The 72,089-nt window shown below is 47.8% G+C and overlaps 1 protein-coding gene across 1 annotated transcript; it reads left to right on the top strand.

Moving 5' to 3' along the window:
- Positions 1–37,654: 37,654 nt before the first annotated feature.
- SLC39A4 (solute carrier family 39 member 4) lies at positions 37,655–64,855 on the top strand (the record flags this gene model as incomplete). Its single annotated transcript, XM_029592313.1, is given in 3 exon segments — positions 37,655–38,112; positions 63,268–63,552; positions 64,651–64,855. Coding segments are annotated over 3 exon segments (703 nt in total), but the record flags the coding sequence as incomplete, so codon positions are not given.
- Between the last annotated feature and the right edge of the window lie 7,234 nt (positions 64,856–72,089).

Here is a 72,089-nt window from a genome sequence, read left to right as displayed (position 1 = left end):
TGTGATAAATGTGCATGGCTTAGTGCATCCAGGGATTAGCCGGTTAGAAGTTATCCAGCTAAGTTACGATGCATATTGAGTGGCACGGCTATGCTCCTGGATATACGCGTAGAATTGAGTGCTTAGCTAGGGTTAAACCTGCTCCTATGGTGCATCTGAAGATTGGGAGTTGGGAGTTAGCACTATAAGTTGTACAGTTAACTTGTTCTGCCCTGATCCGTCCACTGCTCACCTACAACTTATTTGTCTAACTTTTTGCTGAACATAGGCGCAAATTCAATGGCCACTTCTTAGCCACATAAGATCCGCTTACCCCGCTAAATAGCGCTGAACGTGCTTTGAATACCCCATCGAGATAGCTGATTCTGTCACTGCTTCCCCGTGCACACTGAAAATTAGCTGCGTTTGAATAGTGACCTCCCAGCTGATTCTGTCACTGCTTCCTCGTGCACACTGAAAATTAGCTGCGTTTGAATAGTGACCTCCCGGCTGATTCTGTCACTGCTCCCTCGTGCACACTGACAATGAGCTGCGTTTGAATAATGACCTCCCAGCTGATTCTGCACTGCTCCCTCGTGCACACTGAAAATGAGCTGCGTTTGAATAGTGACATCCTTGCTGATTCTGTCACTGCTCCCTCGTGCACACTGAAAATTAGCTGCATTTGAATAGTGACATCCTTGCTGATTCTGTCACTGCTCCCTCGTGCACACTGAAAATTAGCTGTGTTTGAATAATGACCTCCCAGCTGATTCTGTCACTGCTCCCTCGTGCACACTGAAAATGAGCTGCATTTGAATAGTGACCACCCAGCTGATTCTGTCACTGCTTCCCCGTGCACACTGACAATGAGCTGCGTTTGAATAGTGACCTCCCGGCTGATTCTGTCACTGCTCCCTCGTGCACACTGACAATGAGCTGCGTTTGAATAGTGACCTCCCGGCTGATTCTGTCACTGCTTCCTCGTGCACACTGACAATGAGCTGCGTTTGAATAGTGACCTCCCGGCTGATTCTGTCACTGCTCCCTCGTGCACACTGACAATGAGCTGCGTTTGAATAGTGACCTCCCGGCTGATTCTGTCACTGCTCCCTCGTGCACACTGACAATGAGCTGCGTTTGAATAGTGACCTCCCGGCTGATTCTGCACTGCTCCCTCGTGCACACTGACAATGAGCTGCGTTTGAATAGTGACCTCCCGGCTGATTCTGCACTGCTCCCTGGTGCACACTGAAAATGAGCTGCATTTGAATAGTGATCACCCAGCTGATTCTGTCACTGCTCCCTCGTGCACACTGACAATGAGCTGCATCTGAATAGTGACCTCCCGGCTGATTCTGTCACTGCTTCCTCGTGCACACTGACAATGAGCTGCATTTGAATAGTGACCTCCCGGCTGATTCTGTCACTGCTCCCTCATGCACACTGACAATGAGCTGCATTTGAATAGTGACCTCCCGGCTGATTCTGTCACTGCTCCCTCGTGCACACTGACAATGAGCTGCGTTTGAATAGTGACCTCCCGGCTGATTCTGCACTGCTCCCTCGTGCACACTGACAATGAGCTGCGTTTGAATAGTGACCTCCCAGCTGATTCTGCACTGCTCCCTCGTGCACACTGACAATGAGCTGCGTTTGAATAGTGACCTCCCAGCTGATTCTGTCACTGCTACCTCGTGCACACTGACAATGAGCTGCGTTTGAATAGTGACCTCCCGGCTGATTCTGCACTGCTCCCTGGTGCACACTGAAAATGAGCTGCATTTGAATAGTGATCACCCAGCTGATTCTGTCACTGCTCCCTCGTGCACACTGACAATGAGCTGCATTTGAATAGTGACCTCCCGGCTGATTCTGTCACTGCTTCCTCGTGCACACTGACAATGAGCTGCATTTGAATAGTGACCTCCCGGCTGATTCTGTCACTGCTCCCTCGTGCACACTGACAATGAGCTGCATTTGAATAGTGACCTCCCGGCTGATTCTGTCACTGCTCCCTCGTGCACACTGACAATGAGCTGCGTTTGAATAGTGACCTCCCGGCTGATTCTGCACTGCTCCCTCGTGCACACTGACAATGAGCTGCGTTTGAATAGTGACCTCCCGGCTGATTCTGCACTGCTCCCTCGTGCACACTGACAATGAGCTGCGTTTGAATAGTGACCTCCCAGTTGATTCTGCACTGCTCCCTCGTGCACACTGACAATGAGCTGCGTTTGAATAGTGACCTCCCGGCTGATTCTGTCACTGCTTCCTCGTGCACACTGACAATGAGCTGCGTTTGAATAGTGACCTCCCGGCTGATTCTGTCACTGCTCCCTCGTGCACACTGACAATGAGCTGCGTTTTGAATAGTGACCTCCCAGCTGATTCTGTCACTGCTCCCTCGTGCACACTGACAATGAGCTGCGTTTGAATAGTGACCTCCCAGCTGATTCTGCACTGCTCCCTCGTGCACACTGACAATGAGCTGCGTTTGAATAGTGACCTCCCAGCTGATTCTGTCACTGCTCCCTCGTGCACACTGACAATGAGCTGCGTTTGAATAGTGACCTCCCAGCTGATTCTGTCACTGCTCCCTCGTGCACACTGACAATGAGCTGCGTTTGAATAGTGACCTCCCAGCTGATTCTGTCACTGCTCCCTCGTGCACACTGACAATGAGCTGCGTTTGAATAGTGACCTCCCAGCTGATTCTGTCACTGCTCCCTCGTGCACACTGACAATGAGCTGCGTTTGAATAGTGACCTCCCAGCTGATTCTGTCACTGCTTCCTCGTGCACACTGACAATGAGCTGCGTTTGAATAGTGACCTCCCAGCTGATTCTGTCACACTGCTCCCTCGTGCACACTGACAAGGAGCTGCGTTTGCTCAGCCACCATTTTGATTTCCTGCAAGTTGCTTCCGTCCCCTCCAGGCTGCCAGGTTTGAGTGGCAGGGGACGCTGTCACGAGTGATTTACTGCCTCCTCTGGGTGCCTCATGAGTGTTTCCTGTTCTGTTAACACTTGTGTAACTTTTTATAGCGTTGTCTGTGTACAATGCCATAAAAGTGCTAATGGTTGGATAGGTGCCTTGGCTGGTGCTGCTCATTTATTCTCGTTTGCATAACTTAGATAAATAATGCTGAGGAGCAGATATCAGTTGAGTTATCTTTAATTGCATAATCAGGTTTAGCAGTCCGGCTGCTTTTAAGGGAAATGTATGGTGGGTGTGGAGAGGGGGGTATTTTCTCTATACTGGATATTTCCTTACTTGTAGAGTGATGGGCAGGATGTCGGGGATATGAGAAGGGCGGCTGGCTTTCCATCATTAGTGAAAAACATCACAAGAAGTGGTCAGTATGAGGAGTGAGGGGGCAGCCTGGGGTTGCCATTGTGGTTCCTGGGTGCACAGGATGTGATTGGTGCCGAGTAAGCAGCAGGAAGCCGCGTTCACAGGGCTCTGGCAGCCTCTCTGTTTCCCCACCTTTTTGAAGCCCAGGGCACCTATAGCCACAAACATTCGGGCGGATACAGTAAGGAGCGGTAGGAAGAGCTGCGTTAGTGCCGGGCGCACAGTCCTGCTCACCTACGCTCGATACTGTATGGAAATAGCTTGCAAATGCAAGCCGCGTCCATGAAGCGTTAGGCCCGTGCAACCCATTTTACTGTATAGAGCGCTTAATACAGCGCCTGCACAGTATCCTGGGTGCGCTGGTGCCTGTCATTTCAAATGACATCCAGGAAGTGGATCCCAAACTTAACCCAGGAAAACCTAAAATCCCCTCCTCCCGAAGCGGCTTGACGTGTAAAATATGTGAATAAGTGTAACCAACTTACTTTTTGTTGCTTTTTCATCCCTTTCAGCCTTCCCTGCCGTCCTCCAGAGGGGGCAGCCGGCGGCTTCAAGCGGCTTCCAGCGGTCCCCCCCGCGCTCAGGTCCCGGTTCTCCTGGCTCAGCTGCACCTCCAGCTCCTCGATGCGCCGCCGCTGCGTCTCCAATAACGTCTGCTGGCTCTCGATGATGTCGTCCACCTCCAGCAGGTGCTCCGCGGCGCGGTTCGGGCTCTCGGCTCCCATGGCCAGAGCCAGCGAAGCGCATTGCGTCACGGCGCGAGCGAAGCGAAGCGTAATTTCATTGGCTTGAGCACCCAAATTGACGGGCGCTCAAGCCAACGAAAGCACATGGACGGGCGCGCGTGACGTCGCGGCGTACGTCACGCACGCTGCAAGCCGCTTTTGCCGCCGGCTGCCCCCTCCGGAGGACGGCGGAGAAGGCGGAAAGGGCTGAAAAGCAACAAAAGTAAGCTGGTTACATGTCCAGTCGCTTCGGGAGGAGGGGATTTTAGGTTTCCTTTTGGGGGAAAGTTTGCCGCCTACCCCTACCCCTGCCTCTAACGCAGGGGTAGGGGTAGGCGGTAAGTTAGCAGGTTAAACGCGCGGCTAAACTGCAGGTTAAAAAGGCGATAGTCGGGGCGCGGGTTACTGAATGGGGGGGGAATAGCTAATGCGATCGTTTACATCTCATACACATGCCGCGGGCGGAAAGGGGTTACCCGGTGATTTAAAGGGGATAGTGAATCGCGGGTTGGGCTAATACGGCCAAATTGTGAGCGAAAGGCGGGTTAGAAACGGGGTAACCGCGGGCGCGCTTTACTGTATTGACCTGACTGTGAGTGCAGGCATGGAGAGGATTCACGTGCCCAGGAGAAAGGCTACGGAACCACTGAAAGGCCCGCCAGTCTCTCTCTGAAATGTTAAAATAAAGACACAGGTGCTCCCCTCACCGAGGACCACAAATGGAAGAGAAAGACGTGGATGAGGTACCGAGTTATCTCGGCTGCTGCATGTGGCTGCCACAGCTCCTCCAGGGCTCCCAACACTCAGAATGAGTCACATCCAGTGCTCGGTGCATCTTCTCCCTGTCTCACGAAGCCCTGGGACTGGACACAGGCTGGAAAGGTTCATAGGGGGGAAATCAAAAAAGTGAGAGTCAGCTACCCACAGTCTGCATGGTGCTGCTTATTCATGTCCATACTCCAGGGCTTCTGCTGTAGCTGGGAAGGGGAAGCGAAAGTGACCTTACATCCTGCAAGAAAGGAGCTTCTACAAATCTAAGAGCCACTGCTGTGAGGCGATGAGAGCAGAGCCCAGGGGCTGCTCTCGGTCTGAGAATCAGGCAGTGGCAAACATTTCTGTGACACACCTGATCAGGTCTGAAGGCACACAGGCTGGAAAACACTGCTCCAAAAGACATAGAGAGCAGCTGAAACTGAGCAAGCTAAGGCTGGGATCGCATGACTGCAGGAGACCCCTCACTGATGCAGAAAGTCAGGGGGTTATAGGGTCACACAGTAGATAAAGACAGAGAGTGCTGCTGAAACTGAGCAAGCTAAGGCTGGGATTGCATGACTGCAGGAGACCCCTCACTGATGCAGAAAGTCAGGGGGTTATAGGGTCACACAGTAGATAAAGACAGAGAGTGCTGCTGAAACTGAGCAAGCTAAGGCTGGGAGTGCATGACTGCATGAGACCCCTCACTGATGCAGAAAGTCAGGGGTTATAGGGTCACACAGTAGATAAAGACAGAGAGTGCTGCTGAAACTGAGCAAGCTAAGGCTGGGAGTGCAAGACTGCATGAGACCCCTCACTGATGCAGAAAGTCAGGGGTTATAGGGTCACACAGTAGATAAAGACAGAGAGTGCTGCTGAAACTGAGCAAGCTAAGGCTGGGAGTGCATGACTGCATGAGACCCCTCACTGATGCAGAAAGTCAGGGGTTATAGGGTCACACAGTAGATAAAGACAGAGAGTGCTGCTGAAACTGAGCAAGCTAAGGCTGGGAGTGCAAGACTGCATGAGACCCCTCACTGATGCAGAAAGTCAGGGGTTATAGGGTCACACAGTAGATAAAGACAGAGAGTGCTGCTGAAACTGAGCAAGCTGAGGCTGGGAGTGCATGACTGCATGAGACCCCCTCACTGATGCAGAAAGTCAGGGGTTATAGGGTCACACAGTAGATAAAGGGCTTTAAACCTTGGCGCGGCAAGCGCCATTTCCTCTCTCCTCGCCGATCCGGCCGCGACCGTAGACCTGCGCGACCGGCACCGGAGCCCCACCGGGGGAAGGTCAGGTCAGTGCTCGCCCTCCCCACCCGGGGGGCCCCAAAGCCAGCCGCGCGCCGAGGACCGAAACCTGCAAAGGAAAAAACCAAAAACAAAAAAAACTGAAGGGACCCGCGAACAAGCCCGCCCACAGAAAAGCCTGCATCCAATGAGCAACAGCCAGGCTGGGCTTTAAATACCACGCCCTGCAAGGCGTCGCGCGCCGAAGGAGCGCGACAAAGGGGCCTGCCCCTTTGTGAGCCCCTTCGTGCAGCCCGAGTGCAGCCAGAGAGACCTCCCATTCAGAACTTACCCTGTTACAGGTCTACCCTACTACATAACCCCAGCAAATCAGCATACAAAGATGCACAGCCACTCTATCCCCACAATCAAGAGAAAACCCAGAAATAACACTCCACCAGACCCCATTCAGACACCCAGACAACAAAGACTCATCTCCATCATGACATCTCCCGTTACTCAACTTCTCGGCCTATCATTATTCACTTTAACCTTATTCAATGCACAATCACTTTCCAAAAAAATGCACCTACTCAATGATTACCTCATTGACAACAACCCTGACATATGTGCAATAACAGAAACTTGGTTAAAACCCACGGACATAACATTAACAAACCAACTACCTACACAATCCTTCGACCTCTTCTCAATACCTAGACCGCAAAAAAAAGGAGGAGGAATTCTACTTGCTGCAAAAAAAACAACTGGGCATAACCCTACAACAATCATACTCCACCTCAAAACTTGAATGCTCCATATTCAAATCTCAACATCTACAAATATTCCTCATCTACGCCACACCAGGAACTCTAGAGGCTAACCCTTCCCCTTTAATAGAGATGATAGCCAAACACTTCAATTCAGACAAACCGACCATCATACTGGGAGACTTCAACATTCACGTTGACTCCATCCCTCAATCCACTAACTGCGAAACCTTCCTTACCTCCCTCAGTCACCTTGGATTCTCACAAATAATCAGCGGGCCCACACACAAAGCAGGTCATACATTAGACCTCATATTTATCAACGACAGCTTGTCCATCCATACCAATCCCACCTGCACACCAGTCCCCTGGTCAGATCACCAGATCATCGACACAACCCTCAAAATGAAAAATACACTACCTCCAAACATCTCCAAAACCACCATTCATTTCAGGAAACCATGCTCACTTGACTTACTCAACGAACAATGCTCCAAAGATCTCAAACAACTAGACCTCTCAGACGCCAACACAGCCACCACTTCATGGATCAAACTCACGAACAAAATAACGGATCAACTCTGCCCAACCTCCTCAAAAGTAATCCAACCAGCACGAGAAACAGAAAACCGTGGTTCACCCCGGAACTCAAAGCCCTAAAACAAAAACTACGAAACAAAGAACAAAGCTGGAGAAACAACCCTTCACTCACATCTAGACTGGACTACAAAGCCACCCTCAACACCTACAGAAACGCCATACACAAAACAAAAAAGGAGTTCTATGCAAAAAGAATTCATAATTTCATCTTCGACTCTAAAGCTTTATTCTCTTATGTTTCATCTCTCACCAAACCAACGCCCTCATCCATTCCAGACCAACAAGCGCTCAGCAAGACCAACGAATTAGCCACCTACTTTAAGACAAAAATTTCAAACCTTACTCGCCCCTTTACAACCCACCACACTCTTCCAACACCTCCGAGCACATACCAACTCACTCAGAATGCTAGACTAGAGTCATTCGAGCCCACATCCACCATGGAGATTGTAAACTTACTTAAAAAAATTAAACCATCTGCACATCCCTCAGACCCACTTCCTACTAATTTGCTTACCGCCATCCCAAGCACCGTCGCTAAACCCATTGCGGATATCATTAATACCTCCTTAGCCCTAGGCACAGTTCCTAATCAGCTAAAACTAGCAATCCTCAAACCACTACTGAAAAAACCAACTGCTTCACCCACGGACTCAGCCAACTTCAGACCCATTGCAAACCTGCCCCTGATCTCCAAACTGATGGAAAAAGCTGTAAATAAACAACTTTACGAATATCTCGAGGAGCACAACATTCTTTCCCCTGCACAATACGGCTTTCGTAAATCACTAAGCACAGAGTCCCTTTTGCTTTCTCTCATGGATACATTACTTTTGAACCTGGAGAAAAAACAGTCATTCATACTGGTTCTGTTAGATTTATCCTCAGCATTCGACACGGTAAATCACTCACAACTCCTAGACCAACTATCAAACATAGGAATCAAAGGCACAGCTCTCAGTTGGTTCAAGTCGTTCCTATCAAAAAGGTTTTACAAGGTCAGAATTAACAACAAGGAATCTGACCCCATCCTATCAGACCAAGGCGTACCACAAGGTTCATCCCTCTCTCCCACCCTGTTCAACATTTACCTCCTCCCCCTCTGCCATCTGCTATCACAACTCAAGCTTACTCATTACCTCTATGCAGACGACATCCAGATCCTCATCCCCATCACAGAATCAATTCAAAAAACCTTCGCCTTCTGGGAGAATTGTCTTCATCCAATTAAACAACTACTCTCCAGCCTGAACCTGATTCTAAACTCCAGCAAAACAGAGATGCTACTTATTTCACACAACCCAAACACCCACCCACCTAGCCTTGCACAATCCTCATCTTTAAACATGGATCTCTTGGCAGGAATCGAGGAGCATGGCTTGACAACCAACTTAACCTAAAAAAATTCATAAACACAACCACCAAGGACTGCTTCTTTAAACTACAAGTCCTAAAAAAGCTAAAACCACTCCTTCACTTCAATGACTTTCGCCTCGTTCTACAATCCATTATTTTTTCTAAACTCGATTACTGCAACTCAATACTACTTGGCCTCCCCTCCAACAGCATCAAACCTCTACAGATGGTACAAAACGCCGCAGCCAGAATCCTAACTAACACTAATAGAAGAGACCATATCACCCCCATCTTGAGCAACCTCCACTGGCTACCCATCAAACAGAGAATCCTATATAAAACCTTAACCATTATTCATAAAGCAATTCATAACGTCGCACCTATATCACTACAAACTCAACTTCGTCCACACTTATCCTCCAGACCCATCAGAAGCACCTACAAAGGTACATTAGTCGCAGCTCCAGCTAAATCAACACTAAGAAAAAGAGCACTCTCAACTGCGGGACCACACCAATGGAATGCTCTCCCACCAGACCTACGCCTCGAACCCAGTCTACCAGAGTTCAAAAAAAGTTAAAAACCTGGCTCTTCAGGCAAGCTTTCCAATTCCCAGAGTGTAACTAGGCACCTCCTCCTGACTTTCAGATCCAATCAGGGCAGCGTGTCACTAACACCATAGACACTTAATTTATATACTTTCTTATTCGCAATTTGTACTTAACAGTCATTAATCATAGACTATATAACTGTATACTTGTATACTGTATATGCTACTAAAGTTCCTTGTAAAAAGTTGAACACACATACTGTTTCAAAACACGAATAATGTCAAATGTAAATTGTTAAATGTTATGGTTACTTTCAATGTTCCTTGTAATAAGCCCAGGTCGGACCGCCCCAAGCAGGGTAACTTATTGTTTATTGTAAACCAGATTGATTTGTATTGTATACAGGAATTCCGGTATATAAAAATTAAAAATAAATAAATAAAATAAATAAAGACAGAGAGTGCTGCTGAAACTGAGCAAGCTAAGGATGGGAGTGCATGACTGCAGGAGACGTCTCACTGATGCATAAAGTCAGGGGTTATAGGGTCACACAGTAGATAAAGACAGAGAGTGCTGCTGAAACTGAGCAAGCTAAGGCTGGGAGTGCATGACTGCAGGAGACCCCTCACTGATGCAGAAAGTCAGGGGTTATAGGGTCACACAGTAGATAAAGACAGAGAGTGCTGCTGAAACTGAGCAAGCTAAGGCTGGGAGTGCATGACTGCATGAGACCCCTCACTGATGCAGAAAGTCAGGGGTTATAGGGTCACACAGTAGATAAAGACAGAGAGTGCTGCTGACACTGAGCAAGCTAAGGCTGGGAGTGCATGACTGCAGGAGACCCCTCACTGATGCAGAAAGTCAGGGGTTATAGGGTCACACAGAAGATAAAGACAGAGAGTGCTGCTGACACTGAGCAAGCTAAGGCTGGGAGTGCATGACTGCATGAGACCCCTCACTGATGCAGAAAGTCAGGGGTTATAGGGTTACACAGTAGATAAAGACAGAGAGTGCTGCTGAAACTGAGCAAGCTAAGGCTGGGAGTGCATGACTGCATGAGACCCCTCACTGATGCAGAAAGTCAGGGGTTATAGGGTCACACAGTAGATAAAGACAGAGAGTGCTGCTGAAACTGAGCAAGCTAAGGCTGGGAGTGCATGACTGCATGAGACCCCTCACTGATGCAGAAAGTCAGGGGTTATAGGGTCACACAGTAGATAAAGACAGAGAGTGCTGCTGACACTGAGCAAGCTAAGGCTGGGAGTGCATGACTGCATGAGACCCCTCACCAATGCAGAAAGTCAGGGGTTATAGGGTCACACAGTAGATAAAGACAGAGAGTGCTGCTGAAACTGAGCAAGCTAAGGCTGGGAGTGCATGACTGCATGAGACCCCTCACTGATGCAGAAAGTCAGGGGTTATAGGGTCACACACTAGATAAAGACAGAAAGTGCTGCTGAAACTGAGCAAGCTAAGGCTGGGAGTGCATGACTGCATGAGACCCCTCACTGATGCAGAAAGTCAGGGGTTATAGGGTCACACAGTAGATAAAGACAGAGAGTGCTGCTGAAACTGAGCAAGCTAAGGCTGGGAGTGCATGACTGCATGAGACCCCTCACTGATGCAGAAAGTCAGGGGTTATAGGGTCACACAGTAGATAAAGACAGAGAGTGCTGCTGACACTGAGCAAGCTAAGGCTGGGAGTGCATGACTGCATGAGACCCCTCACTGATGCAGAAAGTCAGGGGTTATAGCGTCACACAGTAGATAAAGACAGAGAGTGCTGCTGAAACTGAGCAAGCTAAGGCTGGGAGTGCATGACTGCATGAGACCCCTCACTGATGCAGAAAGTCAGGGGTTATAGGGTCACACAGTAGATAAAGACAGAGAGTGCTGCTGACACTGAGCAAGCTAAGGCTGGGAGTGCATGACTGCAGGAGACCCCTCACTGATGCAGAAAGTCAGGGGTTATAGGGTTACACAGTAGATAAAGACAGAGAGTGCTGCTGAAACTGAGCAAGCTAAGGCTGGGAGTGCATGACTGCATGAGACCCCTCACTGATGCAGAAAGTCAGGGGTTATAGGGTCACACAGTAGATAAAGACAGAAAGTGCTGCTGACACTGAGCAAGCTAAGGCTGGGAGTGCATGACTGCAGGAGACCCCTCACTGATGCAGAAAGTCAGGGGTTATAGGGTCACACAGTAGATAAAGACAGAGAGTGCTGCTGAAACTGAGCAAGCTAAGGCTGGGAGTGCATGACTGCAGGAGACCCCTCACTGATGCAGAAAGTCAGGGGTTATAGGGTCACACACTAGATAAAGACTGAGAGTGCTGCTGAAACTCAGCAGGCTAAGGCTGGGAGTGCATGACTGCAGGAGACCCCTCACCGATGCAGAAAGTCAGGGGTTATAGGGTCACACAGTAGATAAAGACAGAGAGTGCTGCTGAAACTGAGCAAGCTAAGGCTGGGAGTGCATGACTGCATGAGACCCCTCACTGATGCAGAAAGTCAGGGGTTATAGGGTCACACAGTAGATAAAGACAGAGAGTGCTGCTGAAACTGAGCAAGCTAAGGCTGGGAGTGCATGACTGCATGAGACCCCTCACTGATGCAGAAAGTCAGGGGTTATAGGGTCACACAGTAGATAAAGACAGAGAGTGCTGCTGACACTGAGCAAGCTAAGGCTGGGAGTGCATGACTGCAGGAGACCCCTCACTGATGCAGAAAGTCAGGGGTTATAGGGTCACACAGTAGATAAAGACAGAGAGTGCTGCTGAAACTGAGCAAGCTAAGGCTGGGAGTGCATGACTGCAGGAGACCCCTCACTGATGCAGAAAGTCAGGGGTTATAGGGTCACACACTAGATAAAGACAGAGAGTGCTGCTGAAACTCAGCAAGCTAAGGCTGGGAGTGCATGACTGCAGGAGACCCCTCACTGATGCAGAAAGTCAGGGGTTATAGGGTCACACAGTAGATAAAGACAGAGAGTGCTGCTGAAACTGAGCAAGCTAAGGCTGGGAGTGCATGACTGCATGAGACCCCTCACTGATGCAGAAAGTCAGGGGTTATAGGGTCACACAGTAGATAAAGACAGAGAGTGCTGCTGAAACTGAGCAAGCTAAGGCTGGGAGTGCATGACTGCATGAGACCCCTCACTGATGCAGAAAGCCAGGGGTTATAGGGTCACAGCGTAGGTAAATATTATGCGCCACTTTGAATGGAAAGTATTGCTAAAAAGAGAGTTGCCATCTATTTTGCTAAAGATTTAAATATTATTTGAAAGTAGCAACTTTTAGACCCAGAAGGTAGATATATTTTAGTTCAGGGGCTACTTAAGGATCAAGAAATTGTGTTGCTTAATGTATATAATCCCAATAGCCAAGCAAGTCACTTTTTTTTCAAGAAAAGTTTGAATTAGTCAGTTCTTATGGGTAAAGAGCAGTGAAATTATAAGTGAGTAAATTATTACCCAATTACAGTTTTGCCAGATAAGAAAGAGACGAGCTGGGTTTGATCCTAGGTGCATGGTTTAAGTTTATGCAGCTAACACGAATATTTTGCACGAGGCAGATAACGTTTTCCAGGTAACTGATCACAACATTTGCTGTCCTGAACTCAGGTGAAAAACAGAAATACAAGTAGTGAGGCAACAAGGGAACATAACAAATGTCACAACGGGCCGGACTGAAGGTCCATCCAGCCCCACATCCGCTCTCTGGTAGTGGTCAATGCAAGTCACAGGCACCTGGCAGGATCCAGTCCTTCTTGCTCAAAATCAGGGATTAAGCAGAGGCGTTCTCAGATCTACATAGCTAATAACGGTTTATGGACGTTTCCTTCAGGAAAACCCTTTTTAAATGGAACTACATAACAGCTTTCATCACATCCTCTGGCAACAAATTCCACAGCTTGGGGATAACTTTCAAACAATTATGCATGGTGGCATATTTACGAATATATGGCCACAAGTACTTTTACCATAGTATTTTGTAATTCATGCATATTATGAAATAGGCGTATTTTAATCCTACAATATATGTGCATATGTATGGAAATAATGTATGTCAATGACTGAATGTGCATACTTTTCCTACATAGCTTTAAAACGTAAGCACGTATATTTTACATGCATAAGTAAAGTAGGAATCGCTCGCATAAGTCTCAATATCTGCACATAAGTCAGCCAATTTCAAAACATTTGTGTTGCGGGCCCGGTTGCTAGACTCGCGACCGGGCCCTTACCTTCTCCCCACGCCACGGCCCGCAATGGAGTTCGGCATTCTTTGGGCCTACCAGGCCTCTCCATGGCGGCGTCTCCACCAGGGAGACGCCGCCGAGCCCCGATTCCGACTCCGCCCTTCCGAGGGTATGCGCACACACAAGGGAGGTCTTTTTAAAGACCCAGCTGCAGGAAGGTTCGGCCCGCCTCCTTGATGACGTCAGAAGCCAGCAGGGTATTTAAACCCGGCGTCTGGCTAGGGAGGTCGCCTTGCAACGAGGTTCTCTCCTAGTAGTCACTAGTTGTTGCGTTCCTGATCCTGCTGTTCCTGATCCTGCTGATCCAGATTTTGCTGTTCCTGATCCCGTTCCGCTCCCGGATTCTTCTCGGCTTGTCTCCTTGGTTCCTGACCCCAGCTTTGCTTCTGATACTCTGTGTCTGCCGCATGCCTCAACTTCTGGTCTGTCTTCTCTTCAGTTCTCGCTGCTGCCGCCTAAGTCCCAGCGGTCCGGGTTCCCATGGGCTCCTCCCGGGGGGATCTCGGATCTCCAGGGTGAAGATTCCTTCTTCTCTTTCGATCTAACTGCTGTCGCCTAAGTCCCAGCAGTCCGGGTCTTCACGGGCTCCTCCCGGGGGGGGGGGGGATCTCGGATCTCCAGGGTGAAGACTTCTTCTCAGCTTTTGTCTTGGTATCGTCTCCCGGCTTGTTCCATCTCCGCGGAGCTCTCTCTTCCAACCAACACCCTCCGCCAGGCCGGCCCAAGGGTCCACCGTTCAGTCCGCAACAGTTTGCAAGGCCATGGACCCAGCGGATATCTCTGGCCCTCAAGCCATTCCGGGAATGGCCCAACGCTTGCAACAGCAGCAACATTGTCTCGATGTTCTGACCGCCACCGTCGAAAGGCTGGCGAATCGCCTGGATGCCACACCACTAGAACCACTGCCATTACCACCTCTGCCTCCCACTGTGAACATAACTGCTCCCACTCAGTTGCCCGTTCCCTCATGCTACGCAGGAGATGCCAAGGGCTGCCGAGGATTTTTGAACCAGTGCTACATAAGGTTCTCACTACTCCCTGGTCAGTTTCCCTCAAACTCTGTGAAAATAGCCTACATCTTATCGCTTTTAGAAGAGAAGCCGTTGAGCTGGGCCTCACCATTGTGGGAGTGACAGGATCCCCTATTAAATAATCTGCAGCAGTTCGTCCTCAATTTTAAGCAAGCATTCGATGAACCCGCATGCTTGTCCATGGCTACATCAGAGCTATTACAGCTGAGACAGGGAGCGCGCTCCCTGGCAGAGTACGCTATTGAATTTCGCACCCTCGCTATTGAGGTAGGGTGGCGCGAAGACAGCCTTCGGGGAGTTTTTCTGGAGGGTCTGTCACCTCGTATTAAGGATGAGTTGGTGGCCAGGGACATTCTGGACGGTCTCAACGAAGTAATTGATCTAGCTGACCGGATCGACTGCCGACTTCAGCAGAAAGCAAGGGAGGGATGTTCGCCACATCGCCCCATATCCTTGGCACCGGTCTTCGCCAAACCTTTGATGACCTCGTCAAGTTCCGGAGCGACACACTCAGACTCTTCTACGGAGGAACCCATGCAGTTAGGCCGCACTCCTTTAACTGCAGAGGAGAGGCGAAGACGCTGAGCTTTGGGCCTATGTTTAAACTGTGGCAGCAAGGGCCACTTCCTGGCCCAATGCAAAGATCGTCTGGAAAATGCAAAGCCTAGACAAGACAGAGGAGCTACTCCTAGGCTGTGCTAATTCTGCTCCTCAATGTACTGTACCTGTGACACTAGAATACCCTGGAGGGTCTTTCAATACCCTTGCCTTTATCGATTCCGGAGCAGGTGGGAACTTTATTCTTTCCGATTTGGTAGATCAACTTCAATTAACTACTCGTCCTCAGACTCCTCCTCTTAGGATTACTTCCATGCGGAGTACTGTGTTGCCCGGTAGTATTTCTAACTCCACGGCTACGCTTAATCTCCAGACTGGAGCACTGCATTCTGAGGAGATATCCTTTTTGATCCTGGAGAAAGCGGTCCACCTGGTAGTATTAGGGCTACCATGGCTACAACAACATTCACCCATAATCCATTGGGACTCGCTACAAATCGCTCGTTGGAGCCCCTTTTGCTTCTCTAACTGCCTTCAGGTTCCGTGTCCACTGACTGTGCCCATGTTGAATACTTCCGTCATGGTGCCTGCACCTTACGCAGAATTTGCGGAGGTCTTCTCCAAGAGGAAAGCGGAGATTTTGCCTCAGTACCGCCCCTTTGATTGTGCAATAGACCTTTTACCAGGAACCACCCCACCGCGTGGAAGGGTATACCCGCTATTCTTGCCAGAGACACGAGCTATGACCAAGTACACTACTAACACTAAACAACTTCCGCACAGTCCTACAGGCATTGATATTCGCAAGCACTGATTACTGTAACTCCCTACTATTAGGACTACCACAATCCACATTGCGGCCACTGCAAATATTACAAAACTCAGCTGCTAGAATATTAACTGGCAAAAAAAAGAATGAACACATTACAGGAACACTAGCCGAATTACACTGGCTCCCAATTGAACAAAGAATACAATATAAGGCTTTATGTATAATTCATAAACTAATCCACGATGAAAAAGCTGACTGGCTCAACACTGCACTATGAGTACATGTCCCGCAAAGAAACCTGAGATCGGCTAATAAGGCTCTACTAACTGTTCCCTCTGTTAAAACAGCGCGCCTCACGCAAGTAAGGGAAAGAGCACTGTCACTGGCTGGCCCTGTGCTATGGAACACCATGCCACTCGAATTAAGGCTACAGAGAAATTTGAAAATATTCAAAACCAACCTGAAAACCTGGCTATTTAAACAAGCTTTTTATAAAGATAAAGAGAAGGAGAAGAACAGCTGATTGATAAGGACGCAACAAACTTTAAACTGTTAATTGTAACATACAAAAGCATATTAATGTTAATTACAATCCGTGTAATATGTTCCTAATATTCAAGCATAAATTACACACATAGTTATTATATTAAATTGTTACCGTACTGAGATGGCACATGATTTAATTTGTAATCTATACCACTCATTCTTTTTTTATCGTGCCTTACTGTAAACCGTTGTGATGGTTAACTAACTTAAAGACGGTATAGAAGAGTTTTTAGATAAATAAATAAATAAATACATCTCTGAGAATCTCGCTAAAGGTTTTATCAGACCCTCCCGATCTCCAGCTGGGGCAGGGTTTTTCTTCGTGGGAAAGAAAGACAGCTCGCTCAGACCTTGCATTGATTACAGGGGTCTTAACGCCATAACCAAGCGAGATCGGTACCCACTGCCATTAATCCCAGAACTTCTGGACAGATTGCAAGGGGCCAAGATTTTTACCAAACTTGATTTACGAGGGGCCTACAATCTTGTTCGAATCCGCCCCGGCGATGAATGGAAGACTGCCTTCAACACGAGAGATGGGCATTACGAATATTTGGTAATGCCTTTGGCTTATGTAACGTTCCAGCAGTCTTCCAAAATCTCATGAATGAGGTGTAGCGTGAAATGCTACACTCCTACGTAATTGTATATTGGGATGATGTTTTGATTTATTCACAAGACCTGAAGTCCCATCGTCAACACGTTAAACAAGTACTGCAAGTCCGCAAGGACAATCAACTGTATGCGATGCTGGAGAAATGTATGTTTGAACGTGAGTCAGTCCCCTTCCTGGGATATATCGTCTCATCTACCGGGTTTCACATGGACCTGAAAAAGGTGTCCGCCATTAAGAACTGGCCCTGCCCTTGGGGTGAAAGCGTTACAACTTTTCCTAGGATTCGCAAATTTCTACAGACAGTTCATTCCTCATTATTCCCTCAGAGTGGCACATGTTACTGCGCTAACCAAAAAGGGGGCTGGTGCTAAAGTTTGGCCCGAAGATGCTTGTCAAGCTTTTGAGGATCTAAAACAAGCTTTCTTATTGGACACTTGTTTATACCATCCAGATTCACGTCGTCCTTTCATTGTAGAAGTGGACTCCTCCAGCATTGCGGTAGGGGAAATCTTGAGTCAACACTCTTGCACGGGTAATCTGCTTCCATGTTCTTACTTTTCCTAGAAGTTCTCGGCTGTCGAGTGCAACTACAGTGTAGGAGACAAGGAACTTTTGGCAATCAAGTTGGCGTTCAAAGAATGGAGGCAATGGCTGGAGGGGGCAGCGCACCCGATCACGGTATACACCGATCATAAGAATTTAGAATTCTTATGCCTGGCCCAGCGGCTGAACCCTAGACAAGCTCGGTGGTCCCTCTTCTTCAATCGCTTTGACTTTACACTTCGTTATCGTCCAGTGGCCAAGAATACTCGTGCGGATGCTTTGTCACAAACTACAGAGCTAGAGGAGGAGGGGGAGCGCCCTCAATACATCTTGGATCCAGCAAAAATCAACATAGCGGATGTGACGGTGAGTCCACTAGGAAGGACAGTTGTCCCAAAACGTCTCCGAAAGGAGGTATTAAGATCTCCAAGGTGAAGATTCCATCTTCTCTTTCGGTCTAACTGCTGTCGCCTAAATCCCAGCAGTCCGGGTCTTCACGGGCTCCTCCCGGGGGGATCTCGCATCTCCAGGGTGAAGACTTCTCAGCTTTCATCTTGGTATCACCTCCCGGCCTGTTCCATCTCCGCAGAGCTCTCTCTTCCAACCAACACCCTCCGCCAGGCCGGCCCAAGGGTCCACTGTTCAGTGCGCAACACATTTGTGTGTAAATGAAATTAACCGGTTTACCAATTTGTTTACCAGTTCACCAGTCTTTCTCCAGGTCATAGAGAACATCCTGCTTTCAGCCTGAATTCCCCCAGTTCACCCAGACCTCCCTCCCCCATCAGTACTATAAACAGATTTAATAACACTTATGTCAGTTAATTAGCTGGTGTAAAATTAAACAAGTAAGTTGGCATGTAAGTGACTTTTAAAATAGCTCATTATGCACCAACATGCACACCACACCCTGACCTACCCCAACACACCCACTGTTTCCACGTGTACCTTTTCTAGCAAAGGTGCATATATGCGTGTGTGTGACCTGTTTATAAAATACAGAGAGCGCATGGAAGCTTCACATCCACATGTGTATGCATCCTCTCTCATGTGTGACCATTTGAAAATTCACCTCTTTGTGTGCTGTGTGAAAAAATACTTTCTCAGAATTGTTTTAAATGTGCTATCTAGTCTCTCCATAGAGTTTCTCCTAGTCCTAGTATGATTTGAAAGGCTAAATAACTATTCCCTATTAACCCATTCCACCCCACTCGTTATTTTATAGACCTCAGCCGTCTCATCTCCAGGCTGAAGAGCCCTAATCTCTTCAGCCTTTCCTAATAGAGGAATCATTTCATCCCCTTTATCATTTTGGTCGCCCTTCTCTGTACCTTTTGTAGTCACACTGTATGCTTTTTGAGATGGGATGAGCAGAGCTGCACACAATGCTCAAGGTAAATGTGTCCCATGGATCAATGCAGAGGCATTGTGTTATCTTTACTTAGCTCTCTCTTCCTTTCCTAATAACACCTAACATTCTATCTGCTTTTTTGATGGCCACCACACATTGAGCTGAGGATTTCAAAGTATTGCTCTCAGTGATTCCAAGGTCCTTTTCCTGAGTGGTGATACCCCTAATATACAATCCAGTATTATTTTGTACCTTTATTTATTCTTTCCTATATGCATCATCTTGCACTTATCCACATTGAATTTCATCTTCTATTTAGAAGCCTGATCCGCCAATCTTGTTGAGTCCTCTTGCAATTCCTCACAATTGGTTCATGATTTATGTTACGGTCCCGGGCCGTGCCCCGGTCCCTCCACCTACCTCGGGGGCGGCCCGGGCCGTTTCGGGGCATCTTCGGGCCTGCAGGCCCTCCAGCGCACCTCTCCCTCCTCGGGAGAGATGCCGACGGTCCGGCGCGGCTGGCCCCGCCCCCTGACGCGCGCAGGGAGGAGCTCCCCTTAAAGGGGCCAGTGCGGGAAAATCCTCTGCTCTGCTGTAGATGACATCAGACGCCCTCAGGGTATAAGTACCCTGCATCCAGATCACTCCAGTGCCTTGCAACAAGGTTCCTGGTCTTCGGTTGTTGTTGCTGAGTTCCTGGATTGTCTTCTTCCAACCCGGCTTGTCTCCTGACTCCTCTCCGCTTCATCCTTGGTGCTGTTTCTTCGTCCTGCCTCTGCCCTGTCCTCCTTGCTGGATTGACTCTCTGGACACCGACCCCTGGACTGGCTGCAGACCGCTCTCTGGACACCGACCCCTGGACTGGCTGTGGACTGCTCCTTAGACTTCGACTCCTGGACCGGCCTTTGGATTCTCTTCAAGATTACCTATGACCTGCTGGAGGCGCCAGCCATCTGGAACCCATGACCTGCAGGAGGCACCTGCGTCCTGACCATCTCCAACCTTCAGGAGTCGCCTAAGTCCCAGCGGCTGTGTCCCTACGGGCTCCTCCTGGGGGGACTTTGGCTTCCAGGGTGAATCTCCAAAAGTCCCAGCAGCCGGACTCCTAAGGGCTCCTCCCGGGGGAGTGCCAGTCTCCAGGGTGAAGACTCTTCAATCATCCAGGGTCCCACGTCGTCCATCCTCCCACGGGGTACCAAGTCCTTGGTCGCATAGGGTTCCACCATAGTCCAGAGTCTCAGCCTGCTCCAAGTCTTCGAACCGCCTCTTGGTTGGGACAATTGCTGTGGATCTCTACAACACTCCATTCTCTGTCCTAACCAGCCCAAGGGTCCATGAACATAACAATTTAACATCTTTGAATAATGTTGTGTCATCTGCAAATCTGCTCACCTCACTCTTCATGCCTTTTTCCTACACTGATGCCGGAGAGAACGTATCTCACCCTGCATGACGAGTCTTTGACCCTGTGTCTGCTGACTAGTGTGCCATAGCTGCTGTGATTTATCAAGTACCGTGTCTGTTGTTTTACAGGTTGGATTGTGTGCCTCACCCAGTGTCAGTCAAACTTTGTCCCACCCACTGGGGGTTGATCCCTTTAAATCTTCTTCGTGCGCACCTGAACCAGATTGTGTGGGCTAGCGAGAATGTGAGTTTTTTATGCAATGTGTGGCTGCTAAAGGTGTGTTTGTTTCTATTTACCTTTTGCATTGTCTTGATGGCTCAAAGGTATTTAAGTGCTGGTTACCAATGGATGTTAAGAGGAAATCATCAAGGATTTTATTGGGGCCAAGGATATGTAGGGCGAAAGAATTGAGTTACCTGCCAAGAGCTGAGTTAAAAACTGATAATAAGGAGTTGAGGTTGGGTACATTGTTGGCCAATGGACAGGAAAATGTTGCCAGTATTTGTTGATCTGCTAAAGGACGAAGGCCCTGATCTTCTGTGTATGACAGAAACATATAGTTACTAAGCTCAGCTGTGTGTAACTGACTATATGAATTGTAGGGAGCTATCCCATGATTTACCACTGAAAGCACCCAAAATGAATCATAATAGCCAAAGAGGGATGCAGACAAATACTGTTATTCCTTCACGTTACTGCTTCTAATCATTCCCTGTACCAAACAAAAGGAAATGCTTGACTTCCTGCACTGGTAAGTTATATGTAAACCGATGTGATATGTAAATCGAACACAGGTATCTAAAAATGAATAAATAAATAAATGTCTTCCTCTCACTCCTCCCTTGTTAACCTTACACACCATTGTCATCTAGACTTTCTCACGTGGAATGACGGTACATCAAAACCTCAAATAAACAAATAAATACATTGCGATCCCCTTTCTGTAGCAAATCTGACTTTCAAGGGACAGCTGGCTCATCCATTCATGGTCAAGCTCTCCTCAGCTGACTCTGCTCGCCGGTTCTCTCCTGCATCCTACACTGCTGGGAGCCTCTCCATGCTGGGAGCGGAGGCCTCTGCACATTCTGCTTTATTATGCTTTGCTTATATCTGAAGCAGTTAAACTCAGGGGCACCAGCTATCTAACCCCCCCTAAATTCTCCCTCTCCACATCCTGATGCTATGTGACAAAGGGAATAACATTCAGATGTCAGGATTTCCTTTGACCTAACCAGTAACACAAGGAAGGCAACGATGTACAGGAAAAGAAACACAATTTTCAATTTCATTGTAACACAGGTCAGAAGTACAAAACCAATTGCTGAGCAAAATAACATTCAGGTCGATACAGTAACGTGCAGTTAAAGATTTCCCGTCTGTAACGTGCTGGGAGCGCACAATACAGACGAGTAAGGCCATCCAGCCATACAGTCTCCAGTTTCACGCGTCCCTAGCGCTTCCTAAAACAGACGCATAACCCTTTCCGCACCCGGCATGTAAATGAATGAAAAAGCTGTATAATGAAGGAATTAGCTATTCCCCTCCGATACTGTAACGGGCGCTGATATTATCTCCTCTGTTTTGCCGCGGCCTTAACGTGTTAGTTTACCGCCTCCCCCTAGTAGGACTTAGTGTAGTGTAGTGTAGTGTAAAAAACATTGCTTACCCGCCCTGGTCCCGTCCGGTCTCCGGTCCAGCCCGTCCGGTCTCCGGTGTAGCCCCAGTCCGGTCTCCTGCAGCCCGTCCGGTCCCCTCCTCCCGAAGCAAAAAAAAACAAAAAACGAAAAAGTAGCAAGGCTCGGGCCTGCTACGGCAGTCCCTTCTCCCTTCCTCCCGATTTCACACGGGCATCCATCCAGGCAGAGGGAACCGGTGGCAAAAACGGCCCACGGTTCCCTCTGCCTGGATGAATGCACGACCACCCGGCCGGGTCGCACAAGCGCGCATTAATTCACTGCCGGTGGGGGTTGCCGGAGGCCGCTTTCGCCGCCGGCTCCCTCCGCCTGAATTAATGCGCGCCTGTGCGACCCGGCCTCGTTTGAACACGCGCCCACCCGCCCCCCGGATCCCGCTGCCGCGCCCGCCCAATCGAACACGCGCCTACCCGCCCGCGGCCTCGATCAAACACCCGGCTCCCGCCGCCGCCGCCCGCCGGCCGCCTGGACCCACGCCGCTGCCTGGATGACCGCATGAAAGTGACAGGTATTTAAAAATTATTTTTTTTTATAACACTCAGGTTTTTACATATTTTTGGTTTTTTGTTTTTTTTTTACACTTCCTGGTACCTGTCATTTCAAATGTCATTTCAAGTGACATTTGAAATGACAGGTACCAGCGCACCCTGGTTACTGTATAGGCGCTGTATTAAGCGCCTATACAGTAAAATGGGTTACGCGGGCATAACCTTCGCCTAACGCTTCGCAGACGCAGCTTGCATTTGCATGCGATTAGAAGAGAGTATCGAGCGGTAGGTGAAGAGAACTGTGCGTGCGGGGAGGAAGGGTGCGCCTGACACTGCCGCACTGTTTCTACCGCGGCCTTACTGTATCGACCTGATTGTTTCTAAACTGTGAGGTAAGTATATGCAATTATCCTCAGAGGAGGTTTTAAATTGTTACCTCATTAAGTAAAATGTGTTTCTTAATCAGGTCTGTCTCTGTAGGGCAAGAGAGTATGAGAGTACATTTTCTATACCCTCCCCCCCAAAAAACCCAAATGTAATGTATTCATGCATCCCCCCTCCCGGCTGAATGTGTGCTGCCAGCTCATGAAATAGCCCTAGGATAAGTCTTTATCATTACTGTGTGAGAAACATCTCCAAGCAGATACCTACGTCTATATAACAAGTCATTAACCAGGTGCATAGCAACAAAGCAAACATCGGGGCTAATCCACAAAAACACAAGGCATTCCTAGGAATTCCTTCCTGCAGGCACATGAGACTTCACATCTAAGAGCATGCACGACCCTGAACAGGAAAACGCCAAACTTTACAGATCTGTAACAGGGGAACCAGCATTCAAAAGGTGCAAAAACAAAAATGCAAAATTATCTGGACAAGAAAAACGTCTGCTCAGAGCAGCAAAAAAACCAAGAAAAAGGTGGAAAGCTTAATTCTTGAAGAGGGAAAGTGCTTTCTTCCTTCTTTGCACTCCAGAAGGAATTCAATGCCGTCTTTATTTCCCGTAAGCACAGACCCTTCACCATGGAAAGGAAGCTTAATTCAGTCTCAGATTAAGTCCCAGTGCCACGCGCGCTTCTCTTAGTTACTCTGCGATTTAGCAAGGAAAATATCAAAGCCCTCAACTTATGAAAAAGAGGAAAAAACTCCTTTCCTCCCGGAGACCAAAACAAGCAAATAACCCTCAAAGGCAGAGGGAGAGCAAGGTGGGTCTTTCAGAGGGGCTGATGGACAGAAAAGCAGTGCCTTATTTTATGAGAATCAGAGCAAAATGAGCAGAACCAAGCTTCACAGATTCAGTTTCATTAAAACGTTACATTTCAAGGCTTTCCTAGTAACTTATGCATTAATGCAGTGTTTCCCTACCCTCTCCTGGAGGCACACCTAACCAGTCAGGTTTTCAGAATATCCATAATGAATATGCATGAGAGAGATTTGCATACATTGGAGACCCAGGGTATGCAAATCAATCTCATGCATATTTATTGCGGCAATCCTGAAAACCTGACCTGCTAGGTGTGCCTCCAGGAGAGGGTTGGGAAACACTGCATTAATGCATATAAAGCGAAGACACGGGAGGGATTAAAACAAAACATAATAATACTCAAAATAACGTCTTCCTGGGGTGCGGTTATGACCTCGTGGTGCTGCTCCCTCTCCTATCTGCACAGTGACTTCAGTTTCTACCCCAGGGGTAACTTGACCTCCATGCCTGGGAAAGACAGCGAGTGTCCCTCTTGCATCCAGGTGGCTTGCCTTGCAAAATTGTGGACCCTAACCCAGTGTCTACTAGGACCATACGTTGCTTTTATGTCTCCCCTCCCAGCAGATTGTAGGGGGCACATGGGGTCTGAAAGCTGTGGGAATGGGAAGTATTGTCCTTGGGAAGTACCTGCGTTTTGAGTCAGAGATAGGTCATGTTCTAGGACTGCTCTCAGCTGCTAATAGGGAGATTCACCTATCCCTGGGGATGAGATTAATTGCTCAGTCCCTGAGTCAGGTGGAGCTGAAGGGGTTCCAGATGCCCCTGCACATCAAGGACTTCTGCTACCAGAAACCCCAGGCTTTGTCCATCAGTCTTCTCACACAGGGCACGCCAAAGCCACCCTCTTGTGCCCATCCCGTCTCTTATTTTTACCCTTATCCTGTTCTCTGTAAGGAGGGGGTGGGCCTCACGTCTGCACATCTTTCTCCGTAGTGGGAGGCTCACCAGTCTCTCCCAGTAAATGAACCTGGGTGATAAAAAAAACTTCACAAGTTCTGGAACAGGTTTGGAGCCTCCTCCCTCACTACTGAGCCCGCCAGGATTGCTTTTGCTTTGGCTCCTGCCCAAGTCCGACACTTTTCAGCTGTTTGCCTGCATGTTTGCTAATTGAGAGGTTCTTATCTTGCAATGTAGTTAATAATTCAACCTTCTCTTTCTCCGGGAGGGCAGAGAGCTTTGATGCCTCATCCCGTTCATCACAAGGACGTTTGCAAACTGAAAGAAGCAACCAGCAGGCTCACAGAGAACGTACAGGAGGCCACAGATTTAAATGTGAGAGACAGCCTGTAACTGCATGAGGGAGGGGGAAACTTTTTTTTGTCTAATTCTTTATTCCAGGACCCTAGCAATACATTTATTTTTGCAAGGCAATTACCTACCAGGAGCCAGCTATCACTTTCATTCCAACCTGGAAAACATTTGTTTGTATGTTTACCCTCTTCCCCCTCTCCAACCCCTCTTTTAAATGAAAACATTGTGGGGGGAAAGAAAGAGGTAAAAGAACACAGCACAAGGTGTAATGGCCAGGGAGTGATTAAGGTCGCTAGACGACTCTTTCTTAATTCCCACAGATGCAAACAGAAAATATCTTCACACTGTACTTAGCTGATTTTCACATTTATTGTCCCAGTAAATTGAGTTTAAATAATAATCTACGACTAATAAAGATTGCAATGCACACAAGAATAAGGTATAATGTAAACAAGGGCAAAATACAAATATAATACAAGATAAGATACATGAAAGTATATGCATTGAACAAGTAAATCAAAACCAGACTGGTTAGCATGACCTTGAGTTGGCTTAGGTGTGTCTTCCAATCTGGACTGTGCATCACAATATCCTCCAAGTGTTAGGATTTGTAGGTATGTGAGCCCCTGGGCCAAGGTGAAGGATGGAGCCACCCACAGGGAGGAGCCCTGTGAGCCTCACCATCAGGAGGCGAGGTCTCAGTGACGTCAGACACAGCTATAGATATAGTCTTTATTAAGAGATAGAGAGGCGCTGCCCATGGAGCGGAGAGTGCAGTAGAAAGTCTCAGGGTCTGTGTGATGGGGTATACCGAAAGGAATACCTCTGTAGTGAAGATACGGCAATGGTCTGCAGAGTGGGGTAAACCGATGAGGTTCCTCAGTAGAGGCGATACGGTAGTGGTCCATGGAGCAGGGTACTACCGGTGAGGGTTCCTCAGTAGAGGTGATATGGTAGTGGCCCGCAGCACGGGGTACACCGATGAGGGTTCCTCACTAGAGATGGTACGGTAGTGGTCCACAGAGCAGAGGTACTCACAGTAGCGAAGGTTCCAAGAGAAACCCCGGGGAATGGGGTAGGAAGCAATCCAAGGTGATAGGCCCTCCAAGGAGCAGATAGCCAGAGATGAGGCAAGGCCCCCCGAGGAGCAGGGACCCAGAGCATCTCACGCTGAAGAGGCAGGAACGGGAAGTCCGTAGTGGGCAAAGTGGATTCAGCAATGAGGGAACTCGTTCCCAAGTCATTGGTAAGTAGGGCCAGCCGGCTTAAGTATCCTGGTGGAGTGATGTCATCCGGAGAGAACGCTCCTGAGGTTCCCGCCATGACATGCTTAAGACTGGCCCATGCACGCGCACGCCTAAGGGATTCTGAGGGCAAGATGGTGGCCATCAGCGTCCGTGCCATCCAGGGAGGCCTGGGAGTGGTAGGCAGGCTGGCAATAGCTGGCAGAGGCCACTAATCTACCCAACGGAGTCAATGCTGTAACGAAAGAAGTGAGCAAGAGCGGTCGCAGCCATCTGCGACCGACGGGCGTAACACCAAGTAGGCAAATATGTACCATTGATATGGGCAAAGAAGGCAGTCGACCAAGTGCTGAAATGTTGTGGGATCACCATGGAGTCCAAGAGGTAGGATGGTGAACTGAAAAAGTGCACCTGGTATTGAGAATGCAGCCTTCTCCTATGCCACTGGTGTGAGAGCACCTGCCAATATCCTTTTGTAAGGTCCAGGGAAGAAATAAACTGGGTTGATCTCAGCCACTCAATTAGTTCATCCACTAGAGGCATTGGATATGCATTGAGCTTTTAGACCTCATTGACCCTTTTAAAGTCACTGCAGAACCTTATGCACCCATCTGGCTTCAGCACCAGCACTATGGGTGAGAATCAGCCACTATTAGATTCCTCTATAACTCTGAGCCAGATCATCTTCTTCACTTCAGTCTCAATGATGTGGCATCTGGCATTGGGAATCTGATAGGGTCATTGCTACACAACTCCAGGAGATATAATGATGTCTTGCTGCACCAGATGGGTATGACCTGGTAGGCTTGAGAAGATCCCCATGTTTTGCTCCCCCAGCGGATTTAAGTAAGCTGTCTGTACAGAGGACAACGGCTCTCCAAAAGGAAACTGGGTTCAATCCACTTCAGATCTGAGCTCTGGACCAAACTCTTCATCTTAGATTACCTCGCACATCTGTGCAACCCACTTCTTCAGAAGGTCTACATGGTAGATTTGCTTTTTTTTTTATTTCATTTATCTGGCTGGGCTATTTTATAATCTATGTGCCCTGATTACTCCAAAATTTCATAGGGTCCTTGCCAATTGTCTAACAACTTGCTTTCCAAAGATGGAAGCAGGACAAGGACGCAGCCCCAGTTAGAATGCTCTTTGGACCATTGGGTGATTGTAGACTCAGGATTGGGAAGCTTGAGCCTTAGGTCTCCTGCACTCAGAGAACATAGTCAACAAGGTTCTGCCTGGGGTCCCCTTCGTATTCCCAAGTTTCACAAGTTATGTACAATGACATTAGAAAGTGGAGGAGGGAGGTTCTGGAAGCCAAATTTAGGCTCTTAGGTAGGAAGCTGAAATCCAGAACCTCCAGGGTAGCATTCTCTGAAATGCTCCCTGTTCCACGCGCAGGTCCCCAGAGGCAGGCAGAGCTCCGGAGTCTCAATGCGTGGATGAGACGATGGTGCAAGGAAGATGGTTTTAGGTTTATTAGAAACTGAGCTTCATTTTGGGGAAAGGTGAGCCTTTTCCAAACAGATGGGCCCCACCTCAACCAGGGTGGAACCAGACTGCTGGCGCTAACCTTTAAAAAGGAGATAGCGCAGCTTTTAAACTAGAACAAAGGGGAAAGCCGACAGTCGCTGTGACACGCATGGTAAGGAATGATGAATCTTTGAAAGATACTAAGTGCACAGAGAAAATAGGGCATCCCAGTAGAGAGGTTGCAATAAATCAGTGCCTTCAAGTGCCTTCAAGTAAAGTACAGAAAGATTTCAATTTATCCCTGACAACTGATGAGCAGGCTGTTAAAACTAAGAAAACAAATAATTTGAAATGTCTGTATACAAATACATAAAAGTCTAAAAAATAAGATGGGAGAGTTAGGTTGTACAGCACGAGATGAAGAGGTTGATATAATTGACATCTCAGAGATCTGGTGGAAGGAGGATAACCAATGGGGCACTGTGATACCAGGGTAGAAATTATATCGAAATGCTAGGATGGATCAGATTGGTGGAGGGCTGGCACTCTATATATATATAAAGGGAGCATTGAGTCAAACAGGATAAAAGTTCTGCAGGAAACAAATGCAATATTGAATCTTTATGAATAGAAATTCCAGGTAAAAAAGAGAATAAAATAGTAATGGGGGTGTACTACCCTCCACTGCCAGAATGAACTAACAGACAATGAAATGGTAAAAGAAATTAAGGAAGCTAAGAAAATCAGCAGCACAGCAATAATGGGTGTGTTAGGATTCCCAGTCACGGCAACCCGCGGCTGGGCCCCCTTACCTGCTCCGGCAGCCACTCAGTCCCGGTCCTCGCCTTCACAGCACGGGGCAGCCAGGCCCCAAACCCCGCAGCGGCGGCCTGCCCACACGGCACAGGACGCTGCCAACTCGGCTTCAGCATCCGCCTCCCTAGATGCGCACGCTCGCCTTTCCCCTCCTTTTAAAGGGCCCGCAGTGGGAAACTTCGCTGTGGCCCTGGAAGATGCCGTCATAACACCCGGATATTTAAACCCGGCTCAGGCCTCTGCACTTCGCCTCAGCAACAGGTCCTGCTCAACCTTGTGTGTATTGTTGCTACTTCCTGACCCTGTGTTCCAGTTTGCCTTCCTGATCCAGCCTTCCAGCCTCATCTTCCTGATCCTGCATTCCTGTCCTGGCTCCGTTCCTGCTCCAGTCCTCAGACTGACTCCATGGTTTTGACTCCTGCCTGGTACCTCGCCTCCACTTGGTCACTGCCTGTCCTGACCTCCGGCCTACCTCATCATCCTGCCTGTTTGCCACCTGCCCTGACCTCTAGTCTGTTCTTTGTTTTGTCTGTTTGCCTTCTGCCTTGACCTGGCCTGCCTGACACTGCCTTGCCTTCCTCCTGGACTCCTCGATGCGAGAGACCCACACCTAAGCCCTGCCGGCCACAGCACCCAAGGGGTCAACCTGAGGGGAACATGGGCTATTAAAGATGAAGCTCCAGTTGGGTCTTCTCCACCTGTACCGCCTCCCGATGATGGGAAGACCCCCAGTGGTCCTCCCTTGGTGGTGGTACCAACCTCGTCTCAGCTCAAGGGTCCATATACGCAACATCAGGCATGGATGTTATTTAAAAATGCCATCTTGGAAGCCCAGACCAGATGTATTCCACGCATTAGAAAAGGTGGAAGGAAGGCTAAACGACTACTGGCATGGTTAAAAGGTGAGGTGAGAGAGGCTATAATAGCTAAAAGAACATCTTTCAAGAAATGGGAAAGGGATCCGAATGAAGAAAACAGGAAACAGCGTAAGCACTGGCAAGTCAGGTGCAAAGTATTGATGAGGAAGGCAAAGAGAGAATTTGAGAAGAAGCTGCCATGGAAGTAAAAACTCATAATAAAAACTTTTTCAGGTACGTTCGAGGTAAAAAGCCTGCAAGAGAGTCAGTTGGACCATTAGATGATCGGGGGTAAAAGGAGCACTTAGGAATGACAAAGCCATAGCAGAGAGACACTATTTATTTATTTAACACTTTTCTATACCGACCTTCATGGTTTACATCGAATTGGGGAACTGTAACAAAAGGGCACACAATTTCCCCTAGCACTTCCTTTTTACCACGTCAGCCTATTTGCATATTGCATCAATCAGTGTGCATTAGGAGAGCAGGCGCTCAATCATGAGCACCCGTTTTCCACGCCCTGATAATGCATCAGCTGAACTGAGTGATAAGTGACAGTGTGGTTGGCATGTGACTGCATCATAAGAAAGAGCACTGAAAATAGTACTTGAGCAATAGGTGAACGCATCACAGGCTATGTGACTGTGTCACAGGACAGAGCACTGCACACGGTGTCTAAGTGATATATGAGAGCATCAGAGGACGTGTGACTGCGTCACAGGACAGAGCACTGCACACGGTGTCTAAGTGATAGATGAGAGCATCAGAGGATGTGTGACTGAGTCACAGGACAGAGCACTGCACACCACGTCTAAGTGATAGATGAGAGCATCAGAGGATGTGTGACTCGTCACAGGACAGAGCACTGCACACGGTGTCTAAGTGATAGATGAGAGCATCAGAGGACGTGTGACTGCATCACAGGACAGAGCACTGCACACCATGTCTAAGTGATAGATGAGAGCATCAGAGGACGTGTGACTGCGTCACAGGACAGAGCACTGCACACCGTGTCTAAGTGATAGATGAGAGCATCAGAGGATGTGTGACTGCGTCACAGGACAGAGCACTGCACACCGTGTCTAAGTGATAGATGAGAGCATCAGAGGACGTGTGACTGCGTCACAGGACAGAGCACTGCACACGGTGTCTAAGTGATAGATGAGAGCATCAGAGGACGTGTGACTGCGTCACAGGACAGAGCACTGCACACCACGTCTAAGTGATAGATGAGAGTATCAGAGGACGTGTGACTCGTCACAGTACAGAGCACTGCACACGGTGTCTAAGTGATAGATGAGAGCATCAGAGGACGTGTGACTGTGTCACTGGACAGAGCACTGCACACAGTGTCTAAGTGATAGATAAGAGCATCAGAGGACGTGTGACTGCGTCACAGGACAGAGCACTGCACACCACGTCTAAGTGATAGATGAGAGCATCAGAGGACGTGTGACTGCGTCACAGGACAGAGCACTGCACACCACGTCTAAGTGATAGATGAGAGCATCAGAGGACGTGTGACTGCGTCACAGGACAGAGCACTGCACACGGTGTCAAAGTGATAGGTGAGAGCATCAGAGGTTGTGTGACTGCGTCACAGGACAGAGCACTGCACACGGTGTCTAAGTGATAGATGAGAGCATCAGAGGACGTGTGACTGCGTCACAGGACAGAGCACTGCACACGGTGTCTAAGTGATAGATGAGAGCATCAGAGGACGTGTGACTGCGTCACAGTCCATAGCACTGCACACCACATCTAAGTGATAGATGAGAGCATCAGAGGATGTGTGACTCGTCACAGGACAGAGCACTGCACACAGTGTCTAAGTGATAGATGAGAGTATCAGAGGATGTGTGACTGCGTCACAGGACAGAGCACTGCATGTGGTACCTGAGCGACAGGTGACAGCATCACAGGCTGTGTGACAGTGTAACAGGACAGGGCAATGTAAACAGTATCTATGGGAAAGGAAAAGCTTCATAGGCTGTATGACTGCCACAGGAAAGAGCACTGCAGATAGTGTGACATTGTTACAGAGCAATACAGGCATTGTAACTGTCACAAGACAGGGCACTGCAGGCATGGATTGATTAACAGGAGAGGATACCACAGGGATTTTGACTTTGTCACAGGGGAGGGTACTGATGGCAGTGTGAGTTTGTCATAGGATTAGGTTCTGTTAGCAGTATGCTATCACCAGAGAGGGCACTGCCTACAGTGAGACTATCATAGGAGAAAGCATCACAGACAGTATGCATGTGTCACAAGAATGGGCTCAGCTGGCAGGGTGTCTGTCACAGTAGATAGCACTGCAGGCTGTATGACTGTCACTGCAGAGTACACTAGGGGCATTTAGTATGTGCCACAGAAGACGGCAGTGTTGGCAGTATGAGTTTGTCAGTGAAGATGGCACAATTGGAAGTTGAGTATAACAGAGAAGGCACTGCCGGCAGTATGAGTGCTAAAAGGGAGGGCACTGCTGGCTGTGTGACTGTCTCAGGATAGAGCATGGCTGGCAATGTGAGTGTCACCGGAGAAGGCACAGCTGGCAGTATGTCATGGGGAGGGCACTGTTGGCAGTATGAATGTAAGAGGAGAGGGCAATGTTAGTCATGTAGTGTCACGGGAGAGGGCATGGCAGACAGTGTGAGAGGGCACTCTAGGAAGTGTTAATGTCATGGGAGAGGGCACTGCTGGCAGTGTGAGAGGGCACTGTAGACAGTGTTAATGTCACAGGAGAGGGCATTGTTTGCAGTGTGAGTGTCACAGGAGAGAGCACGACTGGCAGTATGTCACAGGAGAAGGCACTGTTGATGGTGTAGTGTCACGGGAGAGGGCATGGCTGACAGTGTGAGAGGGCACTGTAGGCAGTGTTAATGTCATGGGAGAGGGCACGACTGGCAGTGTGAGAGGGCATTGTAGGCAGTGTTAATGTCACAGGAGAGGGCACTGTTGGCAGTGTGAGAGGGCACTGTAGGCAGTGTTAATGGCACAGGAGAGGGCATTGTTTGCAGTGTGAGTGTCACAGGAGAGAGCACGACTAGCAGTATGTCACAGGAGAAGGCACTGTTGATGGTGTAGTGTCACGGGAGAGGGCATGGCTGACAGTGTGAGAGGGCACTGTAGACAGTGTTAATGTCACGGGACAGGGCATGGCTGGCAGTGTGAGAGGGCACTGTAGACAGTGTTAATGTCACAGGAGAGGACATGGCTGACAGTGTGGAAGGGCACTGTAGGCAGTGTTAATGGCACAGGAGAGGGCACTATTGGCAGTGAGAGAGGGCACTGTAGGCAGTGTTAATGTCACAGGAGAGAGCACGTCTGGCAGTGTGTCACAAGAGAAGGCACTGTTGGTGGTGTAGTGTCACGGGAGAGGGCACGGCTGACAGTGTGAGAGGGCACTGTAGGCAGTGTTAATGGCACAAGAGAGGGCACTGTTGAAACATAGAAACATAGAAACATAGAAATGACGGCAGAAGAAGACCAAACGGCCCATCCAGTCTGCCCAGCAAGCTTCACACGTTTTTTTCTCTCATACTTATCTGTTTCTCTTAGCTCTTGGTTCTATTTCCCTTCCACCCCCACCATTGAAATATCTAGCTTGATTAGTTAGGGGTAGTAGGGGTAGTAACCGCCGCAATAAGCAAGCTACACCCATGCTTATTTGTTTTACCCAGACTATGTTATACAGTCCTTATTGGTTGTTTTTCTTCTCCCATGCTGTTGAAGCAGAGAGCCATGCTGGATATGCATCGAAAGTGAAGTATCGGACACAATTGGTTTGGGGTAGTAACCGCCGTAACAAGCCAGCTACTCCCCACTTTGTGAGTGCGAACCCTTTTTTCTTCTCCCCTGCCGTTGAAGCAGAGAACTATGCTGTATATGCATTGAAGGTGAAGCATCAGGCTTATTTGGTTTGGGGTAGTAACCGCCGTAACAAGCCAGCTACTCCCCTCTTTGTGAGTGTAAATCCATTTTTCCACATTTCCTCTTGCTGTTGAAGCTTAGAGTGATGTTGGAGTCAAGCCTGTGTATGTTTATTGAATAAGGGTATTGTCTCCAGGCAGTAGCCGTCATTCTGGCGAGTCACCCACTCTTCATTGGCGGCCTCTTGACTTTATGGATCCACAGTGTTTATCCCACGCCCCTTTGAAGTCCTTCACAGTTCTGGTCTTCACCACATCCTCCGGAAGGGCATTCCAGGCGTCCACCACCCTCTCCGTGAAGAAATACTTCCTGACATTGGTTCTGAATCTTCCTCCCTGGAGCAGTGTTAATGTCACAGGAGAGCACTGTTTGCCTTCTCCTGTGACATATTGCCAGTCGTGCTCTCTCCTGTGACACTCACACTGCACTGTTGGTGGTGTAGTGTCACGGGAGAGGGCATGGCTGGCAGTGTGAGAGGGCACTGTAGGCAGTGTTAATGTCACAGGTGAGGGCACTGTTGGCAGTGTGAGAGGGTACTGTAGGCAGTGTGAGTATCACAGGAGAGAGCACAACTGGCAGTATGTCACAGGAGAAGGCACAATATGCAATGTTAATGTCACAGGAGAGGGCACTGTGAGCAGTGTGAGAGGGTACTGTAGGCAGTGTTAATGGCACAGGAGAGGGCACTGTAAGCAATGTTAATGTCACAGGAGAGGGCACTATAGGCAGTGTGAGTGTCACAGGAGAGAGTACGAATGGCAGTATGTCACAGGAGAAGGCACTGTTGGTGGTGTAGTGTCACGGGAGAGGGCACTGTTGGCAGTGTGAGAGAGCACTGTAGGCAGTGTGTTACGGCTATGCCTGCTATGTAGCCGCCTCACCACCAGAGGTCCTCCACGCTCATGTCCTTCTGGCTGGCCCACTCCTTCTTTCCTGTCTACTCTATACACCAGTCTTGTCTTTATAACCCTGTCTAGCAGTACCATCGGCGCTTCAGCATCGAGCTCACCTGGGCTCCCTGCTCTAGCCTCCCGTGCTTGGCCTTCGGGCCTTCTGTCCTGTTCTGTGTTGCCTTGCTTGCGGTGTTTGGCCTTCGGGCCTTCTGTCCTGTTCTGTATTGCCTTGCTTGCTGTGTTTGGCCTTCGGGCCTTCTGACCTGACTCTGTGTGTGTGTGTGGCCTACGGGCCCTCTACCTTCTGTGTGTGTGTGTGTGTGGCCTACGGGCCCTCTGCCTTCTGTGTGTGTGTGTGTGGCCTACGGGCCCTCTGCCTACAGTGTGTGTGTGTGTGGCCTACGGGCCCTCTGCTTACAGTGTGTGTGTGTGTGGCCTATGGGCCCTCTGCTTACAGTGTGTGTGTGTGTGTGTGTGGCCTACGGGCCCTCTGCTTACAGTGTGTGTGTGTGTGGCCTATGGGCCCTCTGCTTACAGTGTGTGTGTGTGTGTGTGGCCTACGGGCCCTCTGCTTACAGTGTGTGTGTGTGTGGCCTATGGGCCCTCTGCTTACAGTGTGTGTGTGTGTGTGTGTGGCCTACGGGCCCTCTGCTTACAGTGTGTGTGTGTGTGGCCTATGGGCCCTCTGCTTACAGTGTGTGTGTGTGTGTGTGGCCTACGGGCCCTCTGCCTTCTGTGTGTGTGTGTGTGGCCTACGGGCCCTCTGCCTTCTGTGTGTGTGTGTGTGTGGCCTACGGGCCCTCTGCCTACAGTGTGTGTGTGTGGCCTACGGGCCCTCTGCCTTCTGTGTGTGTATGTGGCCCACGGGCCCTCTGCCTTCAGTGTGTGTGTGTGTGTGGCCTACGGGCCCTCTGCCTTCAGTGTGTGTGTGTGGCCCACGGGCCCTCTGCCTTCAGTGTGTGTGTGTGTGTGGCCTCCGGGCCCTCTGTCCTGCTCTGCTGCCTTCGGGCCTATGTGTTTTATGTTCATTGTCAGTGCTGTCCTGGTTTGTCTGTACCGTTCTCTGTCAGTCTTGTTTTCTCATCTCAGTCACTTATACCTCCAGCCATTATCACTCTTACCTGCACGCTTCCTGAATTCATCCTTACCAGCACCCAGTTCCAGTTTCCTGTACACCTGTACCTGCATTCACATTCACACATACCTCCATGCAGTACCAGTACTTAAGTTCACCCTTACCTACATGCATCTGTGTGAAACTCCATTTGCCTATTCCACCTTCCCACTTGCCCATAGGGTTCATTCATTCCTGCCTGCACCAGCCAGCATCTGGACTCTTCTGCAACCCTGCCTCTCTCCACCCAGAGACACCCCTGTTAGTGGTGTTCTCGACTCCTGACCGGAGCCATCCGTGACACAGTGTGAGTGTCACAGGAGAGAGCAACTGGCAGTATGTCACAGGAGAATGCACTGTTGGTGGTGTAGTGTCACGGGAGAGGGCATGGCTGGCAGTGTGAGAGGGCACTGAAGGCAGTGTTAATGTCACGGAAGAAGGCACTGTTGGCAGTGTGAGAGGGCACTGTAGGCAGTGTTAATGTCACGGGAGCGGGCACTGTTGGCAGTGTGAGAGGGCACTGTAGGCAGTGTTAATGTCAGAGGAGAGGGCACTGTAGGCAGTGTGAGTGTCAGAGGAGAGGGCACTGTTGGTGGTGTAGTGTCACGGGAGAGGGCACTGTTGGCAGTGTGAGAGGGCACTATAGGCAGTGTTAATGTCACGGGAGCGGGCACTGTTGGCAGTGTGAGAGGGCACTGTAGGCAGTGTTAATGTCACAGGAGAGGGCATTGTAGGCAGTGTGAGTGTCAGAGGAGAGGGCACTGTTGGTGGTGTAGTGTCACGGGAGCGGGCACTGTTGGCAGTGTGAGAGGGCACTGTAGGCAGTGTTAATGTCACGGGAGAGGGCACTGTTGGCAGTGTGAGAGGGCACTGTAGGCAGTGTTAATGTCACGGGAGAGGGCACTGTTGGCAGTGTGAGAGGGCACTGTAGGCAGTGTTAATGTCACAGGAGAGGGCATTGTAGGCAGTGTGAGTGTCAGAGGAGAGGGCACTGTTGGTGGTGTAGTGTCACAGGAGCGGGCACTGTTGGCAGTGTGAGAGGGCACTGCAGGCAGTGTTAATGTCACGGGAGAGGGCACTGTTGGCAGTGTGAGAGGGCACTGTAGGCAATGTTAATGTCAGAGGAGAGGGCACTATAGGCAGTGTGAGTGTCAGAGGAGAGGGCACTGTTGGTGGTGTAGTGTCACGGGAGAGGGCACTGTTGGCAGTGTGAGAGGGCACTGTAGGCAGTGTTAATGTCACGGGAGAGGGCACTGTTGGCAGTGTGAGAGGGCACTGTAGGCAGTGTTAATGTCACAGGAGAGGGCATTGTAGGCAGTGTGAGTGTCAGAGGAGAGGGCACTGTTGGTGGTGTAGTGTCACGGGAGCGGGCACTGTTGGCAGTGTGAGAGGGCACTGCAGGCATTGTTAATGTCACGGGAGAGGGCACTGTTGGCAGTGTGAGAGGGCACTGTTGGCAGTGTGAGAGGGCACTGTAGGCAGTGTTAATGTCACAGGAGAGGGCAGTGTAGGCAGTGTGAGTGTCACAGGAGAGGGCACTGTAGGCAGTGTGAGAGGGCACTGTAGGCAGTGTGAGTGTCACGGGAGAGGGCACTGTTGGCAGTGTGAGAGGGCACTGTTGGCAGTGTGAGAGGGCACTGCAGGCATTGTTAATGTCATGGGAGAGGGCACTGTTGGCAGTGTGAGAGGGCACTGTTGGCAGTGTGAGAGGGCACTGTAGGCAGTGTTAATGTCACAGGAGAGGGCAGTGTAGGCAGTGTGAGTGTCACAGGAGAGGGCACTGTAGGCAGTGTGAGAGGGCACTGTAGGCAGTGTTAATGTCACGGGAGAGGGCACTGTAGGCAGTGTGAGTGTCACAGGAGAGGGCACTGTAGGCAGTGTGAGAGGGCACTGTAGGCAGTGTGAGTGTCACGGGAGAGGGCACGGCTGGCAGTGATTCACATACAGAGGCAGTCACACCATATGATTATGGTTCCTGTTGTGTAAGTGTTGGATTCACAGCGTCGTCATCCTATTTCTGTTTCTGGTCTCGCAGGAGTCTGGGCAGGTGTCTGCTGGTGGGCAGCTGGGGAGCGAGTTTTTCCAGCTCTGGAGCCAGACGGCTTTACTTCCCCGCCTGAGGCATGGAAGTTCTCGGCTTTCTCAATAGGGACTTGTGTGAGGACTGCAGGTAAGGCGGGCGAGGAGAGCACTGCCAGGGGTGAGGCCAGCCGCTGCCTTCCTGCTGATTGGTGACAAGTAGGTTACAGCTCTAGCAGTCAGAAGTGTCACTTCTCTTCCTCCTGTATCGAGCGGAGGATCTGCAGAGCTGGACAGCTTTTCTGGAATGGTTAACTTGCAGTAATCTCGCTGGCAGCCAATCCCCAGCAGCAGCTGTCATTACCCAAGCTCCTGCCCCAGGGCCACTGAGCAGTAAAGGCTTTCAGCCCAGGGCTCCCTGAGCCACTCTCAGGACCAGGACCCAATGGCATCCATCAGCCCCCAGCACTGGCTGCTGCTCCTCCTCCTGCTCCCTGGCCAGGCTGGGGGCACAGAGCTCCCTACCCAGCTGAAGATCTTCCAGAGGCTGCTGGATCAGCTCTCTGCAGGAGAAGACTCCCTCGCTCCCTCCGCTGTCAGCTCCTTTTTAAATAACCTCCAGAACCGTGTGCAGTGTGCTGCAGTGCCGTGTGGAAAGGTAAGATTAACTTTCTTCCCTCTCGCCTGCGTACTGAGCCAGGGAGCAAACTGCAAAGTGAAGAGAGGAAGGGATAAAGTCCAAGGTCTTCTACAACCTCAGCACCATAAACAAGTGAGCAGCAGCCAAGCCCCAGCCGCAGCCCGAGGGAACAGGATCTGAGAAAAGCAAGATTTTATCCTGAAATCAAAGAGAACAGGAGGAGGGGAGGGGAGGGGGATCAGGGAGAACCTAAGAAAAGAGAGAGTGGGGATCACGGAAAATAGAAGGACAGAGGGGGTGAATCAGAGAGAATATAAGAAGAGAGAGTGTGGAAACAGGCAGAATACAAAAACAGATGAGGATCAGGAAATACAAGAAGAGAGAGAGAGGAGAGAACTGGGAGACTAGAAGCACAGAGGGGGGTCAGAAAGAATACAGTAGGAGAAAGAAAACAAGGATCGGGAAGAATACAAGAAACGAGAGAGTCAGGATTTAGGGAGAATACAAGAAGACTGAGAGAAGGGGAAGAGAGAGAATACAAGAAGAGAGAGAGACAGGGGGAAGAGGGAGAATACAAGAAGAAAGAGAGAGAGGGGGAAGAGAGAGAATACAAGAAGAGAGAGAGACAGGGAAGAGGGAGAATACAAGAAGACAAAGAGAGAGGGGGAAGAGGGAGAATACAAGAAGACAAAGAGAGAGGGGGAAGAGGGAGAATACAAGAAGAGAGAAAGACAGAGGGGGAAGAGGGAGAATACAAGAAGACAAAGAGAGAGGGGGAAGAGGGAGAATACAAGAAGACAAAGAGAGACAGGGGGAAGAGGGAGAATACAAGAAGACAGAGAGAGAGAGGGGAAGAGGGAGAATACAAGAAGAGAGAGACAGGGGAAGAGGGAGAATACAAGAAGACAAAGAGAGAGGGGGAAGAGGGAGAATACAAGAAGAGAGAGACAGGGGAAGAGGGAGAATACAAGAAGACAAAGAGAGAGGGGGAAGAGGGAGAATACAAGAAGAAAGAGAGACAAGGGAAGAAGGAGAATAGAAGAAGACAAAGAGAGAGGGGGAAGAGGGAGAATACAAGAAGACAGAGAGAGATAGGGGGAAGAGGGAGAATACAAGAAGAGAGAGAGACAGGAGGAAGAGGGAGAATACAAGAAGACAGAGAGAGACAGGGGAGTGGGAGAATACAAGAAGACAGAGAGAGACAGGGGACGAGGAAGAATACAAGAAGACAGAGAGAGAAAGGGGGAGTGGGAGAATTCAAGAAGACAGAGAGAGACAGGGGGAAGTGGGAGAATTCAAGAAGACAGAGAGAGACAGGGGAAGAGGAAGAATACAAGAATACAGAGATAGACAGGGGAAGAGGAAGAATACAAGAAGACAGAGACAGGGGGAAGAGGGAGAATACAAGAAATGAAAGAGTCAGGGATTAGGGAGAATACAAGAAGACAGAGAGAGAAGGGATCATTGAGAATACAAGAAAACAGAGAGAGACAGGGGGGATGAGGAAGAATACAAGAAACGAGTCAGGGATCATTGAGAATACAAGAAGAGAGAGAGAGAAGAGATCATTGAGAATACAAGAAGACAGAGAGAGACAGGGAAGAGGAAGAATACAAGAAGACAGAGACAGGGGGAAGAGGGAGAATACAAGAAATGAAAGAGTCAGGAATTAGGGAGAATACAAGAAGAGAGAGAGAGAAGGGATCATTGAGAATACAAGAAGACAGAGAGAGACAGGGGGGATGAGGAAAAATACAAGAAACGAGTCAGGGATCATTGAGAATACAAGAAGAGAGAGAGAGAAGGGATCATTGAGAATACAAGAAGAGAGAGAAAAAGGAAGATCAAGAAGACACAAGGAGAGTGAAATAAGGATCAGGGAGAATACAAAGATAGAGAGAAGGGAAATCAGCGAGAAAGAAAGGGTAAGATGGAAAAAACGAGAGACTGACAGCAAATGTCAGGAAGCACATGAGGAAAGAAAGGCACAGATATCAGGGATTGTAAGGGGAGGAGGGATTTGAGAAAAATGTGAGCACACAAGAGGAGAAAATAAAGGTGGATTCAGAGAATCCAAACCACAAGGTTAGTAAAAATACTAAATGGGGAAATATGAGAGAGAGCAGGGAGATGGGAAACAACACAAGAAGAGGAGAAAAAGATACAATAAAAGGACAGAGAAAGAGGTATGACAGGGGCACTACAAGGAGATTGGAGGGAACATAGATAAAGGAGAATAGAAAGACCATCTGTGCTTATCCCAGGCTTTACCCCTCACTCCCTCACAGCTAAGGATCCTCTGTGCTTATCCCAGGCTTTACCCCTCACTCCCTCACAGCTAAGGATCCTCTGTGCTTATCCCAGGCTTTACCTCTCACTCCCTCACAGCTAAGGATCCTCTGTGCTTATCCCAGGCTTTACCTCTCACTCCCTCACAGCTAAGGATCCTCTGTGCTTATCCCAGGCTTTACCTCTCACTCCCTCACAGCTAAGGATCCTCTGTGCTTATCCCAGGCTTTACCTCTCACTCCCTCACAGCTAAGGATCCTCTGTGCTTATCCCAGGCTTTACCCCTCACTCCCTCACAGCTAAGGATCCTCTGTGCTTATCCCAGGCTTTACCTCTCACTCCCTCACAGCTAAGGATCCTCTGTGCTTATCCCAGGCTTTACCTCTCACTCCCCCACAGCTAAGGATCCTCTGTGCTTATCCCAGGCTTTACCTCTCACTCCCCCACAGCTAAGGATCCTCTGTGCTTATCCCAGGCTTTACCCCTCACAGCTAAGGATCCTCTGTGCTTATCCCAGGCTTTACCTCTCACTCCCCCACAGCTAAGGATCCTCTGTGCTTATCCCAGGCTTTACCTCTCACAGCTAAGGATCCTCTGTGCTTATCCCAGGCTTTACCTCTCACTCCCTCACAGCTAAGGAGCCTCTGTGTTTATCCCAGGCTTTACCTCTCACTCCCTCACAGCTAAGGATCCTCTGTGCTTATCCCAGGCTTTACCTCTCACTCCCTCACAGCTAAGGATCCTCTGTGCTTATCCCAGGCTTTACCTCTCACTCCCTCACAGCTAAGGATCCTCTGTGCTTATCCCAGGCTTTACCTCTCACTCCCTCACAGCTAAGGATCCTCTGTGCTTATCCCAGGCTTTACCCCTCACTCCCTCACAGCTAAGGATCCTCTGTGCTTATCCCAGGCTTTACCTCTCACTCCCTCACAGCTAAGGATCCTCTGTGCTTATCCCAGGCTTTACCCCTCACTCCCTCACAGCTAAGGATCCTCTGTGCTTATCCCAGGCTTTACCTCTCACTCCCTCACAGCTAAGGATCCTCTGTGCTTATCCCAGACTTTACCTCTCACTCCCTCACAGCTAAGGATCCTCTGTGCTTATCCCAGGCTTTACCCCTCACTCCCCCACAGCTAAGGATCCTCTGTGCTTATCCCAGGCTTTACCCCTCACTCCCCCACAGCTAAGGATCCTCTGTGCTTATCCCGGGCTTTACCTCTCACTCCCTCACAGCTAAGGATCCTCTGTGCTTATCCCAGGCTTTACCCCTCACTCCCCCACAGCTAAGGATCCTCTGTGCTTATCCCGGGCTTTACCTCTCACTCCCCCACAGCTAAGGATCCTCTGTGATTATCCCAGGCTTTACTCCTCACTCCCCCACAGCTAAGGATCCTCTGTGCTTATCCCAGGCTTTACCCCTCACTGCTAAGGATCCTCTGTGCTTATCCCAGGCTTTACCTCTCACTCCCTCACAGCTAAGGATCCTCTGTGCTTATCCCAGGCTTTACCTCTCACTCCCTCACAGCTAAGGATCCTCTGTGCTTATCCCAGGCTTTACCCCTCACTCCCCTCACAGCTAAGGATCCTCTGTGCTTATCCCAGGCTTTACCTCTCACTCCCCCACAGCTAAGGATCATCTGTGCTTATCCCAGGCTTTACCTCTCACTCCCCCACAGCTAAGGATCCTCTGTGCTTATCCCGGGCTTTACCCCTCACTCCCTCACAGCTAAGGATCATCTGTGCTTATCCCAGGCTTTACCTCTCACTCCCCCACAGCTAAGGATCATCTGTGCTTATCCCAGGCTTTACCTCTCACTCCCCCACAGCTAAGGATCCTCTGTGCTTATCCCAGGCTTTACCCCTCACTCCCTCACAGATGCTAAGGATCCTCTGTGCTTATCCCCGGGCTTTACCTCTCACTCCCTCACAGCTAAGGATCCTCTGTGCTTATCCCAGGCTTTACCCCTCACTCCCTCACAGCTAAGGATCCTCTGTGCTTATCCCAGGCTTTACCTCTCACTCCCTCACAGCTAAGGATCCTCTGTGCTTATCCCAGGCTCTACCTCTCACTCCCCCACAGCTAAGGATCCTCTGTGCTTATCCCGGGCTTTACCTCTCACTCCCTCACAGCTAAGGATCCTCTGTGCTTATCCAGGCTTACCTCTCACTCCCCCACAGCTAAGGATCCTCTGTGCTTATCCAGGCTTTACCTCTCACTCCCTCACAGCTAAGGATCCTCTGTGCTTATCCCAGGCTTTACCTCTCACTCCCCCACAGCTAAGGATCCTCTGTGCTTATCCCAGGCTTTACCTCTCACTCCCTCACAGCTAAGGATCCTCTGTGCTTATCCCAGGCTTTACCTCTCACTCCCTCACAGCTAAGGATCCTCTGTGCTTATCCCAGGCTTTACCTCTCACTCCCCCACAGCTAAGGATCCTCTGTGCTTATCCCAGGCTTTACCTCTCACTCCCCTCACAGCTAAGGATCCTCTGTGCTTATCCCAGGCTTTACCTCTCACTCCCCCACAGCTAAGGATCCTCTGTGCTTATCCCAGGCTTTACCTCTCACTCCCCCACAGCTAAGGATCCTCTGTGCTTATCCCAGGCTTTACCTCTCACTCCCCCACAGCTAAGGATCCTCTGTGCTTATCCCAGGCTTTACCTCTCACTCCCTCACAGCTAAGGATCCTCTGTGCTTATCCCAGGCTTTACCTCTCACTCCCCCACAGCTAAGGATCCTCTGTGCTTATCCCAGGCTTTACCTCTCACTCCCCCACAGCTAAGGATCCTCTGTGCTTATCCCAGGCTTTACCTCTCACTCCCCCACAGCTAAGGATCCTCTGTGCTTATCCCAGGCTTTACCTCTCACTCCCCCACAGCTAAGGATCCTCTGTGCTTATCCCAGGCTTTACCTCTCACTCCCCCACAGCTAAGGATCCTCTGTGCTTATCCCAGGCTTTACCTCTCACTCCCCCACAGCTAAGGATCCTCTGTGCTTATCCCAGGCTTTACCTCTCACTCCCCCACAGCTAAGGATCCTCTGTGCTTATCCCAGGCTTTACCTCTCACTCCCCCACAGCTAAGGATCCTCTGTGCTTATCCCAGGCTTTACCTCTCACTCCCCTCACAGCTAAGGATCCTCTGTGCTTATCCCAGGCTTTACCCCTCACTCCCTCACAGCTAAGGATCCTCTGTGCTTATCCCAGGCTTTACCTCTCACTCCCTCACAGCTAAGGATCCTCTGTGCTTATCCCAGGCTTTACCTCTCACTCCCCTCACAGCTAAGGATCCTCTGTGCTTATCCCAGGCTTTACCTCTCACTCCCTCACAGCTAAGGATCCTCTGTGCTTATCCCAGGCTTTACCTCTCACTCCCTCACAGCTAAGGATCCTCTGTGCTTATCCCAGGCTTTCCCTCTCACTCCCTCACAGCTAAGGATCCTCTGTGCTTATCCCAGGCTTTACCTCTCACTCCCTCACGTCTAAGGATCCTCTGTGCTTATCCCGGCTTTACCCTCTCACTCCCTCACAGCTAAGGATCCTCTGTGCTTATCCCGGGCTTTACCTCTCACTCCCTCACATCTAAGGATCCTCTGTGCTTATCCCAGGCTTTACCCTCTCACTCCCTCACATCTAAGGATCCTCTGTGCTTATCCCAGGCTTTACCCCTCACTCCCTCACAGCTAAGGATCCTCTGTGCTTATCCCAGGCTTTACCTCTCACTCCCTCACATCTAAGGATCCTCTGTGCTTATCCCAGGCTTTACCTCTCACTCCCCACAGCTAAGGATCCTCTGTGCTTATTTACTGTGTGTGCCTTGGAGATTATTTCTATTCATTCACTATTCTTATATTGAAGCCAAAAGTACTTGAAAATAAAAGTCTACCTCCAGCAGACATCTTGATTGTTTTGCACTGGATAATCCCTCTCTGAGCTAACATATTCTTTCTCGCTTCTGAATGATTGAGCAGTTCATGGCAAACAATGCGCTTGCCAGAAAGTGCTTTACATTTAAGTGTTTGTTTAAAGGGTCAGGGAGTGATCAATAGAAGAAAGATTTCTGGGAAAAGTCAGGAGAAGTCAATAATTAAATCTTTCCTGGATGTTCTGCAGTCTGATTTATTATCATCCCCCTCCTCCAGTAACGTCCGCCCCTGCAGGAAATTTCCTTTCAGTTGCTTTTTTTGTGGCTGCTCCTCAGTCTCCCCCTGTTGTCTGTCCCCTGAGATTTCCTTTTCCAACAGCGTTCATTTGTACAGATTTAGATTTCTCATAGGACTGCCTAACTCTGCATTTTTTAACATGGAAACTTTGCAGCCGGGCAGTGTGGCACTCCTCAAGCTTCCTGAAACCACTTCTCATCCTGTGTAAGACGTCAGGGACAGACGCTCAGTGGCAGATCTTAGAGTGAAACAAATTCTTCCTTCTGATCCCTCTGCAATTTCATGTCCAAAGGTACTGAAGAGCATTGCCTCAGGGAGGCTCCTCATATCTCCCTTCCCTGCTCACCTTTACCCTCTGTCGCTAGTCTCTACGCCAGTCTCTCTTCTTGGGAACCCTCCCCCCAGGCTGCTCCGTTTATTAAATGAATTTTCTTTTAATAGGTGTATGAGATCTTTATTTGATGAAAGGGCAGCCAGATGCAAACACAGATTTAACTCTTGAAGATGTTCAAAATTGTGTTACTCATGGAGTCTTCCGGTTACGCCTGAGTGAGAGAGGTCCATGTGGAGCTGAGCTCCCCTCGGGTCTGCTTCAGGAGCAGGAGCAAGTGAACGGTATTTTAGTCGTGATTTGTGGGCATCTTGATGAATAAAGAACTGGGTCTTAGCTCACTTCCTGAATCCAGTACTGAAATGCGTAGAGCGCCTAAGAGCAAAGCCCGTAGTCGGAGGATAGGGTGGACGCCTTTTCTTCAGATGAAGGACTTCATGACTTAATCGTAGAAGTGGTGGGTGGTGCAAAATCGGCTTCCAACTTTGGCGCAGCTTTTGCGGCTAAATTAACTAAGAGACTCGATCTCAGGCTGGGTAGTGCAGACGGTTGAAACGGTGAAAGAGAATTCAGCCCGGAGTTGATGAGGTAAAAACCAGGGTCATTGGCCTCAAAGACCCCATGACTGCCATTTCAGCCAAAGAGGACAAATCGTATCGTACATACGCAGCGTCTGCGACTAAGATTGATGACCTGGAGAATCGCTCCAAAAGAAATAAGATAAGGATGATTGGCTTGCCGGAAAGCGCCGAAGGACATGATCTCATTGCGTTTATCACACAATGGCTTCCCGAGCTGCTGGGCTTGGCCTGTGACAAAGGGCAACTTAAAATAGACCGAGCACACCGTTCTCTTGCTCCTGCTCCGGCACGCAGGGTGGTCGGCCTCGAGCGACGATAGTGCGGCTCCATTAATTCCCAGGCAAACAGAGTATTTTGAACGCTGCTCGATCTGCTGGAAATTCAGTGCTTGAAGTAACAAAATCATAATCTTTCAGGATTTCTCCTTAGACTTGCAAAAGCAGAGGCAGACATCTAACACAGTGAAAGTCGAGTTTGAAATGCTGGGTGTTTGGTACAATAGCTCTACCCTATCCATCTGCGAGTTACATTAAACAGTAAAACCACAGGTCTGCCTTACTCTTGCTGATGCGTAGAAGCTGCTCACATCCACTGCTCCTGAGGCCTCAAGCACACACCCGAGTGGCACGTCCACAGTCACCAGCCTATGTTTCATGACGGGAGTGACCTGTTTTTGTGTCAGAATTAACTCGGAAGTCCCTAGACCTGCCTAGTATTTGAGCAGATTGTAGTTTGTTGGCTAGATACTCTTGGGATTTTTATATTTCTCCTAAGTATCTTCTTTTTCCCCATCCATGTAATTGATTCACATTTGCTCCGCTGTTACCTTTTCTGGTGGAGATCATTGCTGCTGATGCGTTGCTGGTAGTGCTGTTCTGGATGCACGTGTGGCGTGAGGGCAGTGATGCAATAGTTATGGAAGGACGGCTCCCGTCAGCTTCATAGCTACATGAGCATTGGGATAACTGACGTTATACCCCGTTTCAGGACCAGTGGCGGGGTGATCCTGGACCCTTATATTTGAAATAAGAACAGAGATGTGCCTGTTTTTCACTTGGTCATCTGATGTGTGGGAGTCTTCGTATACGTTGCCGTCTAGGGAATTTCATCCATCAACAACAGCAGTTGAATCTCGAAGTGTCGATTCACCAATGCTATGGCATGGCCTTTTCTCTTTCTGGTGGAGTTTTTTCTGCTTTTTTCAGAAAGACTGGGGGTGCATTTCCTCTTAAGTGGATGGAGGTTTCAAGTTCTGATTGTGAGGGAATAGGGGAGAGGATGGGTATTATTGGGGAAGGATTAATTGGGAAGGGTTGAACATAAGAAATTGCCATCCTGGGTGAGACCAAGGGTCCATCAAGCCCAGCATCCTCTTTCTAAGGGTGGCCAATCCAAGTCACAAGAACCTGGCAAGTACCCAAACATTAAATAATTCTGAAGCTATTATTGCTTATTAATTACCATCACAGCAGTTTATAGATTTTTTTTCCTCTAGGAACTTATCCAAACCTTCTTTAAACCCAGTTACACTAACTGGTGAAACCACATCCTCTGGCAAGGAATGACGAGACCATCAGGAAACAGGAGATCAGGACCATGGAGGATCTCGAAGGCCAGAAATACCATGGAAGACCATAGGAGACCTGGAGCAACGGGAGAAGTGACCTTTTAAAGGCCAGAAGCAGTGACATCGGTCCCTTTAAAAGTTGAGCATAGGGAGGGCACACTGCTGAGGAACACCGGTGGTGTTTCAGGGCCACACAGGATGACAAAGGTGGCCTCAGTTGCATTTCACCACCACATGGAGCAGCCTGTGCTGGCGGCAACTCCAGCCACTCATCTCATGCCACCTGGAACAGGAAGCATCATTGGCGACTCAATGCCGTGAAAGGAACAGAGGAGGCTTCTTCCAGCACTGGGAGTCAATGGTGTCATGGAGAGGTGAGAGGTGAGTGAGGCCCTCCCACAAACAATATCGCAACAGTGTCCCCTCCCCCCGCCCCCCATCCTCCTCTCTTTGGTTTCAGAGGAGACATAGTTAATCCCTTACTAACAGGGGCTCGATAAAGACATGGCTACAGGCTTGAAACACAGTGAAGGCTAGGAGCAAGGCTGAAGAATTTAAACAAAAATCTGAACGCAGGTAACTCCTCTGGGTCGTAGCAAAAAAAACACAAACTCAAGAATGAAAGAGACAAAGCATGGAAGGCCCTTCACACGAACACATTCACTGAGCTCATGGCTTTTAGCAACCTCTTGTGAGCAGGCACTCAAGAGTGTGCGGCTCTATGCCATGATGCAACGACACAACCCGGGCTGGCCATGGTCCCCGCTGCTGTTGGGTGAGTGCAGCCAGGCACGGGCTACACTGAAGCTGAAGACTGCGATCTTGGGACAGACTGAAGGCTCAAGCAGAGCTGAAGACTTGGAACAGAAACACGTGAAACATGGAACAAAAACAGGCATAAGAACATGCCATGCTGGGTCAGACCAAGGGTCCATCAAGCCCAGCTTCCTGTTTCCAACAGAGGCCAATCCAAGTCACAAGAACCTGGCAATTACCCAAACACTAAGAAGATCCCATGCTACTGATGCAATTAATAGCAGTGGCTATTCCCTAAGTAAACTTGATTAATGGACTTCTCCTCCAAGAACTTATCCAAACCTTTTTTGAACCCAGCTACACTAACTGCACTAACCACATCCTCCGGCAACAAATTCCAGAGCTTTATTGTGCGTTGTGTGAAAAAGAATTTTCTCCGATTAGTCTTAAATGTGCTACTTGCTAACTTCATGGAATGCCCCCAAGTCCTTCTACTATTCGAACGTGGAAATAACTGATTCACATCAACTCGTTCAAGACCTTTCATGATCTTAAAGACTTCTATTATATCCCCCCTCAGCCGTCTCTTCTCCAAGCTGAAAAGTCCTAACCTCTTCAGCCTTTCCTCATAGGGAAGCTGTTCCATCCCCTTTATCATTTTGGTTGTCCTTCTCTGTACCTTCTCCATCGCAACTATATCTTTTTTGAGATGCGGCAACCAGAATTGTACACAGTATTCAAGGTGTGGTCTCACCATGGAGCGAAACAGGGGCATTATGACATTTTCAGTTTTATTAACCATTCCCTTCCTAATAATTCCCAACATTCTGTTTGCTTTTTTGACTGCTGCAGCACACTGAACCGACGATTTCAATGTGTTATCCACTATGATGCCTAGATCTCTTTCTTGGGTGATAGCACCTAACATGGAACCTAACATCGTATAACTATAGCAAGGGTTATTTTTCCCTATATGCTTCACCTTGCACTTGTCCACATTAAATTTCATCTGCCATTTGGATGCCCAATCTTCCAGTCTTGAAAGGTCCTCCTGTAATGTATCACAGTCTGCCTGTGATTTAACTACTCTGAATAATTTTGTATCATCCGCAAATTTGATAACCTCAATCATATTCCTTTCCAGATCATTTATATATATATTGAAAAGCACCGGTCCAAGTATAGATCCCTGAGGCACTCCACTGTTTATCCTTTTCCACTGAGAAAACTGACCATTTAATCCTACTCTCTGTTTCCTGTCTTTTAGCCAGTTTGTAATCCACGAAAGGACATCCCCTCCTATCCCATGACTTTTTAGTTTTCCTAGAAGCCTCTCTTGAGGGACTTTGTCAAACGCCTTCTGAAAATCCAAATACACTACATCTACTGGTTCACCTTTATCCACATGTTTATTAACTCCTTCAAAAAAGTGAAGCAGATTTGTTAGGCAAGACTTCCCTTGGGTAAATCCATGCTGACTGTGTCCCTTTCTTTCTTTATTTCTTTCTTTCTTTCTTTCTTTCTTTATTTATTTAAATAAATTCTTTTCTATACTGTTGCTAAGTTAAATACCATCGCAACGGTTTACATGTAGGCACATAAATTAATGTAGGAGGATGCAAACTATAGTACATTCTAACAGGTGCCACAAAAGGTTCAGTTACAATAAATCTTTAAACAATCAATTGTTTAGTGAATTAGGTCATGACCACGTGTACCTGTAAGGTACGGTTCACGGGTAAAAATCATATTTATAGTGTTTACAATTACGTTTATTGTGAGGTAGAGTTCATAGATTATTAAAATGCACATTCTTAGAATAGTGCTGTGTGCTGGTGCTCTTCTGCCTATTCCTGTATATTTTCTATTCTCCCGTCTCTTTATAAAATGCTTGTTTAAAAAGCCATGGTTTAAACTTTTCTTAAAGGTTTTGCGATCACTTTGTAGTCTGATCTCTAGAGGCATTGTGTTCCCAAGTGTGGGGCCTGCTAAAGATAAGGCCCTTTCTCTCACTTGAGTTAGTCTCACTGTTTTTACTGAGGGAATGGTTAGGAGTGCTTTATTTGCTGATCGAAGGTTTCTGTGTGGGACGTGTACCCGTAATGCTGTGTTTAGCCAGTCCGATTTCTCATCATGTATTAGCTTATGTATGGTACATGGGGCTTTGTATTTAATTCTGTGTTCAATAGGTAACCAGTGTAGTTCTGCCAGGGTTTCGGTTATATGGTCCCTCCTCCTTTTTCCGGTTAGTATTCTAGCTGCTGTGTTTTGAAGAATTTGAAGTGGCCTTAATGTTGTATTTGGTAGTCCTAGCAGAAGGGCTTTACAGTAATCCGTGCTGGAAAAAATTAGTGCCTGTAGAATTGTTTGGAAGTCAGTTAGTGTTAGTAGTGGTTTTAGTTTTCTGAGTACCATGAGTTTTGCATAGCCTTCTTTTACTTTCAGTGATATGTGTTGTTTTAGATTGATTTCTGGGTCCATCATTATTCCAAGGTTTCATACTTTTTCTGCTAGTTCAATTTTCTGATTGTCTTTGAGGATTATTTCAATATTTTTCCGTTCTAAGGGGGTCATTTTCCAAGGAGTTACCGCAGGAGATAATTCCGCAAATCGCGCTAACAGCTGTTAACGCGATTTGCAAATGCAAATTTCTAATTTTGTATTCAGGGGGTGGAGTTGGGGCGGAGCATATGTAAAGTAAGAGAGTTATCATGTGCGGCGAAACAGCCGTGGTGTTAGCGCGGCTGCTAACGCGGCCAATAGCTACAACCCTTTCAATTGCGGTACGTTGTGCGCTAGAGGCCAGTAAAGGGTTATCGCGGTTCACGATGTGTCCCAGACAGCCTGTTTCAGTGGAGAGAGAGAGAGAGAGAGAGAGAGAGCACCTTGCTATAGTGTCTCGCTATCTCTCTCACTCTCTCTCTCTGTGGAGGAAGGGATCTGGAGGCTGTGCTCTCTCTCTCTCTCTCCACTGAAACAGGCTGTCCGGGAAACATCGTGAACTGTGATAAACCTCTCTCGGATATATCGCGCACTGTGATGATTCTTTGGGTGTTTTATCGTGCACCGGGGAAACTTCGCGATTTTCGCGAATGGCGAAAACATCGCGGCACGTGAAGTTTTCCCGCTGCACGAAAAAAGCCTCATTTGCATGGGAAACGCCCCTTAATGCGTTACCAATGCGATATTGGTAAATGAGGCCCTAAGTGTAGAAATTCTGTTTTTTCAATATTAATCACAAGTTCCAATCGGTTTAGCAGTTGTTTTATAATGTCTAGGTACATGTTAGCTAGGTTTAACGTTTTCTCTACTGTGTCCTCGATTGGTAAGATTAGTTGAATATCATCTGCATAGATGTAATGTATGATTCCTAGACCTACTAGCAGATGACATAAGGACAGCATGTATATGTTAAAGAGGGTTGCAGACAGGGCTGATCCCTGTGGTACTCCTGTTTTGAGGTTGACTTTTTCTGAAAATACGTTGTTGATCTGAACTTGAAAGAACCTATTATTTAGATATGAACTAAACCATTTTATTGTTTTGCTTGTAATCCTATTTCTTCTAGTCTTTTTAGTAGTATTTTATGGTTTACTGTGTCGAACACTGCTGATAAGTCTAGCATTATTAGAATATAATGTTTACCGCTATCAAAACCTCTTAGAATTTTATCTGTTAGCGAGAGAAGTAGTGTCTCAGTGCTATAGTGCTTTCGAAATCCATGTTGAGATGGATATAGTATGTCCTGAAACAATTTCACGTCCTGAAACAACTAAAACCTCTCCTTCACTTTCAAGACTACCGGTCAGTACTACAAGCCATACTGTTTTCAAAGATAGACTACTGTAACGCGCTCCTCCTTGGCCTTCCGGCTGCCTCAACGAAACCACTACAGATGCTTCAAAATGCCGCAGCAAGGATCCTTACTAACTCTCGGCGCAAGGACCACATCACACCAATCCTAAAAAACCTACACTGGTTACCTATCAACCACAGAATAATATTTAAGACCTTATCCATCATCCACAAAAACATCTATCACCGATCTACACTAAAACTCAAAATACCACTCGAACTTCACGTTTCCACAAGACCGATCAGATCGGCTTACAAAGGAACGCTCCAAGCCCCCCCTAACAAATCCACTAGTCACACCATCCAGAAACGAACCTTGTCCACGGCCGGACCGTATCATTGGAATCTTCTTCCCCCGAACTTTGGCAGGAACAATGCTCGTTTTCATTCAGAAAGAAACTAAAAACGTGGCTGTTCACTCAAGCCTTGACTTGATGGACACCCCACTAACAGCACAGCCCTACACTTCATTTTCACAGATCCGCCCCCACCTTCTCCCACTTTCGAGCCTGCAGTTTTATAGACCTAAAGATTAAGCTATTGTCAAATCTTGCTACATTCGTTCCTTATGTTAAACTTTGTTATGTTATACTTTGTTATGTTAATCGTATGCTTTTGCTCTCAACTCTCCCACTCTGTAAATCCCTGTTCATTGTAACTTTATCTTCCTAGTTAATTGGTTACCCCTTGTTTCACTGTAAACCGGTACGATAAGACACTAGTCTTGAGTATCGGTATATCAAAAGAATCTATTTATTTATTTATTTATTTATTTAGTTTCTTTTACTATACCGATATTTATTTAGAATCTAAATAAATAAATAAATAAACAAACAAACAAACAAATAAATAGTATGTTATTATCTAGGTGATCGGCTAGCTGTTTCTGTACTGTTTTTTCTATTAGTTTAGCTATTAAGGGAAGATTTGAGAATGGTCGGTAGTTGTTCAGGATCATGGGGTCACTGTTGTTTTCTTTATGATTGGTTTTATAATTGCCCCTTTTAGCATATCTGGCATAGTTCCTTCTTCAAGAGATAGGTTTATGATCTTAGCTAATGTAGGGGAGACTGTGTTAGCTGTTTTCTTAAGTTCAAATGTTGGTATTGTGTCAATTTTGTGTGGAGCCAGGTTTATGTTTTTTATCATGTATTCCACTTCCATCTTGGATCTCTCAATAAATGACAACCATTGGTTAACGTCTCATTTTTGCATTTTAATTTCTTGATTGTTAGTGTTTGGAAGTTTATTTCTTAAGTTAGTAATTTTGTCACTGAAAAATCTGGCAATTTCGTTACATTTTGATTCTGATAGATTTTGTGGTGATTCTTGTTTGTCATTGGTGAGATTTGATACTATTGAGAATAAGGTTCTTGGATGGTTAGCAAATTTTTCTATTTTATTGCTGTATTATTCTTTTTTAACATTAAGGATTAGTTGTTTGTAAAAAGCTAGATGTTTTCTGTATTTGGTTAGGGTATCGGTTGTTTTGTGTTTTCTCCATTTTTTTCCATTGATCTGAGAGTCCTTTTTGCATCTTTTACTTTTTTGTTGTGCCAGGGATTATTATGTATTGCTTCTTTTTTACGTATTGATTTGATGGGGATTATTTCATCAGCTATTTTTTTGGTTGAGTCTAACCATGTTTCCGTAGCAGAACTGTTAGTTTTTCCTATAGTTTGCCGTTTAGTTTTTCAATATTGATAGGTGGTCGATATTTAAATTCTACGGGCTTATAATTTGGTTTGATTTGAGGTTTAAGGAATTTTATGTTGGAATGAATAAGGAAGTGGTGTGACCAGGGAATTTGCGTGTAATCAGTTTTACAGTGTGGTTGTGGTTGATGAAGGTGAGATCCAGGGAGTGTCCAGCTTTATGTGTTGATTTGTCTGTTATTAGTGAGAAGCCTACTGCAGTCATAGCGTCTATTAGTGTTTGGCATGTGTTTGATAATGGGTGGACGTCCATGTGAAGATTAAAATCTCCTAGCACTATGGTAGGTTTAGAGATGTTTAAGTGTGTTGTAAGGAGCTCAGTTAGTGGTGAGATATTTAATTCTAGGAGGCTTGGTGGGCAGTAGATAAGGCATATTTGTATATTGTTAGTTTCAAAAATGGCAATTTCATGATTTGGTGGGGGTGTTATTGGTATTGGTTTACATTTAAAAGTTTTTTTTAATAATTAGTAAGAGTCCACCTCCACGCTTATTTATTCTAGGGACTGAAAACACCTCATAATTTCTATGTGCTATTTGATTTTTTTAGGTCTATGTCTGATTTTTTAACCATGATTCAGTTAATGCAATGAAGTTTGGTTTATTGTTGTACAGTAAATCCGTGATATTTGGGAATTTCTTTGCGACTGACTGTGCATTTCCTAAGTAGGTTGTTTATGGCAGAGTTATTTGAGATAGGCGTCCTCTTTATCTGTATAAGGTAATTATGTGAGGTTTTCTTTGTCTCTTTTGTTATATAATCTACTTTCATTCTTTAAATAATTATTTTCATATTTACCTTTGTTCAAGCAGATGGTTATTGGTTGTTTGATTGGTAATAAACCATGTCTTTCTATATGCCTTACGATTTTGATCCACTATTTTCTCCGACATTGAAGTCAGACTCACTGGTCTGTATTTTCCAAGATCACCCCTGCAACCTTTTTAAATATTGGGGTTACATTGACCACCCTACACTTTTCAGGTACAATGGATGATTTTAATGATAGGTTACAAATTTAAATAATAGATCAGAAATTTCATTTTTGAGTTCCTTCAGGACCCTAGGATGCATACCATCCAGTCCAGGTGATTTGCTACTCTTTAGTTTGTCAATCTGGCCTACTACATCTTCCAGGTTCACAGTGATTTGGTTCAGTTTGTCTGACTCATCACCCCTGAAAACCATCTCCGGAACTGGTATCTCCCCAACATCCTCATTAGTAAACACGAAAGCAAAGAAATCATTTAGTCTTTCTGCAATGGCCTTATCTTCCCTAAGAGACCCTTTAACCCCTCAGTCATCTAATGGTCCAACCGACTCCCTCACAGGTTTCTTGCTTCGGATAGATTTTTAAAAGTTTTTATTTTGCTTCTACAGCCAACTTCATTTCAAATTCTCTCTTCGCCTGTCTTATCAATGTTTTACAGTTAACTTGACAATGCTTATGCATTTTCCTATTTTCTTCAGATGAATCCTTTTCCAATTTTTGAAGGATTTTTTTTGGCTAAAATAGCCTCTTTCACCTCACCTTTTAGCCATGCCGGTAATCTTTTTGCCTTCCTTTTACCTTTCTTAATGCGTGGAATACATCTGGACTGCGTGTCTAAGATTATATTTTTAAACAATGTCCATGCCTGTTGAACACTTTTAACCTTTGCAGCTGCACCTTTCAGTTTTCTTCTATTTTCCTCATTTTATCAAAGTTTCCCTTTTTAAAATTTAGTGTTAGAGCTACAGATTTACTTATTGTTCCACCCCACCACCATTACCTCTCTCACCAAATCCTGCGTTCCACGAAGAATTAAATCTAAAATAGCTCCCTCTCTTGTTGGTTCCTGAACCAATTGCTCCATGAAGCAGTCATTTATTACATCCAGGAACTTTATGTCTCTAGCAAGTCCTGATGTTACATTTACCCAGTCAATATTGGAGTAATTGAAATCTCCCATTATTATTGCACTGCCAAATTGGTTTGCTTCCCTGATTTCTCTTAGCATTTCATCATCTGTCTGACCATTTTGGCCAGGTGGATGGTAGTATACTCCTATCACTATACTCTTACCCAACACACATGGGATTTCTACCCATATAGATTCTACTGAGCATTTACTCTCTTGTATGATCTTTATCCTGTTGGACTCTATACCCTCCCGGACATAAAGTGCCACACCCCCACCAAGTTGATCCTCCCTATCATTGCGATATAATCTGTACCCCAGTATAGCAATGTCCCATTGGTTATCCTCCTTCCACCAAGTCTCTGTGATGCCAATTATGTCAATCTCATCATTTGCTGCTATACACTCTAACTCTCCCATCTTACTTCTTAGACTTCTGGCATTGGCATACAGACATTTCAAAGTGTGGTTTTGTTTGTATTAACGTGTTTTTCAGTTGATAGGGATAATTTGGAAATCTTTAGCTCAGGTGATTTTTTACGTATAGGCACGTGGACTACGTTTGCTTTTATTGGAACCTCTCAGTCAGGTCGATACTGTAACGTGAGGTTGAAGATTTCCCGTCTGTAACGTGCTGGGAGCGCACAATTCGGACGCGTAAGGCGATACAGTCTGCAGTTTCAGGCATCCTTAGCGCTTCTTAAAACAGACGCATAACCCTTTCCGCACGCAGCATGTATATGATATGTAAATGAACGAATTAGCTGTATAATGAAGGAATTAGCTATTCCCTCCGATACTGTGACGCGCGCTCAGATTATCTCCTTTGTAACCCACTATTTTGCTGCGTCCTTAACCTGTTAGTTTACCGCCTACCCTCTACTTGGTGTTAGTGTGGTGTTCGAAAATTAAAACGGGAATAAAGTGTAAAAAATGGGGGTAAAACCAAAGGGAGTAAAGTGTAAAAAACCAAGGACGACCTCCATATTAACATTGCAGCGTAAGTTGTTTATATATATATATATATATCAAATGTCATTTGAAATGACATTTGAAATAACAGACACCAGCGCGGCCGTGAAGCGTTAGGCCTGCGCACCCAGGATTACTGTATAGGCGCTCTATACAGTAAAATGGGTTGCGCGGGCCTAACGCTTGCCTAAGGCTTCGCAGCCGCGGCTTGCATTTGCATGCAATTAGAAGAGAGTATCGGGCGCTAGGTGAAGAGAACTGTGCGTGCGGGGAACGAGGGTGCGCCTGACACTGCCGCACTGTTTCTACCGCGGCCTTAGAGTATCGATCTGAGTGTGAGAGGACAAAACATCACCTCTCCAACAGATCGATACTCTAAGGCTGCGGTAGAAAGAGTGCGGCAGTGCCTGGCGCACCCTCGTTCCCCGCACGCACAGTTCTCTTCACCTAGCGCTCGATACTCTCTTCTAATTGCAAATGCAAGCCGCGGCTGCAAAGCGTTAGGGAAGCGTTAGGCCCGCGCAACCCATTTTACTGTATAGAGCGCCTATACAGTATCCTGGGTGCGCGGGCCTAACGCTTCACGGCCGCGCTGGTATCTGTCATTTCAAATGTCATTTCAAATGACAGGTACCAGGAAGTCGGGACTGCCGTCCCCTCTCCCCTCCTCCCGAAGCAAAAAAAAAGTGAAAAAAAAAGTTGCGAGAGAGAGGGGAGAGGACGGCAATCCTACGCTCGGCGACTTACTTTTTGCAGCCCCCTCCGGACATCGGACGACCTCTCCTGCCTCCAGCTGCTCGCGAAGATGGACGCCTGCACGGCCGCTGAAGACGTGACGTCACGACGTTTGGCATCAGGCATGTGACGTCACGTCTTCAGCGGCCGTGCAGGCGTCCATCTTCGCGAGCAGCTGGAGGCAGGAGAGGTCGTCAGATGTCCGGAGGGGGCTGCAAAAAGTAAGTCGCTTCACCGCTTCGTCCTGCCATCCCTTCTTCCCTCCTCCCGGAGCAAGGCTGCTTTTCGCGCCCTGCTTCGGGAGAAGGGGAGGGGGAACTGGCACGGGGGAAGCCACGATGTCCGGAGGAGGGGCTGCAAAAGTAAGTCGCCGAGCGTAGGATTGCCGTCCTCTCCCCTCTTGCTCTCTCTCGCAACTTTTTTTCTTCGGGAGGAGGGGGGAGGACTGGGGCTGCCCCGGAGGCCAGCATCCATGGACGCGGCCAGGGCAGGTGAGAGGGGGCTGGGGGAAAGCTTGCCGCCTACCCTTACCCCTGCCTCTAACGCAGGGGTAGGGGTAGGCGGTAAGTTAGCAGGTTAAACGCGGGGCAAAATGGCAGCGATAGTCGGGGCGCGCGTTACAGTATCGGAGGGGAATAGCTAATTCCTTCATTATACAGCTAATTCGTTCATTTACATATCATATACATGCTGCGTGCGGAAAGGGTTATGCGTCTGTTTTAAGAAGCGCTAAGGACGCCTGAAACTGGAGACTGTATCGCCTTACGCATCCGAATTGTGCACTCCCAGCACGTTACAGACGGGAAATCTTCAACCGCACGTTACAGTATCGACCTGCAAGTCTGCCACTCTAGCCTCCAGAGATCAGACTCATTACCTGAGAGCCAGGAGCTCTTTGCATTGGGTGCACACATACAAGCTCTCACTGCTGGGTAAAAAATTAATATCTTAATTTTGTTGAGTTCCTAGTTATGTTTAGGATACTAAGGGAGTTGGAATTAGAGAACTTTAAATGTATAGGTGTATTTACTAATGAATCTGCTAGTGTCCTACAAGAGGATGATTAAACTGTCAATAAGGCCTGGTGCAATAGTATGATTTAGATAAGAGCCTGATTGATTTTTAATGAGAAAGTTTCTCCTGCCTAAAAATCAAGGGTTGAGTAGGGGGTGGGTGGGTGAGTGGGAAAGATAGACACTAGAATTAACTACTTCTGGCTTGCTTATTATCTCACACACAAACGCTAAAGAATGTATCCCACTATTTCACCTTTCTCCAAACTTTAAGTCCAAAGATTTCCAAAGCTATACTTATATGTCTGATGAGAAAAGCAGGAAGTGGGGGAGCCTGCACTGCCCAGCTCACAGTGGGTACAGTCAGGCATCCGTGTCAGTGATTCCCCAGAGCCAGGCTGGCAAAGGGGGCCCTGGAGGGAGATCAGGCCTGGATTCACTCCTGCTACCAAGTTTACTTATGGATATTTGTGTCCCACCAGCCCAAAACAACCTGCTCCTGGCAGTACAAGAAAAACCTCTTGGCAGTGGCCCAAAGACATTTTGTAACTCAGATGGATAGGGAGGTCCTGAAATGATGAGTTTGCAACTAATCTTCTATCTTGTACGATGAGGACGATAATTCCAAAGTTCCCTTTTACTGTCTCATTCTTCTACCTTTCCAGCAGCATACCCCTGTCAATCACACCATACCCCTGTCAATCACAGCATACCCCTGTCAATCACACCATATCCCTGTCAATCACACCATACCCCTGTCAATCATACCAGCTCTCTATCAATCACACCAACTCTCTATCAATCACACCAACTCTCTATCAATCACACCATATCCCTATCAATCACAGCTATTCCTATCAATCACAGGTATTCCTATTAATCACACCATCTATCAATTACACCATATCCCTATCAATCACACCATCTATCAATCACACCATATCCCTATCAATCACACCATCTCTCTATCAATCACTCCATCTCTCTGTCAATCACACCAGCTCTCTGTCAATCACAGCTATCCCTGTCAATCACAGCATACCCCTGTCAATCACACCATATCCCTATCAATCACACCATCTTTCTATAAATCACAGCATATCCCTATCAATCACACCATCTCTCTATCAATCACAGCTATCCCTATCAATCACACATTACCCCTGTCAATCACAGCTATTCCTATCAATCACACCATCTATCAATCATACCATATCCCTGTCAATCACACCATATCCCTAACAATCACACCATCTCTCTGTCAATCACAGCATATCCCTAACAATCACACCATATCCCTGACAATCACACCATCTTTCTATAAATCACAGCTATCCCTATCAATCACACCATCTCTCTATCAATCACACCATATCCCTGACAATCACACCATCTTTCTATAAATCACAGCTATCCCTATCAATCACACCATATCCCTGTCACTCACACCAGCTCTCTATCAATCACACCAGCTCTCTATCAATCACACCAGCTCTCTATCAATCAGTTATCCCTATCAATCACAGCATACCCCTATCAATCACACCATATCCCTGTCAATCACACCATATCCCTATCAATCACACCATATCCCTATCAATCACAGCTATCCCTACCAATCACAGCATACCCCTATCAATCACAGCATACCCCTATCAATCACAGCATATCCCTATCAAAGCATGCCCCTACCAATCACAGCATGCCCCTATAAATCACAGCATGCCCCTATAAATCACAGCATATCCCTATCAATCACAGCTATCCCTACCAATCACAGCATACCCCTATCAATCACAGCATACCCCTATCAATCACAGCATATCCCTATCAAAGCATGCCCCTACCAATCACAGCATGCCCCTATAAATCACAGCATATCCCTATCAATCACAGCATGTCCCTACCAATCACAGCATATCCCTATCAATCCCAGCATATTCCTATCAATCACAGCATATCCCTATCAAAGCCTGTCCCTATCAATCACAGCATATCCCTACTAATCACAGCATATCCTTACTAATCACAGCCTATCCCTATCAATCCCAGCATATTCCTATCAATCACAACATATTCCTATCAATCCTAGCATATCCCTATTCTTATCAATCATACCATATCCCTATCAATCACAGCATATTCCTATCAATCACACCATATGCCTGTCACAGCAATCAGTCTATCTTCCATCAAGGTTCAGCATTCAGAATTTTAAACTTCAACATTTGGCCTCTGCCAGGGGTGGGCAACTCCAGTCCTTGAAAGCCACAAACAGGCCTCATTTTCTGGATATCCACAATGAATATGCATGAGATTGATTTACATGCAATGTATGTAGGGCATATCCAGCACAGTTCACTGCGTCAACGGCAGGGGGTGAAGAAAAGAGGATTTATATTAAGAGAACAACCAACAAGGACTTAATTGCACAGGCTGGATAAACAAATAAGCATGGGTGTAGCGTGTTTATTGCAGCAGTTACTACCCCTAACCATTTAAGCCTGATACTTCACTTGGAATACATATCAAGTGCAGCTCACTGCTTCAACAGCAGGGGGATGAAGAAAAGAGGATTTATACTCAGACAACAACCAACAAGGACTGAATTGCACAGGCTGGGTAAACAAATCAGCATGGGTGTAGCTTGCTTATTGCGGCAATTACTCCTCCTAACCAATTAATCTAGATATTTCACCTAGATGCAGCTTCAGCACTGCTCTCTACAGCAATGGTGGGGGTGGAAGGTAACTAGAACCAAAAGGTTACTAACAGGTCGATCCAGTAAGGCCGCGGTAGAAACAGTGCGGCAGTGTCAGGCGCACCCTTCCTCCCCGCACGCACAGTTCTCTTCACTAACTCCCCGATACTCTCCTCTAATCGCATGCAAATGCATGCCGCGGCTTTAAAGCGGTAGGGAAGGGTTATGGCCGCGTAACCCATTTTACTGTATAGGCGCTTAATACAGCGCCTATACAGTAACCAGGGTGCGACGGTACCTGTCATTTCAAATGTCATTTCAAATGGCATTTCAAATGACATTTGGAATGACAGGAACCAGGAAGTGTAAAAAAACATGAAAAGTCTTTGTTGCTTCGTCGCTGTGTCTCTCCTCCCGGAGCAGGGCTGCTTTCGCGCCCTGCTCCGGGAGGAGGTGAGGCACAGCGGCGAAGACAGACGGGAGAGGAGAAAAAGCAGAGCCGAGCAAAGCGAAAGCGTGCAGCAAGCCGGCGAAATAGACCTGCGAGCAGAGGCAATAGCAGCGGTTCGGTAAGCCTGGCACCCTCCTTGATGTAGTACGTCCCGGATGCCCCCCCCCTCCCCAGCGCGCCCGCCACTACCCCTTTCATCAGCTGCATCCACTGCGACCCGGCAGTCCCGTGAGGCCTACAAAAAAAAAAAATCCCCGGCTCCCGCGCCCCCGCACTGGCCCGCCGACTCTACCCCCCCCCCCCCCCCTCCTCCCGATCGGGCAGATAGGCGGCGGCGACGAAAACCAAAGCAATTTTTTTTTTTTTCAAAAAGCAACATCACACATTGCATAAAATAATTTCTCCAGCCTTAAAGCGACTTACTTTTGGGATCTGTCAAGTAAGTCGCAAAAGTAACTTACTTTTCTGAAGCCATCACGATCGTAGCTCAAGACGAAGATGGCTGCCTGCACGGGGGAAAGCGTGCAATTGGCAGCTGAAGACGTGAGGTCACGTCTTCAGCGGCCAATTGCACGCTTTCCCCGTGCAGGCAGCCATCTTCGTCTTTGTCCGGAGGAGCTAAGATCATGTTCCTGATGGCTTCAGAAAAGTAAGTTACTTTTGCGACTTACTTTTGGGATCTTAACAGATCCCAAAAGTAAGTCGCTTTAAGGCTGGAGAAATTATTTTATGCAATGTGTGATGTCGCTTTTTGAAAAAAAAAAAAAAATTGCTTTGGTTTTCGTCGCCGCCGCCTATCTGCCCGATCGGGAGGAGAGGGGGGGGGGGGGTAGAGTCGGCGGGCCAGTGCGGGGGCGCGGGAGCCGGGGATTTTTTTTTTGTAGGCCTCACGGGACTGCCGGGTCGCAGTGGATGCAGCTGATGAAAGGGGTAGTGGCGGGCGCGCTGGGGAGGGGGGGGCATCCGGGACGTACTACATCAAGGAGGGTGCCAGGCTTACCGAACCGCTGCTATTGCCTCTGCTCGCAGGTCTATTTCGCCGGCTTGCTGCACGCTTTTGCTTTGCTCGGCTCTGCTTTTTCTCCTCTCCCGTCTGTCTTCGCCGCTGTGCCTCACCTCCTCCGGGTCGCAGTGGTAGCATGGCGCTGTGAGGGGGGCGAAAGGGTATATACCCATGAACGGATTTGAGTGGGAGCGCTCTGTGAAGCGGGACATGCCCGTGAGGGGCATAATGGGTGGATGCAGCTGATGAAAGGGGTAGTGGCGGGCGCGCTGGGGGGGGGGGGGCATCCGGAACGTACTACATTAAGGAAGGTGCCAGGCTTATTGTTTTATTGTGTTTGAGTATCTTAAGCGGTGTCGATGGATTTGTTACACAGTCCTAACTCCTACTAGGGGGAGGCGGTAAACTAACAGGTTAAGGCCGCGGCAAAACAGCGCGTTCCTAAGGAGATAATATCAGCGCCCGTTACAGTATCGGAGGGGAATAGCTAATTCCTTCATTATACAGCTTTTTCGTTCATTTACATGCTGGGTGCGGAAAGGGTTAGGTGTTTATTTTAGGAAGCGCTAAGGACGCGTGAAACTGGAGACTGTATGGCTGGATGGCCTTACTCGTCTGTATTGTGCGCTCCCAGCACGTTACAGACGGGCAATCTTTAACTGCACGTTACTGGATCGACCTGTAAGAGCCAAGAGAAACAGATAAGTATGAGAGAAAAAAAAATAAGTGTGAAAGCTTGCTGGGCAGACTGGATGGGCCGTTTGGTCTTCTTCTGCCGTCATTTCTATGTCTCTATGTAAATCAATCTCATGCATTTCCATATTGCATATCCTGAAAACCAGACCTGTTTGTGTCTCTTGAGAACCGGTGCTGGCAACCCCCATCCTATGTGGTAGGAGCAAAGCGTAATAAAGTCCACCAAACTCACTGCCACGAACAGAGAAAGATTTATCCCTCACACCGGCGGTTTCTGGCCTCTCTCCCGAGTCCCCACAGTCAGTCAGTCACTGGCCTCAATCTGTTTTATCTCTCACACAGGCGGTTTCTGGCCTCAATCTGTTTTATTTCTCACACAGGCGGTTTCTGGCCTCAATCTGTTTTATCCCACAGTCAGTCACTGACATCTTTCGTTTATCCGGCAGTGCATCGGCGCCCAGCAGCTCTTCCACCTCCTGGGCAGGAACTCAACCAACAGTTCACATCTCACGGTGCGGGACTTCTTTGCGGTCACTCCAGGATTAGTCTCCTACCTGTCAGACCCCGTGAGGACCTGCGCCCTGGTGCAGAAGGATCAATGGGCAGAAGGAGCCTCAGACTTCCTGGGCAGATTCACCGGAGAAAACATCTCGCAGCCAATACAGGAAACACTGGAGGAGCTCTTACGACAAATTCAACAAACATATCAACCTGCGAACGAGAGCCATGAGGTGAGAAATGACATCACCCATTTCAACCATACTCCAGACATGCTACACATACACCATTCACCTATAAACCCTCCTTATTTATCCAGTGAGGGAGTGAGGGGTAAAGCCTGGGATAAGCACAGAGGATCCTTAGCTGTGAGGGAGTGAGGGGTAAAGCCTGGGATAAGCACAGAGGATCCTTAGCTGTGAGGGAGTGAGGGGTAAAGCCTGGGATAAGCACAGAGGATCCTTAGCTGTGAGGGAGTGAGGGGTAAAGCCTGGGATAAGCACAGAGGATCCTTAGCTGTGAGGGAGTGAGGGGTAAAGCCTGGGATAAGCACAGAGGATCCTTAGCTGTGAGGGAGTGAGAGGGTAAAGCCTGGGATAAGCACAGAGGATCCTTAGCTGTGAGGGAGTGAGAGGTAAAGCCTGGGATAAGCACAGAGGATCCTTAGCTGTGAGGGAGTGAGAGGTAAAGCCTGGGATAAGCACAGAGGATCCTTAGCTGTGGGGGAGTGAGGGGTAAAGCCTGGGATAAGCACAGAGGATCCTTAGCTGTGAGGGAGTGAGGGGTAAAGCCTGGGATAAGCACAGAGGATCCTTAGCTGTGGGAGAGTGAGAGGTAAAGCCTGGGATAAGCACAGAGGATCCTTAGCTGTGAGGGAGTGAGGGGTAAAGCCTGGGATAAGCACAGAGGATCCTTAGCTGTGGGGGAGTGAGGGGTAAAGCCTGGGATAAGCACAGAGGATCCTTAGCTGTGAGGGAGTGAGGGGTAAAGCCTGGGATAAGCACAGAGGATCCTTAGCTGTGGGAGAGTGAGAGGTAAAGCCTGGGATAAGCACAGAGGATCCTTAGCTGTGAGGGAGTGAGGGGTAAAGCCTGGGATAAGCACAGAGGATCCTTAGCTGTGGGAGAGTGAGGGGTAAAGCCTGGGATAATCACAGGGGATCCTTTGGTCTGGGAGAGTGAGGGATACACTGTGGGCTTGGGTATCAGGAATGTGCCTTTCTCCCTCTATCTGTCATCATGGTTTATTTTTCTGTATTCTGGGGAGGGGATGGTGGTTCCCCTTTGACTATACTTGTTTATAATTAATATTATTTGATTCCCTTTTACCAGCCCTGCACAAATGTTCATCAAATAGCAGAAGATGCAGATCTGGACCCTTTCAACATTACTGAGGAAGGAATGAGGCAGGTGTTTGGTGTCATCATCTACCATGTGCTGGAAGGACAGTGTTTCCGTCATCTTCCATCAGCAGAATACTTCCTGGGGTTCATTTTCCAGAAGTTCAGCAATGACTCAAAGAACATGACACTGGAGGGTGAGAATCAGCACTGCCACTTCCTAACTATACCCAATCCCTCCTATTTATCCCCAGGACACTGCCTCACAGTGTAGGGAATATACCATCACTGCCACTTCCTCACTGTATGCCCAATCCCTCCTATTTATCCCCAGGACACTGCCTCACAATGTAGAGAATATACCATCACTGCCACTTCCTAACTATACCCAATCCCTCCTATTTATTCCCAGGACACTGCCTCACAATGTAGAGAATATACCATCACTGCCACTTCCTCACTGTATGCCCAATCCCTCCTATTTATCCCCAGGACACTGCCTCACAATGTAGGGAATATACCATCACTGCCACTTCCTTACTGTATACCCAATCCCTCCTATTTATTCCCAGGACACTGCCTCACAATGTAGGGAATATACCATCACTGCCACTTCCTCACTGTACACCCAATCCCTCCTATTTATCCCCAGGACACTGCCTCACAATGTAGGGAATATACCATCACTGCCACTTCCTTACTGTATACCCAATCCCTCCTATTTATTCCCAGGACACTGCCTCACAATGTAGGGAATATACCATCACTGCCACTTCCTCACTGTACACCCAATCCCTCCTATTTATTCCCAGGACACTGCCTCACAATGTAGGGAATACACCATCACTGCCACTTCCTCACTGTATACCCAATCCCTCCTATTTATCCCCAGGACAATACCTCATAATATAGAGAATATAAAATCACTGCCACTTCCTCACTGTACACCCAATCCCTCCTATTTATCCCCAGGACATTGCCTCACATTGTAGGGAATATACCATCACTGCCACTTCCTCACTGTACACCCAATCCCTCCTATTTATCCCCAGGACACTGCCTCACAATGTAGGGAATATACCATCACTGCCACTTCCTCACTGTATACCCAATCCCTCCTATTTCTCCCCAGGACACTGCCTCACAATGTAGGGAATATACCATCGCTGCCACTTCCTCACTGTATGCCCAATCCCTCCTATTTATCCCCAGGACCCTGCCTCACAATGTAGGGAATATACCATCACTGCCACTTCCTCACTGTATGCCCAATCCCTCTTATTTATCCCCAGGACACTGCCTCACAATGTAGGGAATATACCATCACTGCCACTTCCTCACTGTATACCCAATCCCTCCTATTTATCCCCAGGACACTGCCTCACATTGCAGGGAATATACCATCACTGCCACTTCCTCACTGTATGCCCAATCCCTCCTATTTATCCCCAGGACACTGCCTCACAATGTAGAGAATATACCATCACTGCCACTTCCTCACTGTATGCCCAATCCCTCCTATTTATCCCCAGGACACTGCCTCACAATGTAGGGAATATACCATCACTGCTACTTCCTCACTGTATACCCAATCCCTCCTATTTATTCCCAGGACACTGCCTCACAATGTAGAGAATATACCATCACTGCCACTTTTTCACTGTATGCCCAATCCTTCCTATTTATCCCCAGGACACTGCCTCAAAATGTAGGGAATATACCATCACTGCTACTTCCTTACTGTATACCCAATCCCTCCTATTTATCCCCAGGACAATACCTCACAATGTAGGGAATATACCATCACTGCCACTTCCTCACTGTACACCCAATCCCTCCTATTTATCCCCAGGACAATACCTCACAATGTAGAGAATATACCATCACTGCCACTTCCTCACTGTATGTTCAATCCCTCCTATTTATCCCCAGGACAATACCTCACAATGTAGAGAATATACCATCACTGCCACTTCCTCACTGTATGCTCAATCCCTCCTATTTATCCCCAGGACAATACCTCACAATGAAGGGAATATACCATCACTGCTATTTCCTCACTGTATACCCAATCCCTCCTATTTATCCCCAGGACACTGCCTCACAATGTAGGGAATATACATCACTGCCACTTCCTCACTGTATACCCAATCCCTCCTATTTATCCCCAGGACAATACCTCACAATGTAGAGAATATACCATCACTGCCACTTCCTCACTGTATACCCAATCCCTCCTATTTATCCCCAGGACAATACCTCACAATGTAGGGAATATACCATCACTGACACTTCCTCACTGTACACCCAATCCCTCCTATTTATCCCCAGGACAATACCTCACAATGTAGAGAATATACCATCACTGCTACTTACTCACTGTATACACAATCCCTCCTATTTATCCCCAGGACAATACCTCACAATGTAAAGAATATACCATCACTGCCACTTCCTCACTGTATGCCCAGATCCTACTATTTATCCCCAGGACACTGCCTCACATTGTAGGGAATATACCATCACAGCCACTTCCTCACTTTATACCCAATCCCTCCTATTTATTCCCAGGACTCTGCCTCACAATGTAGGGAATATTCCATCACTGCCACTTCCTCACTGTATACCCAATCCCTCCTATTTATTCCCAGGACAATGCCTCAAAATGTAGGGAATATACCATCACTGCCACTTCCTCACTGTATACCCAATCCCTCCTATTTATTCCCAGGACATTGCCTCACAATGTAGGGAATATAACATCACTGCCACTTCCTCACTGTACATCCAAGCCATGCTGTTTATCCTCAGGACACTGCCTCACAATGTAGGGAATATACCATCACTGTCAATTTCTCACTGTATACCCAATCCCTCCTATTTATCCCCAGGACAATACCTCACAATTTAGAGAATATACCATCACTTCCAATTTCTCACTGTATACCCAATCCCTCCTATTTATCCCCAGGCAACTGCCTCACAATGTAGGGAATATACCATCACTGCCACTTCCTCACTGTATACCCAATCCCTCCTATTTATCCCCAGGACAATACATAACAATGTAGAGAATATACCATTACTGCCACTTCCTCACTGTATGCACAATCCCTCCTATTTATTCCCAGGACAATACCTCACAATGTAGAGAATATACCATCACTGCCACTTCCTCACTGTATGCCCAGATCCTACTATTTATCCCCAGGACAATACCTCACAATGTAGGGAATATACCATCACTGCCACTTCCTCACTGAATACCCATTCCCTCCTATTTATCCCCAGGACACTGCCTCACAATGTAGAGAATATACCATCACTGCCACTTCCTCACTGTATGCCCAATCCCTCCTATTTATCCCCAGGATACTGCCTCACAATGTAGGGAATATACCATCACTGCTACTTCCTCACTGTATTCCCAATTCCTCCTTTTTATTCCCAGGACACTGCCTCACAATGTAGAGAATATACCATCACTGCCACTTCCTCACTGTATACCCAATGCCTCCTATTTATTCCCAGGATACTGCCTCACAATGTAGGGAATATACCATCACTGCTACTTCCTCACTGTATACCCAATCCCTCCTATTTATTCCCAGGACACTGCCTCACAATGTAGAGAATATACCATCACTGCCACTTTCTCACTGTATACCCAATCCCTCCTATTTATCCCCAGGATACTGCCTCACAATGTAGAGAATATACCATCACTGCCACTTCCTCACTGTATGCCCAATCCCTCCTATTTATCCCCAGGACACTGCCTCACAATGTAGAGAATATACCATCACTGCCACTTCCTCACTGTATGCCCAATCCCTCCTATTTATCCCCAGGACACTGCCTCACAATGTAGGGAATATACCATCACTGCTACTTCCTCACTGTATACCCAATCCCTCCTATTTATTCCCAGGACACTGCCTCACAATGTAGAGAATATACCATCACTGCCACTTTTTCACTGTACGCCCAATCCTTCCTATTTATCCCCAGGACACTGCCTCAAAATGTAGGGAATATACCATCACTGCTACTTCCTCACTGTATACCCAATCCCTCCTATTTATCCCCAGGACAATACCTCACAATGTAGAGAATATACCATCACTGCCACTTCCTCACTGTATGCTCAATCCCTCCTATTTATCCCCAGGACAATACCTCACAATGTAGAGAATATACCATCACTGCCACTTCCTCACTGTATGCTCAATCCCTCCTATTTATCCCCAGGACAATACCTCACAATGAAGGGAATATACCATCACTGCCATTTCCTCACTGTATACCCAATCCCTCCTATTTATCCCCAGGACACTGCCTCACAATGTAGGGAATATACATCACTGCCACTTCCTCACTGTATACCCAATCCCTCCTATTTATCCCCAGGACAATACCTCACAATGTAGAGAATATACCATCACTGCCACTTCCTCACTGTATACCCAATCCCTCCTATTTATCCCCAGGACAATACCTCACAATGTAGGGAATATACCATCACTGACACTTCCTCACTGTACACCCAATCCCTCATATTTATCCCCAGGACAATACCTCACAATGTAGAGAATATACCATCACTGCTACTTACTCACTGTATACCCAATCCCTCCTATTTATCCCCGGGACTATACCTCACAATGTAAAGAATATACCATCACTGCCACTTCCTCACTGTATACCCAGATCCCTCCTATTTATCCCCAGGACACTGCCTCACAATGTAGAGAATATACCATCACTGCCACTTCCTCACTGTATGCCCAGATCCTACTATTTATCCCCAGGACACTGCCTCACAATGTAGAGAATATACCATCACTGCCACTTCCTCACTGTATACCCAATCCCTCCTATTTATCCCCAAGACAATACCTCACAATGTAGGGAATATACCATCACTGCCACTTCCTCACTGTATGCCCAGATCCTACTATTTAACCCCAGAACACTGCCTCACAATGTAGGGAATATACCATCACTGCCACTTCCTCACTGTATGCCCCTTTCCCTGCTATCTATCCCCAGGGCACTGCCTCACAATGTAGGGAATATACCATCACTGCCACTTCCTCACTGTATGCCCAGATCCTACTATTTAACCCCAGGACACTGCCTCACAATGTAGGGAATATACCATCACTGCCACTTCCTCACTGTATACCCAATCCCTCCTATTTCTCCCCAGGACACTGCCTCACAATGTAGAGAATATACCATCACTGCCACTTCCTCACTGTACACCCAATCCCTCCTATTTATCTACAGGACAATACCTCACAATGTAGAGAATATACCATCACTGCCACTTCCTCACTGTATGCCCAGATCCTACTATTTAACCCCAGGACACTGCCTCACAATGTAGGGAATATACCATCACTGTCACTTCCTCACTGTATACCCAATCCCTCCTATTTATCCCCAGGGCACTGCCTCACAATGTAGAGAATATACCATCACTGTCACTTCCTCACTGTATACCCAATCCCTCCTATTTATCTACAGGACAATACCTCACAATGTAGGGAATATACCATCACTGCCACTTCCTCACTGTATGCCCCTTTCCCTGCTATCTATCCCCAGGGCACTGCCTCACTGTGTAGGGAATATACCATCACTGCCACTTCCTCACTGTATGCCCCTTTCCCTGCTATCTATCCCCAGGGCACTGCCTCACTGTGTAGGGAATATACCATCACTGCCATTTCCTGCCTGAATACCTAGGGCAGACTCCATCAGTCCTCACGTTCTTGGTGCCTGGTGCCTCCACCTGGGGAAGAAGGTGTTAGTTGTAGGGATTTACCTACCTTTACCCCAGGAAAACAAATGGCACTGCCAATCAAGTACCTTGAGTAGCCTTTCTTCATGCTCCGCTATGGTTTTCTCTAAGACTATCATGTCATCCAAGTATTAATAGCTCTTCTAATAGGTTCATGTCCCCCACAGTTCTCTATTAACCTTGGAAACGTAGCTGGGGCACCTGAGACCTCCAGAGGGAATCAGGTAAATTGCTAAAATCCTAATGGACTTATAAATGCAGTTTTCTCCTTGTCAACCTCGCTCGTGGTTATTTGGAGATACCCATTGTGACGGTCCAGGGCAGAGAACCATTGACTTCCAGCCAGAAAGTGAAGGGCATCCTCAGTTTGTGGTGTAGTGTGCAGGTCAGGTACGGTCCTGGAATTTAGGGTATGGTGATCAGCACACAGTCGTACCATCCCAGCCTTTTTTCTAACAACTACAAAGGGGGAGGCATAATGACTATGTCATTCAGCGATAATCCCTGCCTGCCTGAACTCCTCCAGATGTCTTCTCACGTCAGCTAAGTCACCTGGGGCTATTCTCCTAGATCTTTCCCAGAATGGACCGGCATCTGGGAGACGAATGGGCTGTTCTACACCCTTTGCACACCCCACATCCCACTCAGGTCACGAGAACACGCTAGCATGTTGTATTCATTTTTGTTCTAGTCTGGCCTTCCAAGATGGAATCGGGGAGTCCCCAAACTGTAAAACATTAGGGTGAATAGTCTGGATACACCTCTCTTCTCTGCACAGCCTCCACTCGGCTCACTGTGGCCACTCTGATCCCTGGGGGTAACCGGACAGGGTGATTAGACTCATTCTTCAGCCTAACAAACACTTTCTGTGTCCGTCTCCCATCCAGAGCCAGTACGCCTTTCTCACCAGTAACCCTGCAGGCAATCAGTCCTCTGCTGGGGCCTCAATTATCAGTGCTGTGTGCAAAGGTGGCATCGACTGTCAAGTGGTTATTTAAGTCCTTCACTCCTCCCGGGGGTATTTGAATAGGGATTTTGCTCCTTTGCCGTATCTCCCCCACTAAATCCAGCACCTCATGCCTGTGCTGTCCCCCTACAAAGTAGGCTTGTAACAGCAGCATTACATCTGGGGAGGGATGCCAGCCTCGGCTGCCCATGGCCTCCTGGCACGCCTGTGCCAATCAGCCAAACGTGTGCCAATTGGTTCCTAATGGTACTGGGATATGGGTTCCAGACTGGGAATCTGGCCACACCAGCATCAAACGTCTAGGTGCTGGGCTCCAGCAGTAAGATGCTGGGGAAACTCCACTGTCACCACTATAGAGCCCTCATGGGGACAACTATGGTCATTCACGCCCCTCAGCTCCAGTCCCTGCAATGGTTAGAGTGGGATGTGTGACAAACTAGCATCAGGGAAGCTCCGGTACACAAGGGAGAGTTGGGACCCACTATCCAATAAGGCCTGGGTGGCCACACCTTCAGTTTGGATTGGGATCAGTTGTTTTGGGCCCCACTAACCCATCTAGCATAGGATCTCCTGCCCAATTGGATGAGTTCTGGGTGACTGAGCGCTATCAACATATAGGACTCCTGGGCGCTCTCCCTCTCTGGATCCTCCATGG

The sequence above is a fragment of the Rhinatrema bivittatum genome, chromosome 2 (assembly GCF_901001135.1).
Source record: "Rhinatrema bivittatum chromosome 2, aRhiBiv1.1, whole genome shotgun sequence".
In the NCBI taxonomy this organism is placed as follows: Eukaryota; Metazoa; Chordata; class Amphibia; order Gymnophiona; family Rhinatrematidae; genus Rhinatrema; species Rhinatrema bivittatum.
This window is presented reverse-complemented; position numbering and strand designations above follow the sequence as displayed.